The sequence below is a fragment of the Vulpes lagopus genome, chromosome 8, assembly GCF_018345385.1.
Source record: "Vulpes lagopus strain Blue_001 chromosome 8, ASM1834538v1, whole genome shotgun sequence".
Lineage (NCBI taxonomy): Eukaryota > Metazoa > Chordata > Mammalia > Carnivora > Canidae > Vulpes > Vulpes lagopus.
Genome location: NC_054831.1, coordinates 121,803,447 through 121,864,394, shown reverse-complemented (window position 1 = coordinate 121,864,394; position 60,948 = coordinate 121,803,447). Strand labels below are relative to the sequence as shown.

The 60,948-nt window shown below is 56.1% G+C and overlaps 1 protein-coding gene across 2 annotated transcripts; it reads right to left on the bottom strand.

Moving 5' to 3' along the window:
• Positions 1 to 3,971: 3,971 nt before the first annotated feature.
• Positions 3,972 to 41,581, bottom strand: AHDC1 (AT-hook DNA binding motif containing 1). 2 transcript variants are annotated; one of them, XM_041764911.1, is made up of 7 exons: positions 40,904 to 41,581; positions 25,081 to 25,259; positions 24,673 to 24,733; positions 19,822 to 19,933; positions 19,642 to 19,679; positions 14,350 to 19,263; positions 3,972 to 4,595 (listed from the first exon to the last, which is right to left on the bottom strand). In XM_041764911.1, exon 6 carries the CDS (start codon positions 19,187 to 19,189, stop codon positions 14,393 to 14,395), a length of 4,797 nt encoding a protein of 1,598 aa, XP_041620845.1. In that variant the 5' UTR covers positions 19,190 to 19,263; positions 19,642 to 19,679; positions 19,822 to 19,933; positions 24,673 to 24,733; positions 25,081 to 25,259; positions 40,904 to 41,581; the 3' UTR covers positions 3,972 to 4,595; positions 14,350 to 14,392. The 2 variants fall into 2 exon arrangements, with proteins under 2 accessions (XP_041620845.1, XP_041620844.1); XM_041764910.1 differs by lacking the exon at positions 24,673 to 24,733.
• Between the last annotated feature and the right edge of the window lie 19,367 nt (positions 41,582 to 60,948).

Here is a 60,948-nt window from a genome sequence, read left to right as displayed (position 1 = left end):
TGTGTGTGTATGTGTGTGTGTGTGTGTGTGTGTGTGTACGTGTGTATGCATGTGTCACCATCCGTGTGCTGTCCTGGGCTGGTGCCTACCTTGCACACAGCCCTTCCTCATCGTGCCCCCTTCATACTACTGTCTACATTTTCACAGGTTCCTATCATGCACATCTTTACACGTGCCACAGTCAGCCACACTCATTCAAACCCAGAAACATGCCCTAGGTCTCCTTCTGTAACACATCTGCACATGCGGCCAGGGGGCCCGATGATGCATAAGCAACCAGCAAGTCTCACCCTCCTAAGCTCTCCCAGCCAGCCATTCCCCCTTCAGCAACCACCAAGGGCAACTATCCCCCTGCCACACATAGGCAAAGACAAAAGATCAAATTTTGTCAATTCCAAAAGACAATGCACTCAAAGGCAGGGACCCCATCTGTTTTGCTCACTGTTGCATCCCCAAGTGCCTGGGCCATTGCCTGGAATCTTGTAGGTGCTTAAGAAATATTTGTTGAGTGAATGTGTTTATAGTGTTTCTAACAGTCACTCAGAGAACCCATAGTAATTTACAGCTACTCGGAAAAACACTAATGGATACCACAGTGTATACACAAGAAAGCATCTTACGAACATCTAGGACAACACATTAAGTATAGGTGTGTGCACACAGGTGGCTGCTTGTGTGCAAACACTCAGCACAATAGCTGGATTAGTGGTTCTCAACTCTGCACATTAGAACCACCAGGGTAAGCTTTTAAAAATCTCATTGCCCAGGCCCCACCCAGCCCAATGAAATCAGAACTTCTGGGCCGAGAATCACTGATCTTGATGAAGGACCTGAAAGTGTGGACGTGTGGGTTATTAGCAGGGATGTGGGTAGAGTGGATTTTCACTTTTAACAGGACAGCTAAGCAGACTCCCAAACCAGATTATTTGGGTTTGATTTGAACCCTGTTATCACAATTCACTCACTGAGTGGTCTTTGTAAATTGTGTTTCCTGTCTGTAAAACAGGATAATAGGATAATAATCATCACAATAAAGCCTTATCATAGAATTGTTGTGGAGATGGCATGAATTTTACATACACACACACACACACACACACACACACACACACACAGAGTACCTGGTCCATAATTGAATAAAGTATTTCCGATTCTTGTTATTTATTTAAACTTTGAAAGAATTTTTTGTAAGTAGGCTTTTTTTCCCCCCTTTAAATTGTTATGAAAGGGACACCTGTGTGGCTCAGTGGTTGAGTGGCTGCCTTAGGCTCAGGGTGTGATCCTGGTCCGGGATTGATTCCCACATCAGGGTCCCTGCAGGGAGCCTGCTTCTCCCTCTGCTTGTGTCTCTGCCTCTCTCACGAATAAATAAAATCTTTTAAGAAAGTTGTTATGAAAGAGCGAGGGCTCATACTACTTACACCCACTTCCCATGTGGTCTAGAACAAGTCACTTACTCTGGGCCTCTGAACCTGTCTTCTATATATCTATAAATAAATTTATAGACGAAATCTGTATCATCTATAAACGAAGTGACTATCTTCTCTACCTCAAGGATAGGTTTTGAGGAATAAAAACTCCAGGGAAGTATTTAATAATGGTGGTGATACATCTGGCAGCCACACTACCTTGATGCTTTTTGCAATCAGGTAAGGTGCAGGGCTGTGGCTGTGGTTAAGGCTGCAATTTCTGAAAAGAACAGATCAAAATAGGGTGACCCCCATCCCTGCCCCACCCACCTGGACAGGATCAGAGAGGCTTCTATCCCAAGGCTAGGCCCTTGGTCCTAGCAGATGTCCCAAGTCTGCTCTCCAAAATACACCTCTTCACTGCTTACTAAGCCACAGGCTGAGATACCTCCCTTCCCCGAGCTCCTATTCTCTCCTTGCCCTTCCACCCCCAACTTCACTTTCCAGGAGTTCCCTCTCCAAGTCTCTCTCCCAGCCCAGAAACTGGAGTTCCCCACTTTGCTGTGAATCCCCATCCCTCCTCCAAAACCCTCTTCTAGTTAACGAGCCCCCTCGCTGGGCTATAATCACCTCCCTAAACTCCCATTTCCTTCTTGGGTCGTCCCTCCCAACCCCCACCAATTCCTGGGCACACAAACCTTCACTGCCCTCCCTCCCCAATTCAAGTACAGCCCCATTCTCTTCCACTGAATCCCCTCTACCGTCCCCTTTCCTCACTGAAACGCTTCCAGGCACCCTCACCGCCCCCGACCTCCTCACCCCACAGTTTGTCCCCACCTGGACAGCGTCCCCAAGCTGCTTCTCCTTCCTCAGCAGCATTGAACACTCATTTTCTCCCTGCACGTGGTTCATGGGGCTGAAAACAAGCTTCTCTGGTCTCCTGCACTGGTTCTGTCCACGCCACCTACTCCAACCAGCCTCGGCCAGGCCCCAGAGTGACCTTGCCAAAGCCCTCTCCCCGTCCCCTCCCCAAACAGACCTAACTTCGTGTGGCTTCCACCTGCTCCCTTCCCTGCCAGGCCTCTGCACAAGTGGTTTACTCCTCCAGGAACAAAGTCCCCCTTCCCCACCCTGACTGGGTCTTATGGCTCCCCGCCCCCACATGCAGCACCACACAGGCTACTGGATTGTAGCCTTGAGCTTTGTGTTGACACCCTTGCCTTATCATGCAGTGAGGTGACAGTGGCTTCATTTGAGCCTTGGGGATGCATAGAGGGGGCCTGGCGGGTGGATAAGCCTCACATCCAGCACAGAGGCTGTAGTTTAGGGGACTGTTTTACCTGCCCCATCGGAATCCTCTGGTATCCTCTTTCAGATAGGAGTTCCCAGCAGCTGGTGGTCTGGGCCCCCCTCACTCTCCCAAGGCCAGAGCCTTGCTGTGTGGGCCCCCTGGAGCTGTCCCTCAGGGTCTCCCTGACCTTCAGTGGGGAGACACCGAGCCATATTTGGCAAAGCTTTAGCACAAAGCGGATCTATGGGAAAAGCTGCTTGCTAAACACCAGGCAGCCCAAAGTGGGCATTATTTGATCAAGGGCAACCAAGAGCTCCCAAAGTCAGGAAGTAGGGAACAATTTTAGGCTTTCCAGGTCCACTAGAAATAGGCACGGTATTGAATTTTCTTTATACAAAGTTTACAAAAGCAGGGAGGAAACAGACCCGGCATTTGGGGTTCAGGGTGGAAAGGGGAAGGCAGAAATATTGGGCTTACGGGCCTAGTCAAACTCTGGAATTTGCACAGGCAGATGTAGGTGTGTCAGGTGTAGTGATGCAAAATGGGGAGCCTGGAGACAGATCCAGGATCCATGGTGAATGGGAGATACACAAACAGGGGGGTACTTTAGTCCTTGTGGGAAAGGGGGCGCCCCACAAGGGTTCTTGGGCTTGGGACAGCTTGAGCTGCAAAGACAGGTGTCTCTGAACCACAGTAGAATTGTAAGGCCCAAAGGCTGGGGTGACATAGTACAGTGAAGGGGCTGGAGTCAAGAGACTTGGGATCTAGGATGGAATGGGGGTCCAGAAGCAGAGGGCCTCAAGACCTAACTCATACTGGGGATCCCACAGGGAGAAGAAACTTTGAGGGGAAAACATGGGTCCTAGAGGCAAGCATCCCTCCCTGCACTTGTGGGGTCCTGGAGCATGGGACACAAGAGGTGAGACCCAGGACCAAAACCAAGGACCTAGGAAGCAGAATCCCTGGATCTGGGACATAATGCATGGACCAGGGGCCTCGAAGACCTAGGGAGCAGGCTGGCATCCCAGTGGCAGGGCCTGCACTGTAATCTGGGAGTTGGGTGTGTGGGGGGCGGTTCCCAGATGCCAAGCAGACTCAGATCTCAGGCAGAAGGGTGAACTCAGAGGGAGGGAACATATGATGGTATTTTGACTCTGGGGAACCAGTGTCTGGTGTCAAAACCCAGCCAGGCGTCTTCCATTCCATCCACCCTCACTCACCCCCTTTCACAAGACACAAGGTGATTTTTTTTTTTTTTTTGCTTTTTTTCATTTCTTTTTAATACAAACTTGGATCTTTGGGTGTGTCCTGCCAAAACAGAAAACAACAACAACAACAGAAGAGAAAACCCAAAAGAGTGAAAAATAAGAAAGAAAGAAAAAAAAAAAAAGCTCCCGCAAGAGGTTCTTCTCCCTCCCCCCTACCATGCGAATTTGCACACCACGGGACCACAGCAGGTTTACAGAATGCAATATACAATCCACGATTTATAATAAAACAGTATATACAATAAATAGGATATTGTTCATTTTTGTCAAACGACCTGTAGATAAATTTCTCAGTGCATACTTGCAGGGGCTCTGGACACCTCGGGGCCCCGCTCGCAACCTCTTGCACACGCTCGCTCTCTCTCTCTCTTTTTTTTTTTGTCTTTTTCTAAAACTGTGTTTTGTTTTTAAGTTTTGTACATTTTTAAAAAGTATTTACAATTGCTGGTTTTGTGCAGAAAGGGCTCACCTTCGGCTTCTGCGTGGAGGAGATGGGCGGGGAGGGGTGGGGGGAGATGGTAGTGCAAGGGGGTACAGGTGGGGTAGGGTGGGAGGCAGAGGGGCAGGCGCTCCTGCCAGAGGACAATGTGGACGCTGGGAGGGGTCTTGGCGTTGGTTTTCTGAAAGCTGCAAAGAAACACAAAAGGAGAGCCAGAAGTCAGTGGTAAGCAGACATGGAGCTCTAAGAATGGAGAGGCTATGAGCAGGACCCCAACCCTGTTCCTACCAGGATTCTGGGAGAAGCTAACCACATTGTTCCTTCTTCCTGAAGACTCCAAACAGCCCCTCGTGAGACAATGGACTGTTTCTGGCCTTCTCTGAACTCAGTTTCCCCATCTGTAAAATAGGTTTGTATCCAAGGCCAGCCTCAGGGAGGCTCCTGGAGAGGAGTCGGGGTCCCAGGTGGCACAATTTGTTAAGAACTTGGGCTCTTGGGACACCTGGGTGGCTCAGTGGTTGAGCATCTGCCTTTGGCTCAGGTGGTGATCCCAGAGTCCTGGAATCAAGTCCTACATGAGGGTCCCTGTGCAGAGCCTGCTTCTCCCTCTGCCTATGTCTCTGCCTCTCTGTGTTTCTCATGAATAAATAAAGTCCTTACAAGAACTTGGGCTCTGAGTCAGACACAGCTGAGTTCAAATGCTAGCACCCCTGGATAGCTCTAGGACGCTGGACAAGTCAGTGAATCTCTGTGAGCATCAGTTTACTCATCTGTAAAAAGGGAATAACCCAACTATCCCATAGGTTTGTTTGGAGGATTCAGTGGCTTAGGGGTGGATGAAGCCTGGCACATGAAACATAAAAAAAAAAAAAAAAAAAAAAGATACTGATTATACATCATTATTTTCCTGGGGCCTTTTTTTCCTATTTGCCAGCTAGGTGCCCCAAGTCTCAGTTTCCTCATGCAACAATGAATTTAGTAATTCCTCCAAGCTAGGCTCTGGTGAGGAATGACACAGTGGGGAACACAGGACTTGAGACAGCAGAGGCATGAACTGCACACCTGTGCATTTTCCTTTCTTCTAATTCCAGCCCCTTCCCAGTCCCCTCCAACACCATTCTGTTCCTTACAGAGGCAAGGTGACCAGAAAGTCTGTCTGAATAAAGAAATTGCCCTGTGCAATACTATCTGTGTTTGGCTGCACCCCTGCCACCTCCTGAGGCTGGGGAACTTCTAAGGTCCCATCCCTATAATCACCAGACACCAGAGGTCTGATGTACCCTTTCTTCAGACTCCCCATCCAGAACCCAAGGCTTTGCTGAGGCTGCTGGGAAGATGCCCAGTTATCCTCAAGACCTGCAGTCAGGAGCCTGGCCCTTTCGGGGTTCTGGCCCCCTTGAAGAGCCCTGAAATTCCTGTACCCAAACTTGGTGAGTGACCATCCCACCAGAATTATGGGGTGGGAAGTGCTAAAACTGCCTTCTCAGACCCCTTCGCAGAATACCCTCCCTCCCCCAGCCCTGCAGGAAGCAGGCGACCACAGAAAGCCTTTCCTCTCTTGTCCTTTCTTGGCTTCCCTTCCCAACAGGACCACATTTAAATTCTGCTCAGCCTCGGCTGCTGTCTGCTGGGCAGTCAGCCCTGGGGAAGACTTTTGTCCTGAGGCTGGACTTGCCAGGACTCCCCCCAGGGCCAGGGGAACCAGGTGGGCTCCCGAGAGGTAGGGGAAGCCCCCATCCTGGTCTATCAGCCCAGGTGGCAAGCAGAGTCTGGGAGGGGAAGGGTGGGAGGTGCAGCTCTGTTAAGCTGTCAGGTCTCCTGGGGGGGGGGGTGGCTCGGTGAGGGAGGATGAAGGATTAGCTGTAGGGGAGGGGGAAGAAGTGCCCCTGTTAGGGTGCAGCTGTATTATAACCAGGGCAAATGGCAGAAAAGCAGTTCTTGGGGTAGGGGGTGCTGTTGGGATGGATGTCAGTTCTCCAGTTAGGGTGATAAACAGGAACAGCTGTAGCCATAAGCCGGGTATCATTAGGGCACAGGACTACTGTATCTGGGGGAAGGGGTTCAGCTGGGGGGGATGTGCTGGAGGCATCTATCTGTAGGGCAGCTTTACTGCAGTTGAAGAACAGCTGCCAAGATAAGGAACTTCTATTGGGGTGGCAGGTATAGTGTGCTGGGGTGACAAGTGAGGAGGAGATTCAAGACTGGCTGCTCCAAACCACTCAGCAAGTGGACTGTACCAAACCCCAGCCTTCCCTGCTCCCCCTAAGGGCCCCGGGGCAGGCTGGGAGCCTCTGCACAAATCCCTGTCGCCCCCGCCCCCTCCGGCCCTTAGCCACTGCCAGTGACCCTCTCCAAGCCAGGTCTCCATGGTGATCTCAGCCCAGCAGGCAGCTCCTGCCAGAACCATTCCCGCGGTGCCGGCGGCCAGGCAGCAGGGAGGCTTTCTCACCCTCTGCTCAGCCCTCCCTGTCTCACCTTCCTCCTCCCTCTGCCCTCCCTACCTTTCAGGACTGGGCCAGAATCTGGGGGATGGTGGGGACAGGGCCTGGGGAGAATCAGAACCAGAGGTTCCCGAGCTGGGAGAAGGGAGGATGCTGCAGCTCTGCAGAACCCTTGACCTCTCTGGGTTTAACTCCCTAAAACAGAGCTAGTGCTGGGGTGCCAGGCGGCCCCGTGCTGGGCACTGAGGACAAAGCAGAAGAGAAGATCTGGCCCCTGCCCTCGAGGGGCAGAGAGGGAAGCAAAGCAGACCCCACAGCAGGCAATTACAATGTAGGGAGACGGGGGCTGTGCCAAAGGGAGCCCTGGGGGGGGGCCCTCAGGGAGCACAGAGGGGGCACCTAACCCAGCCTTGGCAGGAGGAGCTATGGCTCTTCAACTCACTGCCTAGCATGGTGCCCAGCACACGCCAGGGTCAAGAGTGTGTGCTGACTGAATGCCAGAGCAATGACCGGTCTAAGTCCGATCAGCGTGGTGAGGTCCAGCTCAGGTCTTGCACACCTCCAGGATGCCTCCTTAGACCACCCTGTTACCATAGCTACTGGTGCACTTGTCATTCCCTTCCCTGCTCCTCCAGGGCAGAGACCTGTGTGTGGTACCTCCACGTCCCCAATGCCAGCATGAGCCCGGGGCCCCAGGACACCGGCCATTGTTCCTGAGACTTAACCTTTTAGTGCCTCTATAATGAACAACTGCAGAAGCACATTCCACTGAGTCCTTGCGCTCCAGCAGTTTTACCGTCTGAGGTGCCAAGGCATTAACTGGTCTCTGCCTGTCAGTAGGGGCTGGGACCGGGAGCATCAAGGGATAGCTGAGCGGGGATCCACAGTGCTGCAGATCATATATAAATCAGGCTGTCCTCAGAGAGCTGCTATCCCTCTCAAAAGGAGCACACATTCATGCATTCATTTAAGGGACCAGCAGACATGTATTCACACCCACCAACTGCCAGGCCAGGAGCTGCGGTCTAACCTCCACCTTCTGGTCTCTGCCCTCCAGAAGGGGGTCTTAACGACAAACAAGGCAGTGGAGCAGAAGGCAAAGAGAATGCAGGAAAGTTTGTGACTGATTTGTCGTGCAAGTCCTTTCCCTCTCTGGGCTTCAGTTTCTATATAAAGTTGGGGGCTGAACAGGTAATGGGGAGCATATTCGGGCCCCAAAGGGGTCAGGGGCAAACCACAGCTGCCCAAAGGCTGATCCAGTTAGGTCTGTAGGTCCCTCAAATGTGGGGAGGAAACTGCTTCTGGGGCTCAGACCACACATGACAGATGGGAGACACCTTCTGGGAGGATGTACGGGCTGTAGGGCGTGGGTCTGGCTCTCCTCCCCACTCCAGGGAATGTTTTCAAAATCTGTGTCCACCAGTGACCAGAGGTACTCCTTAAACTCTAGGTCTGGCAGCCATTCCCTCCTTTAGAATCTTTCCCCACCTTCTCCACTGCTGGGCATAGAGGGGGATGCTAATGGGACCAGATAGAGTTCACAGCCATGGTCACCCACCAACCTTGTGCGGATCTCCCACCTTGCAGAGCTGCACACTGCTTACAAGTCCTAGGAGGCTTTACACCCAACACTCACACTCTCTGCCTTCCTGATCAGAGATGCCTCTGTAAAGACAGGCCCTGGCGATGGGCTGTTGACACGGAGTGATCACCAAGGGCCCTTTCTGGCTCTATCATTTTATGCTTCCTGCCAGGGTGGCTGTGTGTCTTTGGGCGAGTTCCCCCACCCTGTCTGTAAACTGGGTGGGGTTGTACTTGGAGAACTCCAAAACCCTAGTTAGCCCAAAGAGTCTGAATTGGTTTATTTATATGCCCCTCCCCAGCCCCATTTTAGGAGCATATCTGAGGACACTGAGGGTGACAGGAATGGTCTCATACCCACTCCCCAGTGCTTGCCCTTTCTGCTCTCAATTCTCTCTAGTCTACATGCATGTCTTTGACTCAAGGCAAAAAACACTGTCCCAGGCATGATGAGACACTGGGGAAGACAGGGAGCGTGCACAGCAATGAGCAACCAGCCTAAAGGGGCCGATGATGTGGTGAGGACATTCTCAGGAAGGGTTGTCATGGATGCATAAAGCGCTGGAGATTAAGTGGGCCTGGGAAGGATCCTGGAACGCTTCTTGGAGGAGGTGACGGCTGAATGAAAGATAGGAACTGACAGGTGGGCGATGGATGGTGGGCAGGAAAGGGCAGCCCAGACCAGGGACAGCTAGAGAAAAGGTATAGGGCACTCCCTCCTAAATCCACATTCTGGGGCTGGAAAGCGAGGGCGTGTGAGAAAGACGTCAGGGCAAAAAAGGACCTGAATACCTGGGATACCAGGCCAGCAGCTGTAGACAAGGAGACTGGTGTGTGTGTGTGGGGGGAGGCGCGGGAACAGGGACAGGGAGAAGTAGGAAATCCACAGATGGTAAGCAATGGAGTCACAGGACCAAAGGGGTTTGAACCAATTCATCCAGTAAATATTTCGGGGGGGGGGGGGCTCCCGACACCACATATTCAGAAATGCTAAAGAACAAGCACTCTGGTGGACACAACGAAGGGAACAGTCTGGGGTTGGGGGCAGGTGTCGAGGCAGAGTCATGGCAGCTATCAGTTGCACTGACCCAGGGCTACAGCTTCGGAAGCCTTTGACTTATTCAAGACCCATTTTCTTTTTGTAAAGTGGGTTCCACCACGGACGGGGCTTAAACTCATGACCCTGAGATCAAGACTGGAGCTGAGATCAAGAGTCAGACGCTTAACCAACTGAGCCACCCAAGTGCCCTTCAAGACCCATTTTCTGGTTCCAGGAAGTTCCTGCTGCCTGCCTTGCTCATTCAAGAGGCGGTTCAAGAGGCAGTCCCTGGGATTTCCAGGGAGACTAGTTCAGTCCCTGCCCTGGAGAATGATGCCTACATGGAGACTTTGAATAAACACCTGCTTATAGGCTGTAAACTCCATGAGGGCAGGACCCTGTTGGTCTTGTTCAGTGGTATCCTGGCCCAGAGCAGGTGGCTAGTTCATGTGCGATGAACACAGAATTAACCTATTTCTCCTTGCTCCCTCGCACAGAGGGCACTATGGCAGCAAAAGTTATGACAAAGATGTCAAATCTGCTGGGAGAAAAAGCCATGACTTATGACAAAGTCATAAGGCAATCTTTTTCAGGTGACCTGTGCTGAGAGGGGATTGGTGTGAAGAACTGCATGGGAAGGGTTTCTAGCTGACCAGGGTCATTTAGAAGCTTGGGTCCTATTGCCTATCAGGTTTCAGGTCCCTTGGGGGTGGGGCCTGTGACTTACCTTGTCTCTGGGCCCCCAGGGAAGAGCCTGCTCAGTTGCTAAGGCCAAAAACTAGGTAGGGTTTCACAGCCTCCCACCAAAGTACCCAAACCTACACGGGACATAAAGTCCTGCCTAGGAGGCAATAGGGAGGGGTAGCAGGTAAAGGGAGGCTGGCTACAGAGTCCTGAGCAAGGAGGGAAAGGTCAGAGGTGTGTGTGTCACACAGACTGAGTGACAGAATTTAGTTGGTGGGAGGCTGCTGTCCACCCATTTACCAACAGATGACTACATGCTTACTGGGGGCCAGGGACGGGGCTAAGGGCTTCATGGGTAATCTCATTAGTTCTCACAAGAGACACAGCAAGGTGATGTGACTCACCAGGTCACATAACTGGTAAGAGATGGAACCAGGCTCTGCACAGAGGCTGCTCTGTGCCTCCAGGCATGCTCCTCGCCACCACCTTCCAGTCTCAGGGCCTCACTCCCTTGGGCTCTTCCGGGTCCACAGGGATGTGGGGAGACGGGAGAGGAGGAGCGTGAGAGGGCATGTTCACAAAGAGATTACATTTCCAGGAAATGAGGGCTCAGCACAAGAAGGCCTGGCCTGAAAATGGCCGTGGGAGAGGCAAGAAATAGGATGGGAGGGAGGACAGCCTCAGAGAGTGTGAAGAGAAGCCCACAAGAGGCTGGGCAGGGATGGCTGACCCCTGACGTGAGGGCTTCTTGCTCAGAGCCAGAGGCAAGATCAAGTGACCTCTTGAGGTTTCAAGACACAGAGAAACAAAGCCCAGAGCAGCTGGGGCCTGGCCCAGGTCCGGGCATGCCTGCTGACCCTGGTTGGCTGGTGGCCTTGGAAACTGCTTCCTGCTCCGGTCAGGCCCCAGGCTGGTATAACCTTGGAGGACCTGTGACATTTCTCTTGGCCTCAGGTCCATGCCTGGGAGGGAATGGGGAGGAGAGGGGGACTAGAGATTCCTGAGCGCCTTGGAGGGCACTTCCTGATTGCATACCCAGCCCCAGGGTCTGGTAGGGCTGATCTTCAGCCATGAGGGCCCAAGCGCTCCCCATCTTCTACCCCTTCCTTCTCTGGTCTGGCGGCTCAGCACTCAGACCAAGGGGGTCCCCTAGTCCTCAGTCTGGCTCCCCTGAGCATTCCTCTTCTAGTATATGTGTTGCTGAAGTGAGCACCTGAGCTTTCCTCTTCTAATTCACGGAGGGGTGTGACCCTCCCCTTGCCCACAGTTCCCTCTGCCTGGAATGTCTCCCCTCCCCCGCCAAGTCTCCGTCTGTCCAAATCTCGCCTATTCTTCAAGGTGGAGCTCAAATGCATCTTCTTCCACAGAACCTCAAGATCTGTGTAAAACATCAGACCCAGCAACATTGGTAGGGAGTGTCCAACCAACCTGTCATTTTGCAGATGGGGAATCAGTGGTGTGGGGTACAGAGGGAGTAGTATGGTGGGATACCCAGGTTCTTGGGCAGGAGGTGGGCAGTATTGGGTTTCAATCCTGACTCTACCATTTACTAATTGTGGATCCCCTGGGCAAGGTTCATAGCTGCACCTGCCTCCTCAAATCTCTAATGTGGCAGGGGCAGGGCACGACCCTTTCCTAGCCTGCTGTGAAGGGTCAGTGGGGCAGTGTGGCATGAAGGGTCCAGCACAGACATGTGTCCCTTTTCTTATCAGAAGGTCTGAAAGAGGACCTCTGACCCTAACACCCACCCCCTGCCTCTAGGCACCTGCTGCTTGCCACCAGGTGTTTTCAGGTTGCATCTTAGGTTCCTAAGGTGGATGCTGAGCTCCAAGGGCAGGAACCATGTCTGCTTTGTCTCCCCTACACCTGGCACTAGGATGGACATCGAGGGGCTTATGAGGTGGGGCTAAGCCAAACCACTGCTTCTCTGGTGTCCCATGTCAGAATGCTCACTGCCCATTGACAAATGAGCAGATCTCCCTCCAACACTTGCTCTGCGGTGTGTGTGTGACTGGGGTGGGAGCCTTCTAGCTGATAACTCTTCAATGGCTCCCCACTGGTCTTGGAATATACAAACTCCTTCCAAGGCCCTGACCACCTCACCCGCTCACTCAGTGTTACTGTCCTTTCTTATCAATGCCCCAAGGTTGACCTCTTTCCTGCCCCGGCTTCCCCCACTGCCGTTCCCCATGCCCAGAATGCTCTTCCCACTCCCTATCTAGCTGATGCCCCTTCAGCCTTCAGGGATCAGCTTCTGGATCAGGTCAGCCTGCTGCAGGCTCTCATAACCTCCTAGCTTTTCCTCTTTCGCAGCCCTTCCTATGCTAAGTGCTACCAAATGCCCCGCGTCATTCTATACACCATCTCTCTCTAAACTGGAAGCCCCCTGAGGGCCAGGACCTCATCTGTGGTGTTCACTGTGGTGCCCCCCAATGCCTGGTTCATCGTAGGTGCTGGACAGATGTCTCCAGAACAACTGAATGCATTGGTCCGAGGACAGTGCTCTCAGCTCCCAGCTCTGAGTGGGGAGCGTGGCCAGAATGTGGGGCTGGATGGCATCCCAGTTCCTCCTGTGTTCAGGCCTCACTGGATGGTTCCATTATGTATCTCACTGAGCTGTGACCTGCTCAAACACCCAGCCCCCACACTCGTTTACTTTCCCATCCAGAGCCCAGGAGGAACGGTTTTTGGATTATTTCACATTTCTGGATTATCCGGGAGACATCTCCCCTCCAGTGAGAAGGATCAAGAGTTTGACATTTTAAACCCTAAGCAGCTTCTCCCTGGCCTGCTTCAGATCTGCAGCTCTGCTGCTTGCAGTGAGACGTATGGGGAATGGAAGGCCATTTTAATCTTGGCCTGGCTTCATTAGGAGGAAAATATGCTGCCAAAAAAAAAAAGTTTGGTCCACCGTCTATGCCACGCAGAATTGCAAAACCTAAGAGATTATCAAAGTCAAACTTCTTGAACAGATGGGGAAACAGAGGCCCAGAGCTGGGGGGAGTAAAAGCATGGTCAAGGACATGTATGCACTGACGGCCAATTGGGGAATGGTGTTTCCTCAGGCCTCTTGATTCCCACATGCTGCCCTTTGCCACCTTCAGCCACCAAGGGACTTGGGGTCAGGCAGAAAGGGGATAACAAGTTTCCACTGACATGACTTCAGGACCCTGAGTCACCCTGGCCTTGAATGACCTCCCCAGAGCAGGGATGGGACTTTCCAGGAGCCCTGCTATTCCTTCTCCAGGAAGAGACACTCCCAGGAGGCTGCAGTGGCAACAGAGGTGGAGGATGAGGGGCTCAAACAGGCCCTCAGCTCACTTCCCCACCACCCACTCAGCACCCACTATATCCGAGGCAATTTTGTGACATGTCTGCTGTCCAAATAATGGGATCTGATGGGCCAGTGGTGGCTGTTATTTCTGGAGCAGTTTGTGCTTCGAGAAAGTGATTCTTCTGACCCTGTCCCTTTTTACCACTTTGGAGGCATTTCCCCCTTTTGTGCCTCTGACCACTCTGAGCTTATCTCAGGTCAAAGGTATTGAAAAATAATCTCTGGGTGTACCTCGAGAAACTTGGGGGGATATTTTAGGCCATTGTGTAAAGCCCTTGCAGAGTGTGACCAAGATGTAGTGACCACACCCTCATCCTGGCCCTTGGCAGACTGCATCTTGAACTAAATGAAGCTCCTAGAGAAACAAGCAAGCCTGGCTAGGTCGGTACCTCGGTTGGGCCCTGGCAGTTAAATTACCCACCCTGCTTCACCCTTCACTCATCTCACACAGGGTCATGTAAATGCAAGAGTTCAAGTGGTGAGTGTTTCCTGGGATTCGGGCAGCGCCTGCCTCAGACCTAGCATGGACAAGGGAAATAAACATTTGATGACCCAAACCTGATGGCCCCAACCAATCTAAGGGTTCTCCGACCACTTTGGTAACTGAATGTTCGAGCCTTGGGCTGGGTTCCCCACCTAGGTGCTCCCGTCTTTTCCTGAAGGCTGTCCCCAACGTCTAATCTTGGACTCCTTCCTGAATCCCAACTTCCTATTAAGGACCTATTAAGGTCCCTGATCTTGTCCTTAAACTCTTCCTGCTCATCACTGTATCTCTTCCCTTTGCCCTAACTCTAATGTCCTCATCCTCCACCCCACCCCCTGCCAGGCCTCCCCGCCTGCTCCACCCAGACCCCCAGACTCACCCAGGAACAAAACCTCGAGGTCCAGTCGGCACTTCAGTTGGCACTACAGGGAGGTGACGGTGAATGTGTCCTCAGGGTGAGGTTCCGCCATGGGCCCCAGGAAGCCGCTCTTGGGGCCCCCACCCAGGCCGGGATGCGCCTGTGGCATAAAGCCTGGATACCTGTAGGCGGTATCCTGCAGGGGCAGCAGCGAGTCCCTCGGCACAGGGGACAGGGTCAAGTCACTAAGGAGTGGGCAGCCATAGCCAGCGGCGGCGGCAGCAGGGCCACGGGGTGGGCCAGGCGGCCGGGCCATCTCCAGTGGCTCCTTGTCGGCCTTGGGAGTGGCTGGCGGGCTAGCCAGGTGTGGGGCACTGAGGCACGCGGCCTCCGTCCTGCCCAGGAAGTCAGCCAGCAGCCCCGTACCCACCTTCCCTTCGTAGGGTGGGCTGCGGGCTGCCGAGCCCGGCGGGTACCAGTAAGCTGTGCCCTTGCAGCTGGGGGAGTCGTAGTGGGGCTGGCCCAGTGGCAGGTCCCGGCAGCTGAGGTGGGCCTGGGCCGCAGCTGCGTGGCCCAGGCTGGCCCCCTGGAGCCCATGCTTGAGGGGCTCACAGGTGGCCAGCTTTGTGGGTGGTGGCCGCAGCTCCTCCTTGAAGCCCAGAGTGGGTGAGCAGGTGGGTGAGTACGCCTTCTGCAAACCGGCATCAAACACCGTGGGCGGGTGGGCCAGAGGTGGGAAATGCTTGCCATCTAGCTCGGGAGCACCCAGGCTAGGCGAGTCGCAGTGGAAGCCTTGGCCGAAAGTGCCATCGGAAGGAGTGGACGGGTTCATGGAGTAGGGTCCCATGAAGTCACAAGGGTCTCGCTCACCCACACCGAAGGCCCTCGACTGGGAGGGCAGTGGTGACATGCTGCTGTCCCCACTGTAGTAGTCCAGGCCAAGGTCTGGGCTGTCCTGGAACAGGGGGTTGACTGGCTGTGGCTTGGGGATGAACTTGGCTTTGGCTGCTGCACCGCCCCGCTCCTTCTTAGCTGAGCAGGCCCCACCACCCCGTCCACCCCGCGGCTGCCGGGGCCCGGTGCTTCGTTTGGATGGGTAGCCTGAGGCAGTGGCTGAGGCGGATGACGCGAAGCCCAGATGTGAGGCCTCGAACAGGTCCACCTTCTTCCGCCGTCCACGGCCCGGCTTGGAGCTGCTCTGGAAGAGGACGCTCTGGTTCCAGTTGTAGCCGGGGGCAGAGGATGCCTCGTTCCAGTCCATCATCAGTTTCTCCAGGCTGGACAGGCTTGACTGGCCCTCACTGCTTGAGGCCTCGCTGTTGGCGCGCCGAAAACCGCCGCCGACTGGCTGATTGAACTGGGTGCTGTCAGAGGATGACTCGGAGAAGGTCTCGGACACAGCTGTCTGCTGCTTCACCTTCTGCGGCGTGTAGTTGGAGATGTCCAGGATCACGTTGGGCTCGCTGACATGGCAGTCGAAACCAGGATTGTAGAGCTGACTGAAGGCCTCCGAGGCCCAGTCCAGGCCTCCATAGCCCTGCCGGAAAGGCCACTGAGAAGCCCCCGCAAACTGCCGACAGTTTTCAGGCGAGGGCTGGAAGGAGGAGGAGGAGGAGGAGGCGGCAGAGGCAGCGGAGGTGGCAGAGGCTGTGGTGCCCTTGGGTACCATGTAGCCACCGGGGGAGACGGTGCTGGCCCGGCTGTCACAGCGCAGGGGTGTGGGAGCTGAACCAGAGAAGGGGGCCTCAGAGCTGTTGAAGAAGGAGGCCTTGCTGGGTGGCAGGCAGGGGCCACCGGTAGGTGGTGGGGCGTAGCCGGCGCTGTGGGCGCTGCTGGGAGAGGCAGGCAGGCTATTGCCACTGCCATAGGCGAAGCTGCAGTCCTTGCTGTTAGCACAGTCCTGGCCCGTAAAGGGCTTAGCTGGGGCAAAAACGCTTTGTCCGGCCCCGTAGCCACCATACTGAGGTGGGTAGGTGTTGGCGGGCGGGTGGGTGGTAGGTGAGCGAGCCACGGCCGAAGGCGGGGGAGCCAGTTTCGGGAAAGTCTCGGCCGCCCGGCAGTCGGACGTGGCTGGAGTTATCCCATAGCTCGCTGCCCGGCCAGGCGGGAAGGTCTGGCGAGCGGACAGGACAGGCTGGAAGGAGGGGTCCGCACCAGCCCCACTGCTGCCCACAGCCACTGGGCTGGCCTTGGCCCCCCGGCTGGGGAAGCTGGCCAGGCCCCGCTGGGCCGGCAGGGTGCTGGTGGGGGGTCCAGCGTAGGTGCCCGATGCCTTCCGGGACTCCGGGCGAGAGGCTGAGAGGGCAAAGTCTAAGAGGTCGGAGGAGTCATCCGAATCCAGCAGTGAGCGAAAATAGCCGGTGAAGAGGTTCTGGCGCTCCTGGCTGAGCTCCGTCTGGCCCGCGGGCGCGCCGGTGCTATAGTAGCTGCCTCGGCCTGACGCCCCGCTCTCTAGTCCAGTGGAGGCAAAGGCCTGGGCCTCGGTCCCCTGGAACCCGCAGTTTCGGCCAGCTTGCCCTCCCGGGTGCCCGTGGTGAGGGGCCCAGCCACCACCCTTGTCCCCGGCCCACTCAGCGCCTGCCTCCCCAAAGCCGGGGCCGCTAGGCACCTGCTCTGGGAACAGAGTCCCATTCTTCCGGGACCGCCTCTTGCGCTTGGGCTTCCCGGTCATGGCGTCCACCTCCCCCCGGCCCCGTTTGCGCGGGTGCCCCAATTCGGTGAGGCTGGGACCCCCAACGCCAGCAGCCGCCACCGCCACCACTTTCTTTTTCTTGCCAATGCCCTCAAAGAAGTCACTGAAGGAGCATCGGGCTGCCTTGGCTGCATGGCCCCCGCCCCGGCCACCAAAACCGCCTGCTTTCCCTCCACGCCGTCGGAAGCCCTGCACACGGTGCAGGAAGTGGGAGATGCTCTGCGTGTCGGGTGCCTGGTGGACCGACTCGGGCTCGCTGGGTGTCCAGCAGCGGGGCGGTGAGCACCGCCCGGCACACTGGCTCTGGCGGTTCAGGAAGGCCAGCTTGGCGAGGACATCGGAGTACTCGGCCTTACTGTCATTGGCGTCTGCTGCGTAAGACGGCTGGGGAGAGGCCAGCTTCTGCTTCCGCCGCCGCCGTTTCTTCACCTCTGGCATGGCCATGGCGGCTGCGGCCACAGTTGCCGCTTCAGCCGCTACCACTGCTGGCTCCTTGGGCTTGCCAGGACCCAGCAGCAGGTTCTTAGGGGGGCGGCCGCGTTTCCGCTTGAGAATAATGGGCATCTCCCCGGGTGGGAAGACCACCACGACGTTCCGGCCATTGTTCTTCATCTTCAGCAGCGGGGTGGGCTCTGCTGACACGCGCAGGCCCAGCTCCTTGCCCTCCACGCTCAGACTGCTGCTCAAGGATGACACCTTGTATGTGGTCTTGTTCCGCCGCCCCAGCGAGACGGGGATCTTGGCCATCTTCACCACCATGCGCCGCACTCCCCGGCACTTGCCTTTGCGGGTAGGGACCACTGGAGTCTGGGAAGATTCCGGCTCCAGCTCTGGGACTGGGCCTGGGCCTGGCAGGGCAGGAGGTGGTGGTGGTGGTGGTGGCGGGGGCTCGGCCAAAGCGGCCGCCAGCCCCGTGGGCATAGGCAGGGGCAGCAGGCGGCCCTCTGGTCCGGCGTCTGCCTTGCGTCCCCGTCCAGCTTTCCGTCGGCGACACAGGATCTTTGGCCTATCAGTGCGCCGCAAGGCGTACTTGGGGTGACCCTCAGGCCCGTGGGGGCCATGGGGCGAGCACAAGTCCAGGCGCAAGGGCTCGGCCAGTGGGCAGGGCCCCAGGGGCTGCTGAGGCTCTAGGCGGCGGCCAGGGACGTCAAGCAACTTGGGCAGAGGGTCAAGTGCCTGAGGGTCGAGCAGCTGCGACTCTAAGGAGTCAGGCAGGGTATCCAGGGCCTGTAGAGCCAGGCCTGGCAGCCCCAGAGGATCAGCGAGAGGTTGCAGGGGTGGCAGCTCCAGAGCTTCCCCAAGTGGCTCTAGGGCCTGTGGGTCCAGGAAGCGGGGCTGGGGGTCCAGAAGCTGGGGCTCTGGCTCGGGAGATGGTGGCTCAAGGGCCTGGGCCTCCAGCAGCTGGGCCTCAGGGCAAGTCAGGGAGGCCAGCTCACTGAGGATGTCGGCGTCAGCAAGTTCCGAGTAATCAGGGCCGTCTGGCTCAGGCTCCGGGGGCAGACCGGTGGCCGCAGCTGTGGCTCCGGGACTATGGCCTTGGCCAGGCTGGGGACTGTCCCTAGGCTCGGGCTCCGGCTCATAGAGGGGGTGGCTAGGCCTCTCAGACTTGGCATGAGGGGCAGCCCGCTCCTCAGGGCTGCGGATGCTGTTGGCCAGGCTGGGCGAGGAGAAGAAGCTGTACTGAAGGTCACCAGGGGGCGGGGCAGGTGGGCGGCTGAGTCTGAGGCCACCGCAGTCCAGATGCACGCCGCTGTGCTGCAGGTCCTGGGAGAGCCGGGTCAGGTCCTTCATGATGTCAATCAGCTGCACCACCGGACGCAGGTTCACCCGCCCGTTGTCCCAGCGACGTCGGGAGCTGTTGTTGTCTCCCGCAGGAGTGGGGCAGCGGGCCTGGGAGACGGGACGGGCTGCCCTAGGGGGCAGCGGGTCGTCCCCCTTGGCAAGGACTGGTGGGCGCCGGGTGCTGGGGTCCCGGCGTGGGGGTGGGCGTGGGTTCTCGGAGAAGGTGTGGGCGAAGGCCTTGTCAGGTGGGCTGGCAGGGGGCCGGGTGGGAAGCAAGGGCCGTGGGGTGGGGGGGCCACCGGGGTAGTACTTGGGCTCCCGGAGGTAGTCAGGAGAGCTGCACACGGCACTGGAAGTCACCACCAGGCCCTGGGGCTTCACACGCATCCTGACCTTGTCCTCCGCGGGCCGCCGGGCGGGGCCGGGGCTGACATGAGGGTGCGAGAAGCCGGGACCAGGACCTGTGGGGCGGGACGGGCAAGAGAGCCCTCACCGAATGCCTAAGACCTCAGCTTCCCACATCCTCAGTGAGCCCCCTGCACCCCTCCTGTGAGTCCCCTCAAGTCTGATCCCCTGAATGACTCTCTGCCTTTTCCCGAAACCACCACATGCACCGTGAACCCCTGAGGGGCCCCAGTTCCGCTACTGGACAGCTCACCCATTTCTAGACCCTGGCTGTGGGCTCAGGGGGAAGCCCATCAGCAGGCTGGGGCAACCACTCCAGATCCAACTTAAGGAGGTGGGCCAGGAAATCCTATAAAGGGCATGGTCTCTTCCCTCACATCCGCCCCCCGCCCCTGCCCCATCCCCAGGGCTCTAAGAGAAGCCTGGCCACTCACCCTCGGCTCTGCCGCCTGGGCTGTCACACTGGAGATCTCTGTGGGCAACAAGATGGGTAAAAGGGGATCTGAATTTTCAGGTGGCCACAGCCCAACCACTCACCACCCACAGGCCCGGTCTCCTCCACAAACCTCCCCCGGCTCCCCTGGCAGCCCCACCAGTGCACACACCCGGCTGACCTGGGAGAGAGAGGGCCCCCGTGCCCGGGGGCTCTGCCAGTTGCTGGCTGTCAGCTGGGGGTGCTGTGGAGCGACTTCGGCCTGAGCCCAGGCCTCGGGGCGTGGACAGCGCCTGGAAAGGACCATCGCAGCTCAGGTTTAGTGAGCACCTACTGCGCGCCAGGCACTGGGCTGGAAGCTGTCCAGGCATCGTTTCATTTAATTCTTCATACAAATCCTGTGAGGTAGGGGCTATTAATAACCCCATCTTGCAGATGAAGAAATGGAGGCTCAGAGATGAAGCAACATCATTCATTCATATACTCATTATTTATGGAGTGCCTACTTTGCACAAAGACCGGGTAGACAAACAGAGATCAGATAATCATACATGATTTAATTATTAGTGGGATAAGAGCTGCAAAGAAAAAGTGAAGAGTGCCTCAGGTCAGAGGTTTGACAGTCATACTAGGGAGTCAACAACAATAAAAGCTCACACTTGGGGGGTGCTTTCTCCATTGCCAAATATTGGGCTATTAATGAGCACTTTATGTGGGTTATCTCATCTAAGCCCCGTGTAGACCTGGGATCAGTATAATTATTATCCCCACTTTTACAGATGAGGAAACCAGCCACCGGAAGGGGGTGAGCACCACGAAGATAAGGACTTCTGTCTGTCCACTTCTGTGTCTATCTCCTAACGCCCTGATCAGCACGTGGCCCATAAGCATGCTTCAAAAAATATTTACTATTTCTTATGAATAAATGAACTAGGTGCACAGAGCCATTAGCCCTGCCTTTTCCCATGTGTTCCCTCTTATTCATCTTCAGACCCAAAGGTGGGACCCCCCAGAAGGGTGTGGAGAGAGGATGAGAGACAATCGTGAGGAAAGGGATATTCTCTGACCTCTCTCCCATCTTTATCAGAGAGCCCTCTCTGATCTCTCCCCCTACTGCACCTATGGCCATAATCTGGCCCCTGAAGTGCACTGAGTCCTCTCTATTTCCCCTTCACCCATTACTGGTTGCACCAAGTCACCAAGCCAGTCATCAAGACTGGCTTTTCGGTGCGTCTCCCCCACAGAGTGTGGGCCCTTCATGGGTAGGCACTGCATCTGTCTTGTTTATCACTGTATCCCCTGACCCCAGGGCCTGGGCTTTGGATGCTACATAAATATTTACTAACTCCCTGAGCTGGTCAGGGCACAACTGGGATTTAAATCCAGGCATGTCTGACTCCCAAGGGAGCCTGGGGACTCAATGCCCTGACCGCTGGGAGGGTCCTAAACATGGATCCCCTAAACATGGATCAGTCCTTACTGTTCAGCTCTGACCTGATTCCTAGGGTTAACCGCCCACCCCCCCAGACGTGTAGACTCCCACCAGATGCCATACTGCCCAGGGCTGTCACCCCACAGGAGGATCACGGAGCCGACTGAGGGACAGGATGGTGTGGGAAGGAACACTCTTCCACTCCCCTGAGGTGGGCAGCAGTTTGCAGTCTACAAAGCACTTCCACACATATGACCCACCGAATCTTCCCAGCAACCCAGGAGCCCTGGTTTATTATCCCTGTGCTCTAGAAGAAAATAGGCTCGGAGCGGTGGTTGTGGGATTTGCCTGAAGTCACATAGCTGTTAAGTGGCAGGATTCCTAATTCTGCCCTAAGCCCAAAGCCTTCTTCCCCTCCCAGCTCTAGCAACTTTCCTTCAGCTACTCCTGAAAGTGCTGCTCCTAGAGCTGAGGTCTAATTTAAGGCTGGGAGGAACCTTCAAATCGCCAAGCCATTTGGCTTCCAAACCCTGGGCCTGGGGGAGCAGTGCAACATTCCAGATACCCAGGCCCTCGTCCAGGGGAGTCTGACTCACAGACCTGAAGGGACATCTGGGAATCTGTATTTTTAATCAGCCTCCCCATGGGTACACTCTTCTAGTGCCACCTTGCACTCTTCCCATTTCACAGACAAGGAAACTGAGATCCAAAGAGGGAAAGGGCCTTGCCCAAGGTCACAAGATGTTGCTTATGCAGACAGAACATCCCTGTCCTCTGTCCCTCTTCTCTTGCAGTTCCCAGGCCTCAGCTGCTCCTCACTGTCCTGCCCCCTCCATCACTCAGGGTCCTGCTCTCTCCCAGGACTAGCTGTGGACTGTGGACTGGCTCCTCCCAGGCCAGGCTCTCTCACCCGTTGGTCTTGCAAGAAGGGCTGTGGGTGACTTCACAAAGGAGGGAAGGGGCTCAGGCTGTGGCATCTCCAAGCTCCATTTTCAACAGTACCGCTGACCCGTAGCTCCTGAGTCTTTGAGATGCCTCCCTTCCTGAGGGTGGGGCTCCCCAAGCCTCCCTGCCCTGGAGACCTCCCACTTGGGGCCCGAGGGTGTGATCTTGGCAGAAGAGAGAAGCTCCTCTCCAGTGGTTGCTTCTGTTCCACCCACCCGTGAAGACCTTTGGGCATGTCCTCCGGCCAGCCCTCCTGACTCTGTCCATGGCTCTCTCTCACAGCCTCCAGGATCTGAGGGAAGCAGCTGGCTCCCCTCCCCACCACACCCAGGCCGCCATTTTCTTGGACCCCTCCCAAGGGCACCACCTATCCCATGTCTGTGAACAGTCAGAAGGGTCCTTGTGTCTGACAGTCTGCTTCTGGGTCAGTGTGTCTGAGCCTGCCTGTGGGGACACCAACCAGCTGGGAGGGGGCTGGGGGCCCCAACCTGCAGAGCACGGTGCCGGGAAGCGCCAGCCCACATCCTTGCGTCCCCCGCCCCACCCTCCCCCGCTGCGGCTGTGACCACCCCACCCCTTCCCCAGCCCGCCTCCCCCTCCCCCACCCGCAGCCTCCCCAGGGGAGCCAGGCTGCCAGCCCCAGCTCTCACTTCCGGCCTCATGACCCTCTCTCCAGCCGGCACACTCCTCCCCCCACACCATTTCCCTCCCAGCCAGGACTGCAGGCCCAGGGATGTCCTCAAAGGGAAAACACTGTATCAAAAGGGACTACTATAGCCTCCAAGAGCCCCTCCCTATCACCTCCCTTGGGGCTGTCCCGGGATCTGCCCCCCGGGGATCTGCCCCCCCCCATCTGCAGCACCCCTCCCAATCTCCTTCAGCCCCCTCCCGCCCACCCACTCGTGCCCAAAGATTTTCTGCCAACCTGACTCCAGCCCAAAATCCTACCAAAGAGGACAATGATGAAAATAATAACAGCAGCTGTCACTTATTTTGGCATTAGTGGCACAGAGAGGCACAGAGAGGTTAAGTTATGCCCCTGAGGACAAACAGCCAGGACAAGGAAGAGCTGGAGTCTGAATTTAGGTGTGTTGAGCTCCAACAAGGCAAACTTCTTCACTGTCCACAGAGTCAGCACCCTCCCCTGCAGCCTCCTCCAACAGTCCCGATCCTCATCACCAGTTCTACTTTTGACTTCTAATCTACCCCCTCCCAGCTTCTTCATCCCCTCCCACCTCAGTCATCTAAACGCACTACCCTCCCTCGCCACTAGGTGTCCCCTTAGAGCCACCGATGCCCCCAAGGGGAAGCAAGTCCCGCCTGGCCTCCTGGAGTCATCAGGCCCCCCCCCCACCGTATAGCACACCCCACCCCACCCTACCCCTAGCTACACAGAGCTCCTTTGTGCAGTCCTCGCCCACCCCCTTCCTGCCCAGAGCAGGGCACCTGGCAAGCAGGTCTTCCCTGGACCCGCCCCCTGCCAGCCCCCTGCCCTGGGTGCCAGGTGTTGCGTGCACCACCGCCAGCTCTGGCTGAACCTGAGGGTCACCCTGCCGGGCGGCCCTCCCTTCCTCCCTCCGAGGTCACCCAGGGACTGTGCTTCCCGCCCTGCTCCACCCCCATCCCCTCCTGCTCTTGGCCCTTCCAGACTCCTGTCCTAGTCTTTCCTTCTGTCTCCCGGAGGACTCCCCTCCTCCAGCCCCACCAGGCCCTCCCCACAGCCTCTCACCCCCGCCCACCTCCTTCCCCTGAGAGCTCCTGGGTCCGCCTCCCCCTCCCCGCCCAGGTCTGAAGAACTCCTCCTCCTGGAAAGTTGCTGCTGGAAAGGAAGTGACTTCAGCGATTTGGCCACAAGGCTGGGCACTGCTGAGCCGGGCTCAGCTGAAGGCCTGCCCAGCCCACCTCCAAAGCACAAATGGAGCCACATGCACACACCACCCACAAATGTGCACCCAGAACCCAGAACCCTGAACACAAGCTTCCCCGGTGACATGCGGAGAGATCCTGTGTGCACATTCCACACCATCCCAGTGTGCCCACATATCACCCCAGCATGTTCAGATTCTTGTTTATACACCTCTCCAACATATACCAGCGCCATGCACACATACACCACACGCCAGCATTGCTACACCCACCCAGTCCACACTCCAAATCCTGCACACTCCCCACTCCCGTGTAGTACCTATACAGCCCTCAATGCCCCCCAGGCCAGTCCACTTATATAACTCCTGTATACAGAACGCTGTGTACCTAGGGACAGAGCCCTACACACACCTGCTTGCACACAAGATGCCCCGTGCATTTACAGTTGGGTACACATAACCCTGCATCCTCCCATAACCACACCTCCCACCCTTACCATCCCAGGAGGCCCCACCCCTAGACCTCAGGCCCCAGGAATGCTCTTTTGGAAGTTGGGTGGAGTCCCCAGGCAGGCTGGGCTCTAGGGAGCTTCCTTCCCAGAGGCTTCATGTGTCAGCTCAGGGAGTTGCCTCGGCAGGGCAGGGCAGCCCCACCTGGCCTCGGTGGCTCTAGAGCCTGGGTGGGCTAATCCGGGCCAGGAGCAGGGAGGCAGGTCCTGTCCCCACCCTACCTCATCTTATGAGGGTGACTTAGTACATCTGAACTACACAGGTCCTCTTGGTACCTCACCTTGGCCTCCCAGCTCTCTGCTTCCACAGACTCCAGTAGACAGGGGTCCTGGGGAGGTCAGCTGCAAACATCAGGCATTCTGGTTTCCATCTCTGCCCTGAGTTCTGGTCATTGTCATAACCCCTTTCTCTTCCCAGTTCTCTCAGGTCAACAAGGTGCCAGGAACAGTACCCAGACTAGGAGGCAGGACTCTGGGGTAGGACTTGCTGTATATCCATGAGCCTCAGTTCCCCTTTCTGGATAATGGGGAGTTTTGAGTAAGTTGGGTTAATACATTTTGATTCTATAAAGGGCCTCTTTTTGGCCTAAGCTGGGAGAAGGGATTCTTGCTAAGACTGGGAAGGAAGTCCCCCAGATCCCCACTTTTTGGGGCCCAGGCACAGACCTGGCTTCCCTGTACACTGTTACCTGAGCAGGCTGTGTAGACAAGGTCCGGCTCAGCAGGAAAGGCCTGTCTTCACCAGTGATTCCAAGGTGGTCTCTGCGGCAGCCTGAGAGCTGCCCCGAAAACGGGGCCCTCTGCTCGCACTTAGCTGGGCAGGCTCTGGGGTCCAGGCCAATGGGCAGACAGGTAGGCAAGCTCCCATCTGTGGAAGCAAACACAACAAACACCCCATGCATAAGCATGGACACAGGATAAGCCAGATAAAGGGACCAGGAGGCTAGCCTGGACAGGGTCCACTCTTGGATACAATGAGATCACTTACAACCTCATTTCACTGGAGAACTACGAGCCCATCTGTTGAAACTCCAGGTTCCTACTGGGGAGCAGTATCTTTATATATGTAGGTACATATATGGATGAACATGAACACACATGCTATGGTGGAAAGAACTCGACCTTTGGGAGCCAGCCGGTCCTTGGCTCAACCCTCACTGTATGATCATGAGCAAGTCAGTTAACTTCTCTGGCTCTCAGTTTTCTCATCTATAAAATGGGGAGATCTTATAAATGAGGGAAGAACACTTTGGGGAAACTATATAAACTAAGGGCTTATTTAGAATGCAGGTGTGAGAACTGCTGTTCAAGGACATGGTAAATGCAGATTTTCAAGCAGGATGTGTATGCAGCTGGCGTTTACCTTCTCCATCAGCAACTGGTTATGTCTCTTGTTTCCTTGAATATCCATGGCCCTTCTCACCACCCTCCTGCTTCCTGCCTATTTGTCTGCCTTACTGGGGTCTGTGCTGGAGCCCAGAGGGGGTCTGGGAACCAGGCCTCATGGACTGCTTACAGGTTCTGGTTGCCTGGGAATTTGTATGTGTGGCAGAGATCATGCCTGTATAAATGCACCTTTGTGAATGTTCAGCTGTCTGGGTAAATACACCTGTATGTGGGCTCCTGGGTCTATTTAGCCTTCTGTACATTTCTAAATGTGTCTGTGGATGTACATGCGTGTTGAAGAGTGTACGTGCACGGGATCCTATGTTGGCTCAGTTATGGTCTATGTGGTTAGCCATGTGTGTGTGTCTGTGTGGGGAGGGCTAACATGTACCTGCGTTCAGTGTCTTCAGTTACACGTGTGGGTGTGTTTCCTGGGTCTATTCAGCTTTGTGTGTCCAGCTGAGCCTGTGTTTGCATGCCTGTGAGGACATGTACTTGTGCGTCTGCCTATGCGGGAGCACCCTGACTCCAGCTGTGGTTGGGGTAGGAGTGTTGCCTCTGTGTGTGTGTGTGTGCACATGCTCTGCCTGGCTCTCTCCATCTCGCTGTGTCAGGAGCTGAACCGGCTTCTGCCTGTCTCCGAGCTCTCTGGATGCATGGGTGGGGGGGGTAGGGTGGGGGCGTGCGGCTGATCCTCTGCTGTCCCTGCAGGTTTCCAATCTCGAGGCCTGTGACTGCGGGCACTGGTGTCACTGTGGATCAACGTTACCTCTCTCCTACCTCTGCCTTTTTCTGGGTTTTCAGGGTCATGGCTGACAGTGTGACTGGTCACGGTGTTCCCATGGGTCTGTTTTGCTATGGGTCACTATGTGCTCGTGCGTTATGTCCACGCATATGTGTGTTGTATAACCTTATCATTGTGTGCCTGCGTGTCAGTGGGTCCTTGTGCCAGATCACTATGTCTGGGCCCAAAAGAGCTATATGTCAGTGTCAACATGTGTGAGAGGGTCTGGGTGCCATGGTGTGCCTGTCAGCACAACAGTGCCTCAGTGTTTGTGCGGTACCTTTGTGTAACTCTTCAGTATGTGTGTATGCATGTGTACTGCACGCAAGAGACCCTTTGTGAGACAGTGTGTGTCTGTGTCACTGTGTTTGTGTGCCTGCTTCCCTCCTCCCTCCCTATCTCCTGTGCTTGCTCTCTCTCTCTCTCTCTCTCTCTCTCTCTCTCTGTAGGAGCCAGACAACTCCCCAAGCCTGGATTAGGGACAATTTATCCACAGGCAGAGAAGAATTCCAACCTGCCAGAGCCTCCCTCCTCTGATCCATCCCCCTTTCCCCGTGGTTGGGTGGGCACAGAAATGCAGCCCGGCAGCTCCCAAGCCCTGAGGGAGCCCCCACCTCTGCAGTTCCCCAGAGGCCCAGGAGGGTGGAAAAGATGGAAATCTGGGTGGCCCCAGAGCCCTCCAGTGGGGGTGGACTGGCTGCCCCCCATCCAGGCCCCCACAGCTCAGCGCATCTTGGCCCTGCTCTCCTACATATGGTGGTGGTGGCTGGGGGTGGGGGGGAGTCTGCATGGGGTCTGCCGGGCCCTGTGGGCTGGAGGGACCTCAGGAGCAAAGCTACTCCCAGCCCCTCCACAACCTGATACTCCCCAACTGATAAACGCCAGCTCCCCGCCACCCCCTAAAATGGGAATAACTGGGGAACTTGCAACCGTGCCCGCAGAGGCTGGGGGCGATGCTGGGAGTGGGGGCAGTGCAGTGGGGGGGAATGCAGCAGAGGGGGGCACGAGGGGGGCTGAGCTGGGACTAGGGCTCCCTTCACGGTGCTCCAGGCGCAAGGCAGTATCACATGTTTCCCATTAGCTGCTCTGGCCTCCTTGTTCAGGGGGTGTTGGCTGGGGGAGATTTGTTCTGGTTGCAGACACCAGCCGAGACCACACAAGAGAGAGAGAGCGAGGGAGAGAGAGAGAGAGAAAGACAGAGAGGGAGAGGTTGAACCCCAGAGGGAAAGCAAAAGACACACAGAGAGGAAGATGCACAGAGACACACAGAGGGAGAGAGAGAGATAGAGCCACGAGAGCCTCGGGAGCCAGAGACAGACACACAAGAACACAAAGCAGAGAGGCAGAGGCTGGTGATGGGGAGGGGCGCACAGGGAGGTGGAGGCGCAGGTGGAGAGGCTGGCCCAGAGGCTCGGAGTGCGAGTGAGGCCAGGAGGGGCCGGAGGGCCACAGGGGTGAGGGGCGGCTGAGGGCACGGCGATGGCCACGCGGCATGTGGGCAGGGGCAGGGGCAGGGGCAGGGGCCGCTGTGAGGCGGCCGGGCGGGGGCGGCCGGCTCCAGAGCCTCCCGCCTCCTGACCCTCGAGCCTCGGCGAGATAACAGGCCGAATAGTGCTGACTTGCGGTTCAGAAATCCAATATCCTCCGCGGCGCACTAATCGACTACCTGAGCTCCCGGCCCGCGCCGAGCTGCCCCGATTAATCCTGCGGCTCCACAGCCTTAATTAGTTTAACAGTTTCAGGGGCTGAAGAGGCAGGGACTGGGGTCCCCCCATGCTTGCTGGGCCGCAGGGCCCATGCCAGCCCTGTCTGGTGCCCCAGCTCCAGCCACACCTGCTCCTGCCACATCGTCTGAAAAACACGGGGTCCTTCCTCCTGGGAAACGGTCCCGGTCCCGAGAGGGTTAGCACCTACGTCCAGAAGGAAGGTCACAGGGGACTCAGACCATTTCCTCCCCCCAACCCACCACAACCGTCCTTGTGCTCAGGGCTCCGAATGCTTCCTTTGGCCAGCTCTTGGGGGCCCTGTGGTCCGTATCTGCACAGGGAGGCCCTGCCAACCGTGGGCCCCATACCACTGGGCAACATGTTGTCTCTTTAGGGTGAGAGACAAGCTCCCAAGTTACTGACAACCTCCCAACAGCATGAGATAATCACACATGTCACTCCCCACAACAGCATGAGATGGGTGCGTGGTGACATCTCACACATCCCCAACAGTCAGAGACAGGCGTATGGGTTGGTGAAGACCCTCCTAACAGGAGGAGCTAAGTACATAACCTATCACTCCCCCAATGAGATGGGCACATCCAATACCCCCAGACAACAAGAGACAGGGACACAGGTGACAACCAACACACAGCCAGGAACTCCCACACCCACCAATGGGATGTGAAATGCAGAGAACCTGTCTCTCTCTCTCTCTGACACACACCTCACCTTCCAGGTGTGAGGAAGGTACAGACCCCCCCAACCCCACACAGCCTCACCCCTTCCCCAGGAGTCCTCCCTTCAGACGACCAGATGGGTACACGACATATCACCCCTCTCACTGCTTCAGACAGGTGACAACCCACCCCCACTGCTCCCCCATCACTGTCGCCAGGCTGGGTGGTGCCGTCCTCTGCCTGCAGAGGCGTCACAGCTCACAGGGCATGAATGTCACCCCAGCACTGCCAGAGCCGGGCACAGCCGCATGTTGCCCCAGTGACAAACACCACTGGCCCCAGGAGGAGGTGGAGGCGCACAGGGCTCTGGGCGTGACCTTGGTCCCTGGACACCAGGAGGGGAGGCGCCTGTGGCCTCCCTCCTGGGTAACTCAGCTGCCTGGTGCTGGGGGAGACAGAGTGCTGGAAAGGAAGCTGCCCGGGCACACAGACAACCTAGAAATGCCATCTCCCCAGGCTGCCACCCCTGCCCCATTTCTAACTGAATGTTATCTAGGGAAGGGGCAGAATGAGCCGGGGAGGGGGGGCTGTTGTTGAGGCCCGAGGAGCTGTTCCTCTAAGACTTCTCAGAGATGGGTGGTGGGGAGGTAGATTGGGGGCTGCTGCTACCATGCCCTTAGGCTCCAGAACCAAGAGGGCGTGTGATGACAGCTTCAGACCTGCACTGCTGCACTGCTGCCGGGGAGCCCCAGGTCCTTAGGAAGGCCCCCTCTCCAAATTCAGGCCACAGAGCCTGACAAGGAGGCCAAAGTCCAGGGGCATGACTCACCCAGGGAACAGGCCCAGCCTGCTGGCCAGAGAGTGAGGGAGGCCAGGAGCCAAGAGGCCTGGGTTCAAGTCTGAGCTCCTCCCAGGCCAAGCTGAGTGACCTTGGAGCAGCAGCTCAGTCTCTATGGCTTATGGGGAGGGGGAAGGGGCAGTGGTGAGGAAAGTGCCAGAGAGAAGCTGAGGCTGGAGACCAGCAAGCAGAGCACTGTGGGCCATGAGAAGGACAACACACCAATCCAGACGATCCCTGGCTCCACTGCTTCCTCACAAGGGACCTCAGCTTTCTGTACCTCAGTTTCCTCAGCTGTAAAGTAGGGATGATGTCAGCCTCACAAGACAATGTGACATGAAGTGGGCAGGTGCTCCAAAAATGGGAGCTTCTTACTGAGGAGGGAAAATAGAGAGGGTGAGAGACTTGTCCAAGCCACAGGGCAACTTAGTATCAGCTGAACTCGGCCTCTAGCTAACTCCTGGTTTCCCACCTAGGGTTGTTTCTCTAAGACTGCCTGGAGATCCACAATGAGCTGGGGGCAGGGGTTACGGAGAGGATGTTGGGGTGTTGGTTACAGAGCTGTCCTGCTCTCCAGTGAAGACCAAAGGAAAGGAGTCTGTCATACATCCCGACCTTCACCGAGAACCTCACCTGGCTTGTCTTCAAACACTGGACCAAAGGGCCAACTCTAAGGGAGGCAGGCAGCCCGCAACCCAGCCCACCCATGACCGGTGCCTGTATCTGCGGCTTGGAATATTGGGGGTACCCGGGAGGTCAGTGTCCAGAGGCCGCTCATCGTGCGAGAGTCCAGAGAGGGACAGGCCCAGCCTGAGGTCACACAGCATGACAGCAGCAGAGCTCAGAGCCCTGGCCAGGGACAGTCTCAGAGCAGAGTCCCTCTAGCCCCTGGGGATGGCTGGAGCTGGGGAGCCCTGGGGGACTGAGCGAAACGTGGCGACAGATGGCCTGCCGAGGCAGCGGCGATCTGGGCGGCTGGCAGGCATGCTCGCTCCCGCGCAGGGAAGCGGCTAATTTTAGCTGAGGCCTCGATGCCAGCTTTGTTCCCCCCACCCACCCACCGAGGGGGCCCAGCATGCCTTGCGTGCAACCCGCCTCCCCCAAGCACCCCTACTCCCCCGCCTGGCCCCTTGGTGAGTAGTGCCCAGACCCCAGGGTCCTAGAACTGTCTGCCTGACCAGGTCTCATCACACCCGAAAGCGAGGGCTAGGCCCTAGAGACCTGGCACCCCCATGCCAGGGCCTGTTTCCCATGACTCCAAGTTCATTCCTTGAAGAGGGGTGGCAGAGGGGGGCCGGAGGCCACTACCCAGACTGGGAGGGAGGGCCTTACAGCCAGGGCTGGTCATCCTGGGGGAGGGGCACTGCCCTCCACTCCATACTTAAGGGGACTCGACCTGTATTCTATCCCTGCCCTGAGACAGATTCTTCTGTGCTGGAGTCGCCCTGGTGTTGGTGAGCAAGGGGGCAGCAGTCACTCTACCCCTTCCTTGTTCCGCATAACTTTAATACTGTTCCAGGAGTTCAAAGTAGTATAAAGAAGTCAGAAGTAGAACATGGGTAGTAGTACCTTGTGCCACTGGGGGAAACTGAGGCATAGCGGGAGACAGGCATCACTGTAGCAGGGTAGGAGACCAATCCCAGGAATCTGTGAGACCCAACTACATATGTTCTTCTTTTGAGTCCTTACAGCTAGGGGGCTCTTGGGTCCCTGGAACTACCCTCTGCCCTGACCTGGGGTGGTCGAAGGTAGACTAGACGGATGGGAACCTGTGCTCTAAAACTCTGGAAAAGGAGGGCTGGCACTCTTGGCTTCTGACACTCCATTTCCTGTAGGATCTCTGACCTTAGAACCTCCCCTGCCCATCTCTGATTCAACTACAGATGTCCAATGGGGTGCCAGCACATCTGGCCCCTATTTGAAAGGGGGCTCCTTCGAGGTGACTCTGGAGGGCCCCCAACCCTGTACCAAACCCGGGGCCCTGAGGAAATCATCAAATGGAAAACAGAGGAAGACAAGTTGAAAAAAAATCCATGTATTTGGAGGAGACAGTCATAAAAGGAAGAAAGGTAGGGCAAGGGCAAGGCAAGGCAACCGATTCAGGAAGAGAGAGCTCAAGGAAGAGTGTGGGGGCAAGAGACATGGGGCAGAATGAGGCTGAAAGAGAAGGAGATGGGGAGGGAGGGGACAAGAGAGAGAGAGAGAGAGAGGGAGGGAGGGAGAGAGGGAGAGAGGATAGGATGCTGGAGGAAGGAACACAGCAAAAGAGACTCAGAAGAGAGGGACAGGAGGAAGAAAAAGACAAAGACACAGAGAGACAGGCAGGATGAGGCAGAGACAAAGACAGAGAGAGAGAGAGAGAGAGAGAGAGAGAGAGCAAGATCCACACAGAGGGGAAGAGATGGAGAAGGAGCCTGCCACTGACAGGGCAAGGCACAGAGAACTAAGGACACAGGGAGCTGGAGACAGACAGGGTCTGACACACCCAGAGACCAACAGAGACAGTCGAAGAGGGTGAGACACACTCAGAGAACGCGGTGGGAAGAAGGGGAAGACATTAAGTGATAGAGTGTGTGGGAGGGGGTGGGGGGGACAGCCCCAAGTGAGGAGGGAGGGGGCATGAGGAGGGGGGAGATGTCGTCGCCAGAGCTGGTGGGGGGGACAGAGGACAGAAATGGAATGTGGGTCTGGGCATGAGGCTCACAGATGCATCGGCTCCGGTTTCAGCTGGGGCAGTTGGCTGCTGAGGGGGCTGGGGGGGGGGAAGGAGCAGAGCTGGTGAGGGAGGGGGGGCCTGTTGCCATGGCTGCGGGCACGGCAGGGGCACAGTCGGCTGGCACTTGGGAGTTCTGGGCATGGTAGGGGGCTGACTGAGGGGAAAAGCGGGGGGGGGGGGGGGGGGGGGGGGGGCGGGGGGGATGAGGAAGCTTCACCCCTGCCCTTGGGGCTCTACCAGGAAGAAAGTTTCCAGAGACAGGATGGGAGATGTTGGGGCCCAAGAGGGCTCTGGGCTTCTCTCCACCCTGTGGCGGGTGGGGGGGCGGCGGCGGGCACTACTCCACAGGTCGCCTATGGGTATCCCAGGTTCCCGCCCGGGGCTCAGGCTAGCCCCTAGGGACCCTCCGGCTCCAGCCCCTCCAGTCTAGCTGAAGATCCTGCATGCTGCTGCTGCTGTTTTTGCTTGCAGGGGAGCAGCAAGATTGTGAATTCAGGATCTGTAATCCAAACGCCGAGCCCAGGCCTACCGGGCTCCAGTTGCCAAGGCGACGGAGGGTCAGAGGGCAGCGCGGGGCGCCCGCTCCTCCAAGTCAGAATCCCAATTGTTAAAGCCCAAGAATAAACAGCTGAAGCGGCCGTGGGGGGGCTGGGAGGGGGGCTGAGGTCTGCATCGGCTCAGTGTGGTGTTGTCAAGCGAGATGTCACTAATTGTCTGAAGGAACGGGCTGAGGCAGCTCTTAACTGCTTCTGTGCCACCGGAGACACCTTGGCTGCCTGGCCCCATCCCCCGGGCCTCCCAGCATTCCACTGGGCCAGCTTGGTGCTGGGAGTGCTGGCCCAGCATAATCTCTGCCTCTCTTGCACTGAACCCCCACATACTTTGGCTCCCAACATTCCTCTTTGCCCAACTTGGAACCTCCCACCTGCAAGCTAAATCCTTATGTCCTCAGAACCAGTACCCCCCAGTTACTGGGCCCACAGTACAGCCCAGAACTGCCTGTTTGGCCTGCAAAAGCCCTTGCAGTTCCCCCAGCATATCCACCTCTGCCTCTCAGCAGTCAGAGATTCTGGAATGTAGGTGTACAGATTGCAAAGGAGGACAGACGTTGGGCTCTTGTCATCTTTTGGGGCTAGCAAAGGCCCTCCTAGAGAAAGGCCCATGGTATCTTTCTGTGCAACCTCTGACTCTGTCACACACCAGAACCAAAAACCTGACTCAGGGCCAGGAGACCCCATTTCTAGTTTTGGTGGTTCTACCTACTTGCTGTGGACTTCTGGGTATTCCCCCTCTGTGGCCTGCCTCATCTATCATCCATCCTCTACATTCAGTAGCGCCTATTCTGAGCTAGGCTGTGTCTGGAACCCCTGCCCAGAGGAACTCCCAAGAAAACAATCCGAGATCCATCAGGTAAGGTATTTCATGAAAAACCGGAGCAGTTTGTACACGGTATACTGTCCAGTGGACTGCAGCCAGTTAGTAGTAGCAGTACTGGTATCCCATTATCACAGAGGGTCACTAAAAGGGTGTAGGTGATCAGAAAAAAGATTGGGGAGGGGCCAGAGAGGCCAGTTCGGGAAGGCTGTCCTGCAGAAAGTGGTACCTGGTAAGATTTGGACAGGTGAGCAAGGAGGTAGAGTGCTCCAGAGAGGAGGTCTTGTGAGGTCCTTCAAGGGGAGCTGAGCTCTAAGATCTCAGGGTCGCATGTTCAGCCCCTCCCAGAGCAGGAAGAAGGCCTTCGGTGGTCTCCCTGCCCCGCAAACCCGCCCGGCCTCCTCCTCCACCCACTGCGCCTCGGGATAGCAGATTGGTGCCTGGGGGGGGGGGGGGGGGCGCTCGTGGGCAGGGCTCCCGGAGATTGGTAGCACCTGGAGTGATGTCACGAGGGGCGGGGTCATGGCTTCGGGCACTCCCCTTGCCCCAGGTCCCAGACCCCTGCCCCACGCCCGAAGTACGGTCTCCAGGAGGGGGCGCTCAGGCCACCTGGCCGCCCCCTATCAGGTGGCGGGCGGGGCTGGGGCGCTGTCCGTGGGCGGGGAGCTGGGCGCGGAAACAGGGGATCCCCCAGAGAGGGCCCAGCCCAGCTTTGGGCTGGATGCTTACAAAAGGCGACTTGTTCTTTCTTGGGATGCCTGCGCCTTCTCAAACATACCTACAGCCACACTCCGGGGACAGCTACACCCACACATTGCTGCACAAAGCCTGCCAGGGTGGGGCGTGGGGGGGGAGTGTCGCCAGCCCAAGAGGGCAGCTTTAAGAAAGGGTGCCCCAACCACCCTTTGCCACAGGCTCAACACCATTCATCTCACCCCCATCCAACCCTGAGTGACCTGGATACTCACACAGCTTCACAGGCAGCTCTGGGGATACTGATCCAGTCACATTCTCCTAATTACCCTCTCCCTCAGACCATCTGTAGCTCAGCAACTCTTTCCTGCTCTAGAGTCAGACCTCGAGCTTCTTAGGGTCACCCATGCCGTGTGAGACCTTAGCACAAAATGAAACCCATTAAGGTTCCTTTTTACTGAGCACTTATTCTCTGCCAATCCTTATAATTACCCTTTGTGGGGAATGGTATTAGTCTCATTTTGCGGGTGGGGAAACTGAAGTTTATGTTAACTAGCTCGCCTAAGGCAGAAGCAAGGATTTGAACCCAAGTCAAACCTGACTTCAGAACCCCTGCCAATCATCACACCACCCTAAACTCTAACACCCCGCCACACACACACACACACACACACACACACACAGCCAGCAAAACCACCTCAGAGTCAAGGTGTAATTCACTACCCCAAATACACATCAATGTCACAGTCTAGGAGTCTAGGACCAGGCTGCTTCTCTCACTCCTTCCTCAGTGTCTGTGTGCTGATGGGGGTAAAGAGTCTCGTCCTTCTAAGCTTTGCATCTCTAAGGCTGGCCCGCAGTCATTATAAATGGGGCGAGAGTGAGAGCAGGGCCAGAGCAGGCCACCTCTAACCTTTCCAGCAGGCTCACCTCCACCTCCCCTGACCCCAGGATGACAAAGCACTGTCAGACTGGCTGGGGCACCAGGCCTGCAGCTCTCCCTGACCCCTTGGGCCAAGATCCTCCCTTAGCCCCCAACCCCTGCTGAGAACAAGTCGAAACAAACTCCTTCCTGGGGATGTCAAAGCACCTTTCCTGGGGGAGGCGGCTCTGTGATCCCCTGAGCCTGGCTAAGGAGAAGGATCAGGTTACTCTTTCCCCAGCTGTGCTTGGACTCCTTGGGGCTGACCTTTCACCTCATCCAGGCCAGGACCCAAAGGGGGCCCAGAGTACAGCCCTCACCTCCTGTTAACCCTCTGCATTCCTTCTCTTTTCATTGGGGCAGGGTGCTGCCAGGACCCACAGGGTCTTAGGAAGCCCAGCTGAGCATGCCAACCTTTCCCCACCCTTCTATCCTGGGGTCCGGTTTCCCAGACAGCTTTACAGAATGCTCTTCCCTGCCCCCTGCCCAAGCTGCCCTGCCCTGCCAGGATCAGATACCTCCCTCAGCCTAAGCAGCTGAAAATGACCTGGGCTATTTTCGCTCTGGGATCGCGTTGCAAACTCCCCCTTGAGCTGGCAGCTTCCCACATCCCTCCACACCATTGCCCCTCACTCCTCACCCCTAACCTAGAGCCACTGACTTCCAGGACAGGAGGACTTTTAAAGACCACAGGCTTAAGCCCCTCAGATGGGGACACTGAGGCCACGGGAGTCAGGCACAGGGCTGGGCAGAGAACCAGGCTTCCTGGGGCTCCGCCCAGGTCTCTATCTACTGTCTAGCACAGCCTGCTCTGTACCCTAGATCTCAGAGCCTCTGACCCAGCCAAAAACCCAGCCGACCTCCTCCAAGCACCAGAAAGTCACCCAGAAGTCTCTGTGCCGCCCTGCATGTCAGAAACCGCTTCTGCCACACTCTTCTCTTTGTTTAGAACTGGGACCAGGTCTGTACCTGTATCACAGCTATGTGGATCACGGGAATGTTTTGGCAGGTGCAAACCGGGAAGACTGACAGGGAGACTGAGGCCTACAGGAATGGGAGGGAGATCCAGGCTTCCTGGGGTATATATTGCACAATGCTTCCATGCTCTGCTTCTTGGTACCCCACTTTTCCCTTCCTACCAACCTGGCCCCCTCCACGCTCCTGCCCCTCCACCTCAAGCCCCAGTCCTCCTGGGCAGGAATGTTGACTGGTCAGGTCTGAGCTGACCATGCGAGTGGCTATAAGGCGACAGACCCCCCCCCCCCACCATCCTCCCATCCCCCCAGCCTGGGGGAGCTCACATACCAAGGCAAAGTGGGGGTGTGTGTGCGCAACTGCTTTAACCCTTTGCATTCGGGCTTTCAGGATGAAAAGGAGAGGTAACTTTACTTCCAATGGCCCCTCCCATTTGAGTGCTGTGGGGAGGAGGGGGGTGCCAGCAAAACGGACTTCACTGTGGAGGTGGAGTGAGGGCATTTGCCCTGCTAGTAGGCTCTGTTAAGAAAAATTATGCTTTGCCACCCCAACTGTTTAATCTCATCTCCCATGACATTTGGAAAAACAGTCAGGGGCTGGTACTGAGGAGGGAGAGAAGGAAAGAACAAATCATGAACCCCAACCTCAGGAGCCCCTAGTCTGATGGGAGAAATACAACCCTGCCCTGGGGAGTCTGATGGGGGAGACTAGGCACAGAGGTTGGGACAAAGAGCTGTGAGCAGAGAAGAGCATGTTGCTGCGCAGGAGTGGGAGGAAGCCAGGGCAGGAGCAGAACAAGCCAGGTGGGGTCAGATCAGGCAGGCTTCTCGGAGGCCCCTCGGCCCACACCCCTCCCCCCAGGCTCTGGAATCTCGGGGGTCAGGGCTGAGGGACAGCCCCGCCCCCTGCTCCCCTCGGGCTCAGGAATTCCACCAGCCAAGGGGGGGGGGCAGCTGCTTCGGCCTCAGTCCAAGTTGGCTCCCACTGGACCGGGAACTGCAGCTCCTCCTCAGGCCCCCACCCCCACCCAAGCCCCTAGGCTGGCCCCCAGCCCCCTCCCCTCCCCCCTCCCTGGCTGGCACTGTGAGTGCCAGGCGCTGGCAGAAAACAAACCCGCCGGGGTGGGTTTGCAGGGAGCGGGGTAACCTTGACACAGTTGCGGCAGTCGCTAATGGCAGACACACACTCCGCCTGTTCTGGGGGGACTGTTGCCGTTGCTAGGAAACCAGCAGCCGCGTGAATGGAAATGGGTCAGTAAACCTGGGGAGAGATAGTGTGACACTCGAACCACTGCAGCTGCTCCAGCCCACACCGAAATCCCTCCTCTTCAATATTTATCACTCCCGCCTGGGCCCTCAGCTCCTGCCAGACCCTGCACCAGCCTGGCCCTCGGGCCCCCCCAAGGCTCGACAAGAGAGGGAGGAGAGAAGAGATTGGGGGGGGGGTTGCTTATCCGCTCCTTGGGGGGGCCCCCCAGGCGGGATGGAACTGGTTCTGGAGGAGATTGAACAGGAAACAGAGTCTAATCCTGTGGCGGGGAAGGGGTTAAAAGGTCAATTCACGCCTGTTCCTGACTTAGGCACCGTGGTAAAATTACTGCAAGTGTGAGCAGGCTAGCAACTGCCTGCTTGCCTACCTGCGGAGGCACTGATTAAGACAGGAGACCTCCCTCCCCGAAGAGATGGAGGGGGAAGAGGCACCCAAAACATGGCCAGGATTTGCTCACAGCTTGAAAACACCTTCCTTTACAGCCAGGCAATCTCCCTAATGTAGCCTAAGCTTTCTAACAGCCAGAACTGATGCCTCTAGTACAATCTGATAAGCACCCCAAATGGACATGAGCTGCCTATTGCTGGACGATAAATACCATCCTGTACACACATACCCCTCAAACAGCCAGACACTCACTGTTCAGGAAACCTTGACAACACCCCTACACGGATACCCCTACAATAGAACATGACAACTGGCAATTCAGAACAGTGCAGTTCAGCTCAACACCTATAAACAAGCCGGCAGATCTAGGCACAGGCGAAACTACTGTGTCAGATTGTGCTGAATTTTCCTGGTAAGGCTGGAGCCCTCCCCGAACAGCCTGCCCTGACCCCCAAGCCTGGCTCTCGGCTTCATCTATGTTTCCTTCTCTACTGTCGCCAGCTCTCGTCTTGCACACACCCCAATATGCTACCCCTGCAATGGCTCTTCGGGACACACCATCCCACAAGCTAGCTGCCTGGAACACTGCATCCCCCACTCCCTGGAGGCTGGACTGGTCACTGACACACACATTCCCTTCCCCTAGAAGCGGGCGGTCTCACAGCTCTGATGGATGCAAGCTCTTGTTTTTAGGCACAGGCCTCTCTACTGACAAGAGGGGCCCTGGGAATCGGTGATGCCATTCACTTGGGTGATATGCCCCTTCTGCCCACCACAATCTCGGCCAGCGTCCCTGAATCTGTGTCTGGGGAAGGGAGGCACTCCAGTCTTCTGGAGGTGGGGATACCTCCACAGGAATCTCCCATCTGACTTGGTTCTGTGTGCTCCTATCTCCTAGGATACATCAGTCAACACAGCCTGTCAGAGCTGGAAGGTGCCTCAGGGAGTCACTGATCCAGCCTCTTCTGCTTATGCAGGAGGAAACCAAGGCCCAGAGAGGGGAAGCAGCTGCCCTAAGTCACACAGCCCAACTGTGGCTTCCAGCCCCTTTTTCTTCCACAGTCCCTCACTGAGAGCTCTCTACAGATTGGAGGTACAGGCAGCCCAGGAGGGTTTACTGGAAGCAGAGGGAGGTGGGGCTGGATTCGATGGGAAAAAGAGTCTACAGTCCTAGAGGCGAGTTCATGAGAACTGCCCAGCAGTGCATTCAGAGAGACACAGGCACCTGGCAACCCTGGAATCTGGGCCACATAAATGTCCTCAAATCTGGACCATGCCAAAATGATCCAGTGGATACTCATCCCCCACACCCTACCCCGCCTCATCCCTGGAACCAAAGGTAAAGGAAGACTGAGCTATTCTCCATACCTGGTAGATACTTGGGAATCTCTGCCTTTTATTATTTAAATAAATCTCTGCCAGGAAGCCTCTGGGATGCTCATGAAAGAGGTGTTCTGCTATGTAGCTTTTAAGTCAACTCTATGTTGCAGAAAAGTAAATTGAGGCTCAGAGAGGCGAGTAGTTTGCTTAAGTTCACACAGACAACAAATGGAGCCTTGAGTTCCTTCCAGTACATAAGGAAGGCCAATCCAACAGGAAACAGGGAGAACTGGGGGGGGGGGGGGGGCGCATGGAGGGGAGGGAAGGGTGGGAGTTGACACAGGCCCAGGCCCAGGCCCAGGCCCAACATCCTGGGCTGAGGAGGGAGCCAACAGGGATCTGAATTTGAATCTGGGTATCTGGGTTCCACCCCCACCCACTCTAGCAGAGGTGGAGTGAAAGGTCAGCATAGAGATGGGAGGGAGAGGAAAGCAGAATTCCACTAGCCTCTCAGCCTGCCTAGGCCTTACCCTAGGGAGCCAGGCCAGGGGCTGCTCCAGCTTCCCCCAGCCCAGAGCTCTCTGTCAGGCCCCATCCCACCCCTTAGGAACAGCAGAACGAGTACTGTGAGGAGACAAGGTCCCCTCTGGTGGTCTCAGTTTCTCCACCTGTACTGAGAGCTAACGTAGCAGGAAGGACTTCGGAGGACTCTTCCAGCTTTAACGAAGTTTGGTGACCAGTCCTAGTCTTCAGTTCCCAGCACCAATTTAGATGTCTCTCCCCTAGTCTGGAGCTAGTTGAGAACAATGTTAACTGTGTCCTCAGCGAATAAGTGAACACTTAATAAATAAAACCAACATCTTTCCATCCTCCTGGGCCTTACTGCGAGTTACTACTTACCTTGGGAAGCCAAATTTCACAGGGTTGCTAGAGGGGAGGGGGATTCAAATACTTGAAGAGCTCTGAATGAGACTGTATGCTACACAGGTGCCCTTTATTTCCTGTCCTTACTATGTGCTGACACTATGGTAATTGCTTTCAACATTGTGCAGCTTTAAGCTCCACAAGGCCATGGCCGACCTACTATTATCTAGTTTTTGAGATGAGCAAAGGGACTAAGGAGTGAAGGGACTAGCTCAAGGTCACACTGCCAGTGAGTGGCAGAGGAGGGATTCGAACTGTACCTACCTCCACTGCTTTTGTTTAACACAGTGAGGGTGTGCTGGGCTGGGGCAGGAAATGGAAGTCGAACAGGGACCCTTGGCAGAGGGAGAGGTAGTCCACCCCAGGCGAGGGAGGCGCCTGAGTTGCCAAACGGTTCAACAGTGTGCGGAGGCCAAATGGTATTGGAACTAGCAAAGTGTGGGAAAGCATCCCTCCCCCTCCCCCACAAAGGGCAAGGTAGACCTCTTTCCCTCCCCATCCGCACGCTGCCCAGAGTGAGCCCTGAGAGGTCACTTACCTACTCCCCCGGATCTCGGGGCTCCTGTAAAGGGAACCCCCTCCCTCCCGGGAGCCCTTTTCTGGACTTCAGGACCTGCAAGGTGCAGGAGCCGCCCCCAAAGAAAGCTGCCGCCAACGTCCAGAAAACTGTCCAGGATTTTTCCGGCACGTCCGCCCCCCCACCGGCTCCGCGGTTGCGGGGGGTGAGGGTAGTTGGGGAGGGGGTTGTTGGGAGAGGACGGCCTCGCCTCCCTCCTAGGAGCCCTGGGGCGCCTCTTGCTCGAGCAGGAGGCTCTGGTCCGTAAGCCCGGCCGTTCTCGGGCCCGAACGGTCCGCCTCCGAGTTTTCCCGCCGCCGCCGCCGCCGCCGCCGCCTCTCAGGCTACCTGGCAGGCCCGCGCTGCCCCCTGATCCCTGCCACCCCCCCCCCTTCCCAGATGAGGCCGGAGCTTCTGACTCCTGGAGGAGGTGACGGGCCGAGAGGGAAACCAGGCGGCTGGGGGAGGGGCGTTGCCTGCACCTGGCCCCTCTCCGCCGCCCAGGCCGGGAGGGGCGGGACTGGACCCCCGCCAGACCCGAAAGGAGCGGCGGGGGAGGGGAGGTGCGCAGCCCTCGGCTCCCGCGGCCTGGGCGGGTAAGGGGATCTCCCCCCGCAGCCCTCGCCGCGGAGGCGCCCCCTAGGGTCGGGCTGCGAGGCGCCCCTCTCGGAGCCGCGCGCTCAGCCCGCTCCCCCGGCCGGCCGCGCTCTCCAGCTGCAGGAAATTCCAGAAGCTCTCCATCATCCCGGCGCAGCGCGCAGCCCGGGCTGCCAAGGCTCCCCGAAGGAGAGCCACATGCCGGCCGGCCGCGCGGCCCGCCCTCGTCCCCCCCCAACCCGGCGAGGCAGCCACGTCGGGCCGGGCGGGGGCCCGGCCGGCCGCCCCTTCCCGCGCCCCGGGCCCGGCGGAATGCGTGGCAGCCCCGGCCGGGGGCTATTTTGAGCGGGAGGGGAGCGGCCCAGCCTCGGTGTTTTCGGCTTTTTCCTGGCCCCCGGCCCGCCCTCCGCCAGCCCGGGCCCTCGGCTGCCCGCGGAGTGGGAGGGGGGGTCACGTGGCGGGGGAAGGGGAGGGCCGCCGCGATCCGGCTCGGGCTCCGGCCCCGGCCCCGGCCCAGGCCCGGGAGGCGCCCGGCGGCGGCCGGGACCGAGCGGCGGGATTATTAATAGCGCGCCTGGCTCGGCGGCGGCTCCCGGGCGCCCGCTACCTGCACGCCCCTCCTCGGGAGAGCCCCGACGGCCGGGCACTCCCTCCCCAGCGGCGCACTCTGGCCTCACTGGACAGCGCCACTGCGTGCCAGCGGCCAATCACCAGCCTCGATTTCCTTACCTGTACATTGGGGATGTGCCACCTGGCTTTATACCCTGGGTACCAAATACGGCTTTTGCTTGCTGTGTGCCTCTCTTTGGGCAAAATGCCTTCCTTTTCAGGGGGCCTCAGTTTTTCCGTTCATAAAATGAGGGGGTCCGAGAGAATTCTTTCCAGGGAAAGAACCCCTTACGTTTGAATAATGCATTTTCCCTTACAACCCAGTTGGACTTATCAACTACCCGACAGTAATAGCCAACACTGACCACTTGCCCTAAATGCATTAACTCACTTGAATATAAGGTTCCCAGAAAGTAGGTTAATATCCCCCTTTGGCTGATGAAGAAACTGAGGCCCGGGAAGGGTAACTGACCTACCAAAGGTCACACACTAGCAGAGGCCAGAGTCCGATAAACTTCGCCTCCAGAGTCTGAGCTAGCCGCTGAACCACAGTGCCCTGAGACAAGCAGGACAAACACAGCCCGCTTTCTTATAGTGGGGAAAACTGAGGCTCAAAGTGTCATCTGCCCAAAGTTGCCTTTGGGTAGTTAGTGGCAGAGGTGAGCATCCAACGCAGATCTTCCAATTCCTCGTCTAATACCTCACTGCAGCCCTCTGAATCTGTTCTGCTTCTGCCCTGGAGCAGCTAACAGGGTTCCCAGGGTGGAGTCCTAGAAATGAGCACACAGGCACTATCCCCGTGGCCACAAAGCTGTGTCCAGGGCCCCAGGGAATCACCCTTTGTTCCCAGGGGACTGACCCAGCAGCCTTCTGGGCCCACAGGGTTCACTAGTCCACTAACTTCTAGACTTTGCCTAGCCATGGAGGTTGGAGGCACCTGGGGATGAGGGGAGATGGCATGGAGGGGTAACAGCCTAGGACAGGGCATGGAGTTGCTTCCTGCCCCCCCTAACCTCCAGCAAGGAAGCACAAAGGCTGGCAGGCCCCCCACTCCGCCCCGGAAACCTGGCAGTTTATTTCTGTCTCTGGGCCCCCTGTTTCCACAGAGCCAGTCCAGGAAGGCTGGCAGCAGCTGGCTTGGAGGGGTGGAGCTCCTGTTCCCTCAAGGGTCCAGCTGCTACCCTGCCCCACCCCCACCTGCCAGCCCAAACCAGACTCCAGATTCAGAGGTGATACTTCGATGAGGGAGGGAAGAGCTGGAGGCCACCTGGTCAGGACTACAAAGGAGGGACCCCCTCCAACTCCCAACCTAGAGCCAAAAGATGCTCTCTCAGAGTGAGCTAGTCAACACCTAGTTCAAGTCTGCTAAGAGTATAACCTCTATTTACTCCAGATCATTCTGGCTTATGACTCCTCTGGATCCTGGTCCCAAAGAAAAGTCGATTTCTAAACCTATGCTGCCCAATATGGTAGAAACTAACTACTGAGCACTGGGAACGTGGATAGTTGGAATTAAGATGTGCCACAAGCATAGAACATGCATCAGATTTTGAAGTCTAAATATGAAAAAAAAAAAAAAACACACCTCAATACTTTTTATAATGATTATGTTAAAATGATAATATTTTGGATATATTGGGTTACAGGAGATACATTATTCACATCAATTCACTTATTTCTTTTTACTTAATGTGGACACCAAAAAATTTAGATTATATATATATGGCTCCCATCACATTTCCATTGGACAATGTTGTTCTAGATCATATGGCACTCTGGCTTAGGGCCAAGACTTTGCCTGCTCTAGATCAATATCTGTGTGGCTTTAGTTCACCCACTTCCCTATATTCAGACCACAACCTTATGTGTTGGTCTAAATCTCACCACTCCACACCACCCCACCCCAGCTTTCTGTGAATCTAGGCTCAGCCGGAGATTATGGCTTATAGTCTGTTTTAAACCACTGTCTAGTACATTTCTTGTTCACCAATTCCCAATGTCTAGATCCCAGCAAGACTGTGGATCTATATCATCTTCCATGTTAATCAACCTTATAGTCTGACACCACAACCTTATTTGCTTAGATCATTGTCTAGTAAGATTTAAGATCTAGACACCCTTAGGAAGAATGAGGTTCTAGATAAAAGGATGGCAAACTATGGCCCGAGAACCAAATCCAACCTGGTATCTGTCTTTATGATTCTAGTTTGATGGGAATGCAGCCATACTCATCCATTTATGCATTTTCTATGACTGCTTTCAAAGTACAATAGCAGAGTTGAGTACTCATGACCGAGACCCAGTGGTCTACAAAGCCTAAAGTTTTTTTTTACTATCCAACTCTTTGCCAAACTCTGTTCAAAATGACCAACAAATCCAACCCACCATAAATGTAGATTCCAGCCTAATATTATGGTCTAGTCTAATCTAGATCACCTCCTCCTGGTTTAGGGTCTAAACCAGAGCCTAACATGCACCACATGCTGTTTGGGTTCCAGATTCCACTCTGATCTCAGGAGATGGGCCCCAGCACTCTTTTCTGGGATGCAAAGGGTGTCTCTACTTCTGAACTCCTCTAGTGGGATCAAAGCCCCATTGGGTCATTACCCTTCTCAGTGGCTTTGGGAATGGGGAAGAAGGGTTGATTTCAGGGACAGCACTGGAAGCAGAGTCAGTCAGGAGTAAGCCCTGGGGGGCGGGCAGAGCAGAATCTGACCTAGAAGACAGGGTAGCCCCACAACCCTACTTCTTCCCAGCTGGCTCCAGAGCAGGTCACTTAGTTGGGAGTCATGCGGGATAGATACCAACCCCCCAGAAGCTAGACCAGGCTTCATATGGAGTCTTCATCTCTAGCTCCACACCGCCAACCACCGGATGCCTGTCACCTCAGGATTGAGTGGCACCATTATGCCCCTTTCCCACAGTTTGCTTCTAGCTCTGCTTTTCCACAGCTTTCTTTGAAAATCCTCCCACATCTGCCCCCTCCTTGCCATGTCCCCTTCCCCCATTCTAGAATTCTTGCTTTAATTTTAGCGGTGAAGATCTTGGGCTCTCAAGCTGACAGACCCAGGCTTCAATTCTAGGTTTGACTTTGAACAAATCATTCCACCTCTCTAGGCTTCCTCAGTTTCCCCATTTGTAAATCAGAATAGTAATAACGGTACCTACCTACCAGACTTAACAAGATCATGAGGTCTATTACTTTGCCCAGCCCCTGGCCCATAACAAGCATTTAGTGCTAGCTGCTATTTCTATTTTTATTACTATGGATCATCTAGTTTGGTTCCATGGATGGACTTTGGCAGGTTTGTAAACCTCACAGAATTTTAACCCAAATTTGTTTTTGTATTTTTTTCTGAAGAGAAGGCCTATCATCTTCTCAAAATGGATCCTTAGCTCAAATGTTTAGAAAAGAAAAAAGAGGTCTTGGGTGTATCTGGGTGGCTCAGTCAGTTAAGCATCTGCTTTTGGCTCAGGTCATGATCTCAGGGTCCTAGGGTCAGAGTCCCACATCCAGCTCCTTGCTCAGCGGGGAGTCTGCTTCTCCCTCTCCCCCTCCCCCTGCTCATGTGTGCACGTGCACGCTCGTGCGTGCTTAGTCTCTCTCTCTCTCCCTCTCTCTCTCTCATATTAATGAATAAAATCTTAAAATAAAAAAAAAAAGAGGAGGGCAGCTCTGGTGGCCCAGCGGTTTAGCGCCGCCTTCAGCCCAGGGCATGACCCTGGAGACCCGAGATCGAGTCCCGCATCAGGCTCCCTGCATGGAGCCTGCTTCTCCCTCTGCCTGTGTCTCTGCCTCCCTCTCTCTCTGTGCCTCTCGTGAATAAATAAATAAAATATTAAAAAAAAAAAAGAGGAAAAAGGGTCTTTAGTTCAATCCAAATGGGGAAATGAGCACACAAATGGAAAAGGATTAGTCGAGGGCCCCTCAGAAAATGTGAGGCAGACTTCAGAAGGCTAGTGGCCAGGAATTTGTCTCTGAGGCTCCTCTTTCCATAGGTCTAAGCTGTCTCTCCGATCTGACCTCACCATTTCTCGCCGGCTCAGCAATGAGGGTCCCCCAGGAGGCTCCCCACCTCCAGAATGCCTCCACTGAACCTCCTCCACCTCGTGCCACATTCATCTTCCACAGTCTCACTCTCATGACACAATGTCCCTGCTCCAAAAACCTGTAATGGCTCCCTACTGCTGCCGAGGTCTTCTGCGGGACATTCAAGAGCCTTCACAGCCAGCTCTGGCCCCCGCCAAACCTCCTCCTCCTCGCTCTGGCCTCCTGTCTGGTCAGTGGAGCTGACTTCTCCCTCTCTTCTCTCCCCCTCCCCACAGTCTCCATACCACCCACACACTCACTCAGTTCTGGACAGATTCTGCCCCTTTGCTCAATCACACAGTGTCTCAGGCCCAGCCCGCTGCCCCCGCTCTGCCCTCAGGGTTGCCCCTGGGTCCAGCCACTCTCTGAACTAACCCTGATCAGGCCACGCTGGGGTGTGCTGACTGCAGCTCTGGCTCCAGGAAGCAGGCCTCTGCCTCTGCTCTCCAGCTCGGCTCCATCCCCAGACACTGACCCACCTCATTGGTCCTCTAGACTTTTGGGAATAACACTCCCTTGTCCCTGGAAGTCCCAGGGAGTCAGCACTGTCCTCAGAGTTATGACTCCTGGGTCAGCGTCTTCTCTTTGAGCCTCAGTGTCCTCATCTATAAAATGGGGACAGCAATACCTACACCTTGAGTGATTCTCAGGAAGGAAAACTACCTTACAAAACTGAAAGGTACTCTTTCTACTAAAAACCTGCTATATGGGGACACCTGGGTGGCTCAGTGGTTGAGCGTCTGCCTTTGGCTCAAGGTGTGATCCAGGGGTCCTGGGATCAAGTCCCTCATCGGGCTCCCCACAGGGAGCCTGATTCTCCCTCTGCCTATCTCTCTGTGTCTCTCATGAATAAATGAATAAAATCTTAAAAAAAAGAAAGAAAGAAAACATTAAAAAAAAAAACCCTGCTATATGAATAATATTAACAATAACCCCCATTTATAAGTGTATTGAAAACTCCAATCGTCTCACAACCCTGGCCTTCCCCAAGCCCTTTCTTTCCCTGTTTCATTTTTCTCCTTGGCACTTAACAATATCTAACATACTGTGTGTTTTACTTCTTTTTGTGTTAACCGCTTCACCCTCTAAATTTAAGCTCCTTGAGGGCAGGGATTTTTATCTACTTTGTTCTCTGCCGTGTGCCCTAGGAAAGTACCTGACACTAAGTATGCACTTGGGAGTTGAGGCAAATGAATGAATGAATGAATCAAGTGCTCCCCATGTGCCAGGTGCCATGCTAACCAATTCTCACAGATCATTCCATCTTAGATGGGTACTTTCATTACTTCTCATTTTGAAAAATGAGACCTCAAATGACTTGCTCTGATCACACGGTAGGAAGCAGCCTGGCTAGGATTTGACTCCAGAGCCTGCCCTCTTGATCACTATGCTCTATTTCCTGTCCAGATGGGGGGTTATTTCTATTTCTCCATTAGTGAAGCCTCTCAAATTGTCACCCTCCCCATTTCCCTAGGGCTGTCACTGTCCCTCTGCCCCTGAGGCCACCAGTCCTCCCAACCCTCATTCTGACCTCTCTCAGCCATTTCCTCTGCTTCTCGGCCCTAAGCCAAGCTCCTCATTCTCACCTCAGAGCCTTTGCTGATACAGTAACAGTGTGCTCCACCTGGACTGAGCTGGCTCCCCATCTCTTTCAACTGTGCCCTTTTCTCGAGAGCTACCTCTTCCGGTCTTCACTCGCTCCTGTCCCTGAGTTCATACCTTGTTTACTGCTAGGATAGGCTACTGGGGGAGCATATGCTGACTTGGTGATTCTCTCGTTGTTTCCAGAATTTGGAGGTCTCGCTCAGTTTTCTCCCTCTCCTGGCCAGGTTTCTCCCTCTTTCCTCTGCTGGATCACTGCCCCTACCCTACTCCATCTCTTAAGCAGGTTTATAGCTCTGTGATTAAGAGCCTGGCTTTGAGTCTCTCAGTCTCCAGCTCTACCCCTTACTAGCTGTGTTTCTCTGGGCAGGTCACTCTACCTCTTTGAACTTGCTTCCCATCTGCAAAATGGGGACAAGTACGTGCCCCATGAGCTGATATGCCTGGCACATAGTAAGTGCTCAATAATAAATCAGCCTGTTATTACTTCTGTAGCATTTTACTGTGTCACTCATCCCTGATCTAAAAGCCTCAGCCTCCTCTCTGAACAGCCACCCCCAATATGAATGATGATGACAATAATAAGATTGCTAACATGTATTTACCACTTATTATCCGCAGTGGGTAGCAGTATGTTTGGCACCTAGCAAGTGCTCAGTATTGCTTACTGAATAAGGAGATTAACTAGTTTAATACTCATAACACCTTATGGGGGGAGGCACTATTATAATACCCATTTTGCAGACAAGGAAATCAAGGCCCAGAGAGGGCAAGTGGCTCAGCATGTTTGGGATTTAAACCCAAGCAGCCTGACCCCAAAGGTGAGACTCTCATTGCCTTCCTCATCCTTACTGTTCCCATCCTGACCTGCTCCAATGGCAGTCCCAGGGGTGGGATCCTCTCCTACTCCAGAAATTGGACCTCAGCATCTAGAGAGATGTTCACCGAGCCCCCACTTCTGAACTCAAACCATTCCCACTTTATCTCATTTGAGCCTCATAAAATCTTATAGAGTCAATGCCATGTTTACTTCCCCTTGACAAATGGGGAAACAGAGGCTCAGAAAGGCATCAAGTAACTAAGTTACATGGGATTCAGAGCTCAAAATTCTTTTCCTCTGCATCACGCGTTTCTCCTGCTGTCTTATACAACTGTTGGTCAGACACCGTTTGTCCAGCCCAAAGGCAAGCTCTCTGAGGGTGTCACCTGAGGCCCACCTTTGCTGTCCCCCACCCCACCCCAGCCAGCACTGCACAGCACGGTCCAGGTTCCATCGGAGGCTTCCCAATTGCTGATCCGCACTTCCCAGCCAGGCACACCCTGATGCTCTGACTGCTTCCCCAATGCAACGAGTAGACTCAGGGTGCTGAGGGTGGGTGGATCTCCCTTTCAGCCTAGGCAAGAGGCTCCCCCAGGATGCCCTATCTCTGGGGAATTCAGGGCTATCTCCCATCCACAGCATGAAGTGGAGAGGGCAGTATGGTAGTTCAGAACAAGGACTCTGGATCCCAGTGGTCCAAGTTCAAAGGCTGTCCACCAGGTACAAGCTGTGGGACCTTGGGCAAGCTACTTCACCTTCCTAAGCCTCGGTTTTCTGATATGCAAGATAAGGATGATAATAATAGGGCTGCTAGGTGATTAAATGAATATCTATTTATAAAGCTAGAGAGTGCCTGGAACATGGTAAATGCTATGTAAGTGTTTGTTAAAAAAATAAGTAGGGTTCCACCTAGCCATGGAAGGGTCCCCCTGGTAGGGTACAGTGCGAGTGACAGAGCAAACTCCAGTTCCAAACGGACAACAGAAGACACACAGGGAAATGGAAGCAGGTGGCTGAGACCTCATACCTCAGAAAGCCCCTTGTGGCAAGGACCCACTCCTCCTCTCCCCACATCCTCCAAAGCCAGAGGACCCCATTTCCTGGTCCTAATACCCCCTACCCTAATCTCCAAGCCACTTCCCCTCCCAGCCCTCCAACTGTTAACTCTTTCTATGCAGCCAGACAGATTACATCCAGAACCCAGGCCCTGTTTCTCTTTGTTGCTATGTGACCTTGGGCAAGTCACTTAGCCTTTCAGAGCTGTGCTTCCTCATCTCTACAGGGGATCATCCTCTCCTAGAGGTCCATCCTAAAGATTAACTAATAATGGAGAACGTGCCAAGGGTGTGTTCACAGGTGGATGGACATGCTAGTGTCCTACAGGCCTGACCACATAGATAGGTGTGCTGTTTGGGCACGGGAGTGGGCAAGGGGGCTGCCATTCAAAAAGCAGACCCTCTTTGAAATTTTTCCCAAGTAGCCCCTAAGGACTACTTGGGTTGCAAGCCAAGCTTCCTATCCTTGAAACAACCACCCTGACATTAAAGTATATTTGCTGGGGGGTAAGCAGGGGACTTGTGTCAGGGCTCTCTTCACCAAGTTACAGCACATGAAGCCCTGAAGCCATGCTGGGGAAAGAGGAAGGAGGAGTAGGAGGGCCCACAGGTGAGGAGGGAGGGGAGGGCCCTTTGGAGGAGAAGCAGGGAGAATGGAGAAGATCCCTGGGTTGAAATGGGGAAAGGGGAAACGGGACATGCCCCCAGGGCTCTCTCTCTCTTCCCCCACAGCTAACTCAGCAATCACCTGGCCTGGCCATCCACCCCTCTGAAAAGGAAGAGGAGCCAGCAGCAGCAAGTTAGGATAGACGATTACCCGCCGTTAATTAATTAAAATAAACAGCGAATTAAATACAGCAAAATTAAAATAGCACAGGAAATTAATTCTCTACCAGCCCCACCTCACAGGTGAGATGCTTAAAGGGCCCCTTGCAGCTAGGATCCAGGGCGGGGGTGGGGGGTGGGGGGTGGGGTGGTAACCAGAACCTGCCTTATACCACAACTCCTGGCACCCCCAAATATCAACAGCGGAACCCATAGGCATTCACTTGCCTCTGTCACCCTGAGATGGGCCTCCTGGCTCCTCAGCCCCAAGGGATTCCAAGCCCTAGGCCACTTTCCTGAATTCCAGCCCTGTTCCTTCCTTAGCAGGCAGGAAGGGTCCTGACACCCCTTGGGCCAAGGATTGGGCACAGGCCCACATCTACCACTACATGGGGTCAGGGCAGGAGAGAAGAGGGATCTTGGCCTTCTCTTTCTTCTGGTTCCCTCTGGGACTTAGGAGTCAGATCCTGGCAAAGACGCCTCTTTTTCATGCTAAGCTCCTGGCTCCTCACTGGGAGGGCCCCAAACCTATCTCTGGGGGAAGCATTTGTTCCTTTCTTCTGCTCAGAATGCTAAGAAAGTGCTGCTGAAGCCCAGAATTCCAGGCCAGAAGATGCCCTACAAAGCTGGCTAGACCAACCCTAGGACGGATACCAGAATCCTCTCCTATATAAGACTTATCACCTCATCACAGAGGTGGGGAAACTGAGACCAAGGAGGACAAGGCATTTGTTTGAAGTCATCCAATGGCATAGCAGCAGAGCCTGGAGCAGAGTCTCTAATGGGCACACTCCACTTCACTACCAACAAATCAGGTTTCTAGAATGCACCTCAGCCCCATGCTGACCATCGGCCAGCCTCTCTTCCATAATCCCATCCCAAGACTCACATCTTGCGTCTCACACAGCAGCTGGATTAGACTCCTTGGCCTGCCCTTGGGCTGCTGGCCACATGGTTCCCTAAACCTGAAGCTCCTCCCTCCACCTCTGCCTAGGTCAGCCTCTTTGGGGTCTGGCTCAATGCCAGGTCCTCCACGAGCCACCCAGACATTGTTGGGTGCTTCTGATCCTCCTTTGGCCTTCCAGGGTGCTTTGCCTGCACCCCCATGCTCAGCCCTCTCCAGTCTGTGTGAGCTGTGCTTATCGGGAGTGTGAGCTCCCCAGAGCCACAGACCACCTCACCTCTGGGCCCCAGCACCTGGCACGGTACTCAGCACTCCATAGGTGCTCAGTAAATCGCCTCCTCATCCGATGTCCCCCTTGCCCTAGTGATGCTAACAACAATGCCTACCACCGACTGGGCATTTACTACAAGCCCAGCTCCTATACTGTCCCATCCTCACCTGAGGGACCCGGCTTACAGCTGGAGTGACTTTCCTGAGGTCACAGCCCTAGAACTGGAATGCCACAGGTCCTTGCTCCTAAATGAGTCTCTTCTTCCATCCCTCATCTAGATCAGACCACCATCATCTCCCGTCTGTACCAAGCCTCTCAACCAGCCTCCCTGTCTCCAGTCTCTCCCCACCTTGTCTTGTCCCTAGAGATTTCCCATGAGTCCTTGTGGCCCACTAGACAAAATCCAAATCTGTGAGCAAGGCACCTAAACTGTGACATCTCTGGCTTCTGCCCTATATGTAGCTTCCCCTCTGATCTCCATTTTCCTGCCACACTTTATTTCCAGGCTTTGCATATGCTGTTCCCTCTGTCTGGATCACCTTCCCCAGATTTTTCCTCTTGTGAATTCCTACACAGACCTCAACATACAAGATCAAGGGTTACCTCAAAATCTCATCAGGTGAGATAAGCAACAAACCAATTGGTCCCAGAATTGACAGCCCTATGAGAGAGGGGCCCATGTCACCGGTGTCCCCAACACTTAACCTATAACCAGTGCTCAGTCAACACTGTTGAATGAATGCTCCGTGTATAATTGTTGGCTAAACAGAGAAAGGACAGAAGAATACAAGGCCACAGTGTCCAGGGCTGGAGGTGGAGGGGAAGAGACCGGGGCCAGGAAGGCCAAGGACGTGGTGGAGAACAGTGACAAATACTGTCAGGGGCTGCTCTGCAGCAGAGCTACACTCTTGGCAGAGGGAGTGTTTGTGAGAGACAGAGGAAGGGAAGCGATGGTGTGAGGGAGGCTCTGAAAGTGTGTGTGTGCGCGCGCATGCACGCATGTGAGAAAGTGGTGAGGATGTGTGTCGGGGAGTGCGTGTGTGTGTGTTGCATTTGTGAATGAGTCTGTGAGAGAGAGGGTGAGGATGTAAAGGAGTGCATGTGTGTGGGCTTGTGGGGGTCTGGGTGAGAAGGCGAGGGTGCATGTGAAAGAGAGCCTGTGTGCTAGATTTGTGGGTCTGTGTGAGGCAAGGTGAGGGTGTGTGTCATGAGGGCTGTGGGTGTATGTGCTCAAATCTGTGCATGTGTGCTCGGGGTCGGGGCTGGGCAGTGGGGGGGGGGGTGTCTGAGAAAGACCACAGGCAAGAAGAGGACACCAGAGGAGGGGTGCTCCTGAGAAACTGTGTGGGCCCTGGGGCAGGGGGGCGGGGGAGAGCTGTGAGCCTATGCAGGGGGAGATGGCGTGCCTGTGTGTGTCCAACGGGCAGGGTAGGGTGAGAGATGTCAGAGCTCTGCTGAGGGTGTGGCTGCCATGGCCCCGGCCATGGGCCCTGTGCCAGAGGTGGGGGCTGGCCCTGGGCCCAGGGTGGGGGGCTCTGACTGCAAGATTCCTCAGAGTTCTCCCTGGAGCCACAGGCGCCAGATTACCATGTCCCCGGGCAAGGAGGTCGAAGAGGCCCAGATGTGCGTGCTCCTTACATCTGTCCACAGCCAAACCTCTGGGCATTTATTTGTCTTTGTCTGTGTCCGGGTGTGCACGCCTGTGCTTGTGTGCGCACTGCCGCTGTGTGTCTGTGCCTGTCTTTGTCTCTGTACGTATCTGGGCCTTTGTCTCAGTGTGTGTGGCTGTTGGTCTGTGCCTGTCCGCATGACTGTGTCTGGGTGTGTGTGTGTCTAAGTTTATCCGTGTCTACGGAGCACCGTGCGTCCTGTGTCTGTGCCTGTCTAAGTAGGGCTGCAAGCATCCCCCTGGACTCCCTGTTTGTAGCTGTGGGTCTATGCGGCCTTGGTGCGAGGGAATGTTGTGCTTTTGAGGCTGTGGGTCTAGATCGAAGTGTGAGTGCTTTCTTGTGTCTCTGTATCTGACACTCTGCTGTGTGTTGTAGTATGGAAATGTTTATCTGTGCCTGTGGGATGTGCGCTTGTAAGACCAAGGATGTGTGTGTCTCTCTGTGTGTGTGTGTGCGTGTGTGTTGGGTGTGAGGGTGTGAGGGGTTTGTCACAGACTGGTGAGCAAGTTAATCTCAGACTCCGTGACACGTGGAATAAAATCACGCTCCCATAATGGGATCATTCGTCTTCCTGTCCAAGAAGAGAACCAACTCTTCACCCTCCGCCCTGGGGGAGCCAGTAGGGCCAGGGCCAGGCTCGGCCCTCATCCAGGGGCCCTCATCCCCTCTGGCTTCAGCACCCCACCCCCACCTCTCCTCAGCCGCACCAGGCCCATTCTGCCTCCGGAGTGCCCTGGTGCCCACTGTGGGCTGGGCTGGGCTGGGCTCCAGGACATGTGACCGAGAGCCTTAGAGGCCTGTCCTGGGCCCCCCAGCCCCACCCACTACCAAGGAGAGCCCTGCCCCAAATGGGAGGGGGAATGCAGGAAGGAATCTTTGGGCCCCTCCTCCTCCCGGAGGGGAGGGATGAGCTGCAGGCCCGGCCGGGATTTTCCATCTCTCAGCAACAAGATTCCTGGTGAGCAGGCTGCGGGGTTTGGCAGGGCGCCTGCTGGAGACCCGCCCTCACCCGCCAGGACGCCTGGGTCCCCAGGGCCAGGCAGCAGTGGGTTCCCTAGGGAGCCAGAAGGGCCCCAGAACTCCAGTTTATTGCTGCCCAGGCCTGTGGGAAAGCCAGACACTTCCAGGCTCCCCCCGCCCCTTCAACCAAAGATGGCTCTCCAGGCCCCCAGGCAAATCACCACCCGTCCTTCAACCTCCCCCTAGCCCGAGCCTTTGCTTCAGGAAGCCATCACCGGCCAGGCACCCAGCACCACCCGCTCCCCACCTGAACCTCAGCACACGCCCAGCCTGGGTTCTAGACCTCACCTCTGGGTTTGAGGGCTCCCAAGGCCAGGGCTGTGCTTCTCATCTCAGACTGGGGCTTCTGAGGACAGGGCCATGTGTCCTGCAGCTGCGAAATCCCTTTTGGTCTTAATGCTCCTTCCTGATTGAGCAGACAGGCACCAAGAGAAAATTTCAAACTCAAGGCTAGGGAAATTGAGGCACTGAAGCCCTCTGCCCTACCTGCCACTCTGAATCAAAGGCCAAATCCAGTAGTCTTGACACACAAGGTCTTAATCCTGCCCAACAGCAGTGGCTGCAACTCTTTCTTCCCTATAGGGGGTACAATTTTGGGAGGGGCCGAGCATCAGTTGGAGGGTAAGGGGAATGGGAATCCCTCAACCCCCAGCCTTGGATGCACAGCTGGAGAGCAGGTTTGGTAAGAGATTAAGGTGGAGGAGGAGAACTGAGTTGTTCCAAGATTTATGAGCCTAATTCTTCTCCCTTAAATTCCCCTCCAAGCCCCCAGCCCCAGCCTGGTCCCTCCAGGGTCATGCTGTGGCCCTAGGCCAATGTCAGGGCCCTAACCCATCCATCAGCTGTTGCCAGGGAGTTTCCACCCCAATGGGTTCCAAAGGGAGGGGCTCAACTGACACTAGGGACCCAGATTGATGGCGAGGGGGCATGGCCCTAAAGAGGTAGCCAAAAGCCCCTGACACCCTCCTAGGAGCTGGCTCAGAAACTCCAGGGAAGGCGCTAGGCTGGTGGGTGGGGCAGAGGAGGAGGGTGCCTCCCAGCTCAGGCACCACACCCAGCCCCGCCCTTTCAAGAGGCCAGGAGACCTGGGATCCTGCAGGCCCTCCAGCTCACAGGGTGTGTGACCTTGGGCGGTTGCTGCTCCTTTTCAGGCCTCAGCCTCCCCACCGCACGATGCAGGAAGTGGCTCACATATCCCAGGTGTCCCCTCTTCAGCACAGTGCCCTTAGCACTTAGCCCTGACCTCTCTCCAGTCCAGAATCTGGGCCACTCGGGGTAAGACTGGGGCAGCTACCTGGAGGAGTCCCTGAAGCCACCCAAGTCAGAGCTGATGAGCTAATGGTGATAACCCCTCCACCACACATCCATTTTCCAGAAGAGCAAAACTGAGGCCCTGAAAAAGGGTCTGAGTCTGGACCATAACCTGACTTCTACTCGAGGGGTGGTAAAGGGCATGTTCTCTGGAGACAGAAAGACCTGAGTTAAAATTCCAGCTGCACCAGAAACCATGTGAAAAGTCCCTTGCCTTCTCTCAGCCTCAGTTTCCACATCTGTAGAAAGGGCAATAGGGCCTTCCTCCTGTAACTGTTGAGTTGAAATGAGAAAATGCACGTAAGGGTTTGGTGCAGCGTGGCAAATGCCTGAATGATGGTAACTATCACGACTGTGACAGTACTAACAGAAACCCAAGTGGCCACAGGGGAGTGGGGGAGAGGTCCCAACCTGGCTGGAGAATGAGCCATCCTCCAGCCATATTGGGACTCCCAGGGCCCCAGCTCAGGAGGGCCAGCCAAATTCCTTGAAGCCCCCAGCTGTCTCCCCTATTTGTTAAAGGCCTCTCATTAGTGAGCCTGGGCACCTGCCCCTCCACACGTAATAAGCCTCATTAGTATCTTAGCCCCAAGCTCTGTGCCCAGAGTCTATGTGTGTGCACACGCATGAGGGTGGGGGGCTGCAACAGGCCACCAGCCAGGAGACGGCATCCTCGCCAACCACACCCCCTGCCTGTCATCAGCAGGGCCCGTCACCACCCAGCTTGTCACCTGCCTGCCTCGCACCCGCACCACCTGTCACCCACCCAGCTCGTCACCCACCCAGCCCATCACCTGCACCACCTGTCACCCACCCCGGCCTGTCACCGAAGCCGCCTGACAGGCATCTGGGTGGGGGACAGGAGATGGGGAGGAGAAGACCACAGGGGTGTGGAGCTGGGGGCCCCAGAGACCCTGTAGGACCCCCACTTCAGCTCGGCATCCTGCAGCATCGCCATGGCAACCTCTCAGCCGCAACCACTTTCCCAAACATCCCCCGCCCACCCCCCCCCCCCCAGGCCCTGCTCTTAGCTGAGCTGAGGCTGAGAAGAGCCTGAGTGACAGCAGAATGGGGCAGGAAGGAAGGAGGGGTTCATCAGCTGGCTGGCCTTGGCCATCCATCCCTCTCTGGACTCGGTGACTCCATCTGCAAAATGGAGGAGCCAGAATGGGTGAAGCCCCTATAGAGCAGGCCAGCCTTCTCTGGCCTGGATTGGCTGAGCCAGCTACCAGCTAACCTGTGAGGGCCAGGGGGTGGGACACAAGGACAGGGCTTTCTGGGTTCTTCCAGACTCCTTGGCCCTGGGCCCCCACCCTGCCCCCGCCCAGAGAGGCTGGGCCTCTGCCCCAAGCTCACACAGCAATAGAGGAGGAGCCGGCTGGAAGGGTGAGGGGCTCCGCCACAGGACTGCCAGCTGGAGACGCCACACTGGGTGACCCAAGGTGACCGGGGGCTGAGCTGGGCCCGCACCTCTGGGCTGCATTATTTATAATACCCAGAGCTTGGAGCTGAGCAACAGCTGCCATGCTGCTCCTCCAGGGGGCATGTGCCACAGTGGAACCGAGAAGACGAGGTGCCCCTCAGGGAAGGCCCCTGGGGTCCTTGGTGCCCTCCGCAGCTGGCTGGGGAAGGGACAAGGTGGGAAAGGGCCAGCAGCTCCATCCTTCCCCTCCCTGCCCCCTCTCCCCTGCACTCCTCCAGGCAGGCGGCGATAGGATTACTTCTGCATGACTGCCCGCTCCACGGGGTTCCAGAGACCCTCCTGCCTGCAGCAATCTTTAAAATTCCTCCAGCCCAACCTTGCTCCCTTTCTCCCTGCAGTGAATGCTCCAGCATTTACCGCAGTGTGCCCGCCGCTGCCGCCACCAAGCAGGCCGGGGGCCAGGTCCCTGGCACCTCTGGGCAGAGGTGGATCGGTCCTCGGTGTGTATGGGGCCCGGTGGTGCTCAGCACCCTGAGGCCCAGGCCCTGGCACATCCTCTCCGGTCCCCAGCGCTGGGCTAGCCCCGCGGAGCATGGCTCAAGCTGGGGTCAGGCATGCAGTTGTGCCAAGGTAGATGGGTGCAAACACACCTGATGGGTCTTGGTATGCCTGCCAGAACCTAGATGCCCCCACCTCTGCTCTGACCCCCACTCTGCCTCACCAATCTCTGCTACCCCTGGGGTGGGCAGACAGCTGGGCCAGGCCAGAGTCTGTGGCTCCCCAGGGCAAAGAAGCAGGCAGGAGATCGATCCACTGAATTTTTTAAGGCTCTAATGGAGCTGGCATCCCAGGACTTGGGGCCTGGGACACAGGCAGTGGCTTGGGGACCCCTTCCTCAGCACTGCAGTTGCTTCCTCTTTCAGGTCTTGGGGTCGGGTGAAACTTTCTTTGAGCCTTTCCCCAGAAGAGGCATGAGGGGCCCCTGGGAAAGAGATGGGATGTGGGGGGCTGTGAGCAATACCCAGAGCCGCCCCCCCCAATCTCCCCAGCCCTAATGCAGGCAGAAGCAGCTCAGCCTCTAAATCACTCCCCTCACGCTGCCCTCTGAGGCGGATTCTGTGCATCTGTAATTAGGGGGTGGAACAGATGGTGGAGATTCCGTTTAAAATCATGCATCTAGTAAAGTAACCTTCACTGTCGGAACTGACTCCCAGGGAGACCAAGCCCCGAAGCCCAGATGGGGGGGGGGGAGCGGGGAGCATATCTAGCCAACACCTCACCCATCTCTCCCTGAAGCCCCAGGCCCATTGTCCCTCTCAGGTAAGCTGAGGGTGGGGGCAGGTTGGCAAGTACCTGAGAATGTGCAGGCTGGGGGTAAATCCCCCTACGCCCCCCACACCCCCAACATACATGCCAGAGCCAGGGCAGGGCTGGGTACTCAGAGTTCTTGGCTGAGAGACTAGAGTAACCAGGTGCCAAGAGCCCCCAAAGAGGCCCCAAACCCCCAAAGCCCAGGCCAGGGTGCCCAGAGCACAGGGTCTTGGGTGGGGCAGCTTTGAACCAGATGTACAGCCTCACTGTCCAGGAATGAAAGGCCTGGGGCAGTGAGGGGGGGTGGAGACGCCTCCCCAGGCAGGGGAGGCTCTGGGAAGTGGGGGAGGACTGGACAGCAGACAGGGAGAGAGAGCACACAAGAGTGAGCAAGTGTGTGTGCAGGGTTGACTGAGGCTGTCTGGGAGGGTGTCTGGGGGAGGGGGACCTGGAGAAGAGGTGGGGTGGGAGAGCTGTGATGGAGAGTGCTGTGGGGGGAGGTGTGCTGGTATGTGTGGGGCCTGGAGTGAGAGCTGCAGAGGAACTGAGCTGGGGTATGTGACCTGGTGAGGTGGGGGGGGGGTCTGGTGGGGGCAGGCAGGGAAGAGCTGCTGGTGAGCTCCGAGGGGTGAATGGGGGCACAGGGCTGTCACTGAGCTGAGGCTGTCTGTGTGTGCCTGGAGAGGTAGGGGGCTGGTCTGGGGCCCTTACGTGGCTAAGGAAAGGACTGGAGCTGGGGCTTGCTGGGGACATACAGAGGACAGCCTGTTGAGGTGTTGGGTCTATGGGGGCGCGTGCGTGTGTGTGCAGGTGTGCGTGCATGTGCATGCCTGGGAAGGCATGAGAAGCTGGGGGGACGGTATCTGTTTAGAAGTATACTAGAACTGAAGCTATGTCTGTCTTTGAGGTAAATGGTGTGGCTGAAGAGAGTGTTCTTGTTTGAGTGGGTGTTGAGTGGGCAGCGTGTGTGTGATGTGGGCGGGGGGGGGGGAGGACTGGGTGTTTGGAAAGGTATAGCGGTTGGATTGGTGTGTTTAGGGAGGTGCTGGGCTGTGGCTGGGGGGAAAATGTTGGGGCTATGTGAAGGGCCTATGTGTGTGTCTGGTGAGGTGTTAGTGCTCTGAGAGTCTGAATATGTGGAAGGTATTAGGGTTCAGGGAGGTTCTGGATTGAAGAGGGAGTTGATAAATGTGTGTGTGTGTTGGGAGTGTGCTGGGGATCATAAAAATCTGGGTTTTGGATCATTACTAGGGCTGTAACTATGCATCTGTGTGGGAAGGTGTGTGGCGGTTGTGTGTTTGGAGGGCATGGGGGGGCTAAGTGAGCCTATGGGGCAGCTGGATGTCAGAAAGGTGGCATGTTTGTGGAAGTGTTGGGGCTATGTGTTTGTAAGTGGAGCAGTTGTGTGTTTAGGGCTGTGCGAGCCGTGAGCATAGCAGGGGCAGCTGTATATTCAGGTGTCAGGGGCTACAGTTGGGTCCCTTCGCTCAGATGCACAATGGGGCTCAGGGTGAGGGGAGGTGCCCCTCTGGGGAGATGATGGGCAGAGTCCTCGCCTTTGCTCAGGGGCTGCCTGCTAGAACCCCTCTTCTGGGGGGGTGGGATGCCTGCCCACCCCCAGACCCGGTGCGGGGGTGTGGAGAACGAGAAGGGGGGGGTTCGTCCATCTGTCTCAGCCTGTGCCCAGGCCAGAGGAGCAGAGCCGCCTCCTCGCTCCCTGGGGGGCAGCAGCGGATCTCAACCCACCCATCTGCCTTCAGATGGTTGAGGCAGGAGCCTCCACAAAGCTGCCTGGAGGGCATCACTGTGTTTGAAGAGGCACAGGCTGGGGGGTGGGGGGAACCACACAGCAAACAGTCCTCGTGGAGGCTCCTTTGAAAACCACTGACGCCAGGAGAGAGGAAGAGGGAGGACAGGGGCGGGTATGTCTGTCCTTGTGCGTCTGTGTGGGTCAGTGCCCAACTGTGAGCCTCAGAGCCCCTTCGCATGTGTTCATGCTGATGGCCTCTGTTCAAGCAGCATCCTGGCCTTGGAAAACAGCCCTCCAGCCCTGGCTGCAAGCTCACAGCCTCACACAGGCAGCTACCCCTCACACATACACACTGCCTACACCCACACACAACCCGCCCCCCCCCAACCTTCACATCTGCATAGCACTGCACCCTCACACACATGCGGCTCACTCCTGGGGCCCTGTACTCTCATGTACCTACACCCACTACACACACCCCCACTTTGCAAAATCAGGTGGTCACATATACCTGTGACATATATACACATCTGCACATACATACCTGATACACACCCACACACTCCACGCACCTTCCATCACCCTGTCACACCCATATCCCACACGCGATCATCTCTTTCTCACACACACCATGACAGACACTTGCTGTGTTGAACCTGTACATATGTGCACGTGTTTGTATGTGCACACATTCACCCTTACCAACTCTCAGATAGCTTTCACGGCACTCAACCCACCAGCCAACCCCTAGGAAGGCTCCCACTGGCTG

What these genes read in the sequence shown, in the direction of transcription:
- AHDC1 (XM_041764911.1), bottom strand. Translation starts at nt 19,189, where the DNA reads ATGCGTGTGAAGCCCCAGGGCCTGGTGGTGACTTCCAGTGCCGTGTGC.